Here is a 60,948-nt window from a genome sequence, read left to right as displayed (position 1 = left end):
TAAAATTAAAATTATTGAATGTAAGTTTGTTAGTTGACTTGGTTTATTATTAATAAAACTATGTCAATTTTTTTTTTGGAGTATTAACATGTAGTAGCGGATAAATTAATTATACGAATACATATACATATAAATATATACAGGTATAGGCGCATAGCCGTATGCGTACATTATAGCACGTGTATTAATGAGCCAAGCCATGTCATCAAAATTAGCCAAATTTTATTTTTAAAAAGCAGAGATGAGAGACCTGTTATCATACATAACATATCTCTTATATACAACAAGAGACCTGTTAGGTAAGAAAACAGGTCTCTTTGCCTTCTAAAATTTATAGAGTTAGTACAACGAAAGAAACCTGTTATCTTACTCAACAGGTCTCTTATTTATCACAAAGAGACCTGTTCTATTTACCAAGTCTCTTTATCAAAGAGACCTGTAAGCTAGAGACCTCCTCTAAAGTGATCTTTTGGTCAATTTTAACAGGTCTCTTAGTGTCACGGTCCGGGAGTTTGGACCCCGAAACGTGCGGCGCGCTCTAGCCTTTTGGCGGCAAGAACGCTAGCCTTGAGCGGAAGAGGGGCTTGTGAGCACAAAGCAACACAAGCGGGCAATAGAATCTCAGGAGCACTCACGTCTATCTGGGCGACGGAGTGCGGGTGGTCGGGGCTTGTGACGGCCGATACTTCAAAGCGGGCACAAGCGGGTCCGAACCACGAGTCCTTAGCGCATCAAGTTGGGTTGGAGGGGAGCTAATATGCAAGTAAGACACAATATCTATAAAGGTCTAACAACAAACAAGCATAAAAGCAAGGCAACACTTGGTAGAAGGCTTTAAGATTTCATTAATCATTCGCCCTCTAAAGAGCTTTAAATGACATACAAGGAGAATCCCTAGTGAACACTGATCTGACAGTAACACAATAATGGGACCTCAAGCTAAGAAAACATAACCTAAACTCTAGGAAAGCACTTAAATGGAATCTAATACATCAAAAGGAGTTGGATTCTAACATCCTCCCCCACTTAAGCTGTCGACGAACTCGTCGACTTACAAAAGTTACAATCAAAATTAGAAAACCCTAAACTATCTCAATTTTCGGATGCGCCGTTGGTGCGGCTATCTTCTGGAATCTTATCTGACTCTTGAGCTGGATCTTCTTTGTTGACGAGGAGCTTGTCTCTGGAGTCGCTCGGCTCGAACATCTTGTTGAGAGCTTCATCTCTAAATTTCCTCCTGGGAGTGGAATCTGTTGAATTAAGGGGGACAGCTGCTTCCACCATCATCTGTTGGGGAGCTGCTTCCTTGAGACTGTGGTGGAGAGCTTCAAGTTGTGGCTGGTGCCTCTAAGGTGACCATTTTCTTTGTAATCCCTTGCATGCGCCCTGCGTTGTTTGCTCAACCACTGTTTTTCCTCCCTCTTGGGAGGTTCTTCTTTGGTGTCTCTTAGGTGTCTCTGGGCTCGTCGCTCTTTGCTTCGAACCTTGTGACTGATTCTGGTTTTGGCGGGTGTGTATCTGGGATGTTTCCAACTCCATGGGTTTCATCTCCCGCTTCTCTGGGTTTCTGGTGCGAGCTTGTTTCTTCGATGTTGCCTTCTTCTCAGGCTCCATCACTCGCATTGCCGAAAGATATCGGACTTCTGGTTCTTCTTGAGGTGCTATCATTCTCATAGCACTCAGGCGTCGTATGGAGCCCATCCTATATGTGGGCTCCTCATCGCTGCTAGTCTCTTTTGTGGCCTCCTGAACGGACATGGATGACAATCTCTTTTGGATCTTGTCAAGTTCTTCTTTATGCTCGCAATCCCACCATTTGTGTGGACCTCGACAAAGTATGCAGTTTATTGCCCTTGTGTTTGCCGAGGATGCGCCGGCCCTCGAGTTTCCTGAGTTGTGGGAGGGGGTAGATGTTTGTCTCTGGGCATCACCTCCTCCACTTCTTCTATGATATGTATTAATGGTGTTGGACGATACTCGTGAGCCGTTCTCTGTACCCTTTGGAGAGCTTGGAGACGAACTGTTAGAGCGTGTTGACGTCCCACTTGAATCCTTCTCGAATTGACGACCCTTCCCGACTGAGTAGTCCATCAATCTCTCAGCAGCACACATAGCAGCAGCGAGGGTATCAATATTCTGCCTCAAAATCTCTCGCTGCGCCCATTCCTTTAGCCCGTTGACAAAGTTGAACACACGATCTTTCTCATTCATGTCTGTGATGTCCAACATTATCGCCGAGTATTCCTTAACATAGTTGCGAAGAGAACCCTTCTGGCGGCACTCTTGCAACTTCATCCGTGCAACAAACGCTGTGTTGACGGGGTAGAATTGTTCTTTGAGTTCCTCTTTGAACTCCGCCCATGTATCAATCTTGATCCTTCCTGCTTCGATGTCTGCGTGCTTGGTGCGCCACCACAGCTTAGCATCTTCGGACAAGTACATGATGGCAGTATCCACCTTCTGATCGTCACTTAGTTGACATATTCGGAAGTACTGCTCCATGTCGAAGAGAAAGTTATCAACTTCTTTCGCATCTCTAGCGCCACTGTAGTCGCGAGGTTTGGGCGGCTTTATCTTCGCCGCACCAACACCCAGTGCGTCTCTGCCCACAGCGCGCGTTAAGGTAGCACATTTCTCAAGTGCTTCGTCGGCTTTTCCTTGAACAAATTGCAATTGTTCGCGGAGGGCATCTCTGTCAGCCATCAATTTCACAATTTGCTCGGCTTGCTCGTGTACAATGACTTGGAGCTCGGCCCATTTGTCCGCCTTCTCCTCGAGCCAAGCGAGCCTTTCTTCTACGAATTCCATCTTCGTGTAGCCCTCCTTGGTGCCTACACGGGTTGCTTGCGACGAGGTTTGAGCCTCGGCTCTGATACCAACTGTCACGGTCCGGGAGTTTGGACCCCGAAACGTGCGGCGCGCTCTAGCCTTTTGGCGGCAAGAACGCTAGCCTTGAGCGGAAGAGGGGCTTGTGAGCACAAAGCAACACAAGCGGGCAATAGAATCTCAGGAGCACTCACGTCTATCTGGGCGACGGAGTGCGGGTGGTCGGGGCTTGTGACGGCCGATACTTCAAAGCGGGCACAAGCGGGTCCGAACCACGAGTCCTTAGCGCATCAAGTTGGGTTGGAGGGGAGCTAATATGCAAGTAAGACACAATATCTATAAAGGTCTAACAACAAACAAGCATAAAAGCAAGGCAACACTTGGTAGAAGGCTTTAAGATTTCATTAATCATTCGCCCTCTAAAGAGCTTTAAATGACATACAAGGAGAATCCCTAGTGAACACTGATCTGACAGTAACACAATAATGGGACCTCAAGCTAAGAAAACATAACCTAAACTCTAGGAAAGCACTTAAATGGAATCTAATACATCAAAAGGAGTTGGATTCTAACACTTAGGCTTTTTTTTGTAGTAGTGCATATTACTAAAAATCAATCAGCACACACAATTTAATTATTGACACTAACACATGCCTCAACTATTAACATTACTACGACTTCACTAATTACTAATAATAATTCATTTCATTTCATTCATTAATTGGATTAAGCAATAGACAAGGTTGTTTCCCCATGCTTCATTTCGGAACATCAATAAAAGAAAAACCCCATGCCTCCTTTTGGAAACATCAATAAACATCCAATGGCACACGGGCGCGACTTCGTGGCCATAGCTAGTATGAGATCTCATCTAACTCCTTATAGTTTTAAAAAGCATTTGTAAACAAGAGACTCATAGATCAGACGACCTTTAGAAAGTACACGGCTAATACCCCGTGAACCCCAACCCCTAATTGTCAATACTCTAGATGTGCACAAATCCAGAGTTTTATTGCTCATCCATCTTGCACTTTACGTGATTTACAAGTTTGGATTTGGTGATGACTCAATGCAAAGCAATTCAACTAATCAAACATTTATCATTCAAGCAATTCAAATTTCCAATTCAATTCTTGATTTATTAGTGACAAACAATATTTATTATTAAATCTCTTAACTACCTCGGTGTATAAACACTATGCACCTCAAATCATCAACCTCGTCTTATAAGACTTTAATTCTCCCTTTACTCATTCCATTTAAATAAACATGAACGAGTATTAAAATAATTCATTCCCCATATTCATGTCCCTTTGCCTAAACTCGTCTTGCATAAATAACACTTACAAGAAAATCAATACGCATTTCTCATACATGAATCAAACCAATCATCACATTAATCATCAATCAAACTCACTACCAAACAATTTCATCCAATCTACAAGTTTCCTAACATGGTTCTAAGTTTTCCCAGTCCTTAAACATGCTCCTAAAGTCAATGTTTTGTATCCTTGTACGTACCTTGTGTAAACGAGTTGGTTGACCACTTTAGGAACTAAAAATCGCCTTCTACAAGGTCCTCTGATCTCCTAAACCAAACAATAATAATTCAATCAATACCCAAGCAATATAATTTACGACAATACTAACTTACTTTAAAACCTTCAAAATTCAATTAAACAACACTTTAAAACCTTCTCTTTTACTAGAATTAAAAACTTATATATAGTTCTTTAAGTTTCCCACATAAAAACCTTAAAATACATACTTATTCATGAAATTACAGCTAGTTTAGAGTTTTATAAAAATCTGAAAATTTATTTTACACATGAAATCTTGAAATTATAGAAATCTTTATCACTACATACATTATATAGAAAGTTAGTAGACTTTAAACCCAAAAATTCCTCAATTCAATGTAATTAAAGACTCCAAAAACAATAACCAAAAATCTGAAAAATTTATTCTTGCAATAAACTTTAAAATTTCAAACTTTATAATCATAAAATAACCACAACCTTTGTTTAATGAAATTAGAGACTTGAAACACGTGAAATCAATACAATTTAAACCCAAGATTAAAACTTTAATAATTTGAAAATTTATTTTAAACATTAAACCTTCGCTAAAAATCAAAAACTGTCCGAGAACCATATTTAGAGACTTGAAACACGTGAAATCAATACAATTTAAACCCAAGATTAAATCGTTGTTTACATACGAAAAACACTATTTTAGTGTAAAAATTGGATGAGTTAGAATCTAAACGTGATTAAAACGTGATTAAAAAAATAAGAACGGAGATCAGAAGTTGATTACGGAAAACTGAAAATTTGTTTTTATGCTTAATTAATCATTAGAAATTTAATAGGAACAAAAGACCCAAATTAATTGATCATTAGAACCCTAAAATCCCAATTTAACTAAATTAAAACCCTAGGTTTAAAATTACAAAATCTTAAAATTAAAACAACAATTATAATCTGAAATTATTAGTTTAAAATATCAAAAACATGATTTTGATACTAAATAAACTAATTTCAAGCAATAAAAACCAAAACCCAAAAGTCTATTACATAAGCTTTATGAAAATAATAAGAAATAAAGGAGGAAGAAAATAAGACTAACCTTTTTGTGTGGAGAAAATTTGGGGATTCATAGGGTATTTATAGGAGAGAATTGTAGGGTAAAATTGGACCTCATGAAAATAATGGGCCAATTAAATAAACAAATAAATTAGACTTTGTTTTTATGATAATGGATTGTAGGATATAGGTACATAAAATAATTTAGCTTAAAATATTTTTTTTACCCAAATTCTAGAAAAATACAAATAAATATTATAAATAAAATAAAATTTTATTTATAAAATATTAAAAAATATCAATCACACCCAGTCAACAAACATGAAAATAAAGGCGTTCTCACTTCTCGCTATTGTTCACTTGTGAGAAACGAGAAAAACATCGTTCATTTCATGACTTCGTATCGGGGTTTACCAAGTTTTAGGACAAATGATGATAGTACTTGACTCCAAATGATAGTAATTGACCTTGATGACAATATTTAATATTGCAATTAGTGCATTACCCAAATGTGTGGCATGCACAATCAGCTAAGGTACTGAACCAAATACACTTCTGTCTTCTTCCTTATTTGCTTCCTTTCATTTTCATCCCAGAAAAATTTTCATATAAATTTCTCTCATTCTTAATTCTCTCTAATTTCCCAATTCAACAAGTCACTTTTGCATCATACCCACCACTAATTTTTGTTTTCCAGATTGTTTCTGCTGTTTTGCTTGCTCAATTATAATTGTAAGTTGCCTTTCACTAACTTAATTTACTGTTTACTTTGTTAATTTTGCTGCAAATTCTTGTTTTACTTGTTAAAGGGTAATCCTTTTTTTTTTTCGTGCATTTTCTGTTGTTTTCTTCATCCTATCAGAAGGAGGAAATTAGGATGTTTGATGCAACTGAGGAATTGGTTGGTGTTTGTTAATTGTATTTGGTGTTAATTGTTGGGGGTTTCGTGCTGGTGGGGTTTGTAAATTGTGCAGGAGGAAGTGATTAGGTTGAGCGATGGCGACGGGGATAATTCAAGCTCAAGTTTGCCATATTAGGAACAAGGATTATCATTTGGGTTTTGCGAAACATGTAGATTTTGTAAAGATTTCAAGTATCAAGAGGGTTAAGCCTTCAAGAAGTAAATTGTCGGTTATTAAGAGTTCGAACCAGGGATCTGATATTGCTGAGCTTCAGCCTGCATCAGAAGGAAGCAGTCTCCTAGGTAAAACTATTCTGTCAGTCTATTGCAGTGACAAAATGAATTTTCTTAAAATCTGGCTCTTTGAATGTCATATGTGATTCCATTTTTGACAGAATGAAATTATAGAGATGATTTGTTAATTCTTTTGGTTTACCACAGTATAACTTGTTTCGAACATATTATTCACTTGCATTGAGAACAAGACTGATTGCAGAAGAATTTCCTCTGGTGAAATCCATTGATGCATTACTTTTTAAGTTTGAATAATTGCAGATGACTTTGCAGTAATATCCTTTTCAATTATGTCAAATGTATGGCTATTCACCATAGTTTTTGTTAGCTTTTGTTTTCTAAAGGTCTTGGTAGGAGAAAAGAAAAGAGTGTAGTGTGCATTGCTTAACTCTTTTATGTAACTTCTAGGAACATATAAGTAACAATGATGCAAGATTGTCCTAACATTTTACGTCTCCGTTTCACAAGAGAAAGGATGGAGGGGAAAGAAATATGTATGAATTTTGAGTCTAGTTATCCCTTACACGAACCCATTGCATACTTTTTCTGTAAATATAACATCTATGTTGAGGGTATTAAACTGATCTGCCGTTGAAAAGTTAAGATTGATGTCGTTTTCCCAACACTGATTTAGTTGGTGTGTCTTGAATTTGGATGCAGTACCTCGGCAAAAGTATTGTGAATCTCCATATAAAACTGTGAGGAGGAAGACATGCACAGTGATGGTGGGAAATGTGGCCATCGGAAGCGACCACCCAATCAGAATACAAACAATGACAACGACGGATACTAAAGATGTTGCTGCAACAGTTGAACAGGTTCCCTGCCACTATACTATTGTTGTTTAATATTAGTATGTGGCCAGTTTGAATAAAATATCTTATATTGGAAAGATAGATCTCTTATGTCGGTGGATATTGTTCCATCTGCTGGACTAATGGAGTGAATGTTTGTCTTGAATAATCTAGTACTTGTACTACCTCTGATTCATATTATTTGCAACAAATGAGTTTGCATAGACTGAGGCAAATTTTGTCTATGAGTGTTAAATGGAGAAGAAGATAGAGATGCTTGTGATAGAGAGATAGAGAGAAACGACTACTTAAAAAGGAAAGAAAGCATTTGTTGCAAAGAATATGAAACATCTAATTTTGACAATGCAAATAATATGAAACGGAGGCAGTAGTTGTTTTTTGACCTGTTTGTATGTCAGCTGAGAGATGAGATAGTACAGGTGAGGTCAGTTCAATAGTTGGTGAGAAAATAAATATTCCTATCTTTTATTTTTTCATATCTCTGATCACAGTCCTCAATCCTTTATCTAGTGATGGCTTAATGTATTTCTTTGTCAGTTGTTTGAAAATTGTGTTGAATAAAATTTTCAATTGTGGCACCCAAGGTGTTCAACATTTGGAATTCAAGAGCACTTAGTTAAGAAAGCCGATTGTTGGAGCAGTAGCCTTAAAATTTTTCTTGCTAATCTACCATTGAATTCATTAATAATTTGAGCAAAACTAATACGGGGTGCATATGATACACTAAGTGTCTTTTCTGAAAGTTCTATCCTTTTCATGGTATTGTGCTCTGGTTTGTCTTCTTGACTTAAAATCTATCATGGCCACTAACAAATAATGAAAATTAAGTTCAAGATACGAATATAGTTGGCCAAAAATCCTATTTTTTTTTTTAAAAAAATTCTATTTACGCATAGGGTGCAGATTTCCCGTAGTGATAGTCAGGCTTCACTCATGTATAAATTTACTTGGTCTACTTTGAGTTTGATATACAAATGGCTAGAAAGACATGAAAAACTTTGAAGTGTCGTGTACATATTGATGGCCATTGAAGATTCTGCACTCGTTATATGAGTTAGAAAATTTTCTTTGGTTCTTAGAGCCGGTCTTTTTTCCTCACTTTTAATGGCAGGTCATGAAAATTGCGGACAGCGGAGCTGATATTGTTCGAATAACAGTGCAGGGAAAGAAAGAGGCTGATGCTTGCTTTGAAGTTAAGAACACGCTTGTCCAGAAAAAGTAAAGCTTCGCTTCTCTTAATTTTCCCTAGTTTTGGTTGTGTAATCTGTTCAGTTTAGATCTACGATTTGATTTATATGGAATTATTTATGAACTTGCTTTTATTTATTATTTATGTATTTTTTACAGCTACAATATTCCCTTGGTAGCTGATATTCATTTTGCTCCTTCTGTTGCATTGCGTGTTGCTGAATGCTTTGAAAAAATTCGTGTCAATCCTGGAAACTTTGGTATACTCTCAGCATTGGTCCTGTAATTATAGTATTCGTATGTAAGCCCCATAATCTTGATTAAATAATTTACTTTGTGGTCATTGTGCCAGCTGATCGAAGGGCCCAGTTTGAGACTCTAGAGTATACAGATGAGGATTATCAGAAGGAACTTGAGCATATAGAGCAGGTACTCATGCAATTGTCACCCAAAACATCCACAATAGAACAAAGTTAGAAAAATGAGGGATGATAACTTTTGTTTTCTAGATGAAAAGTTTATGAAGATTGTAAGTTCTACTCTGAAAGTTGTTGATGCCACTGTCTATTATGTTATGTTTTGTCTAAAGTTAATGTAATTTGGTTGCATGCATATCAATCCACCATTGTTGGGTGTGCCATCTTTGATATTTCTCAAGGGAACGATCAATATAGTAATAAGGTGCAGTGCCATAGACTCATAGATACTTTTTCAAAGATCTATGTCTCAATTCTTGAAAGCTTTCGTTGGAGGGAGGTTAGGGAAGTCTAAGAAGATGTCTTTCAGAGCTATTGTTATTTATCTTATTTTAAGATATGAATATTGTTTTTTATCTTATCTTTGTCTTTGAAGATGCTTTAGACATGTGTATTGGAATAATAACAAAGATAATAGAAATATGAATTAACCTGCTTTATACAAATAAAAGCAGTAACACCACCTAATTGGATTTCCCCATGGGTTGGGTCTGAGGAATTCTAAATGCACGGTGACAAGTGCATTCTTTTGTCCAATCCTACTTTCTAATAACAGGACTTATGCACAACTTACATTTCAAGATTTAACATTTAAATTTCAAACCAAGATTTAAGCTTTGATAAACGTATATATAATACTTCACATGTGAAAAATCATTGTAATCATAGAATTGCTGTTTATTCAGTTTTCTTATATTGTGGTTTTGTTTGTATTTATTGGGATTAAGTCTTTAGTATTGTTGTTGTGTTAGCATTTTGGTATTGTTTTTATTATGTTAGTGTATAGTACTTCCTATTTTTCGTTTACTTGCAACACAACTTCCTGGTACACAGTTCGAGGAAGAAGAGAGAGAAAATTCAGGGAGTAGGACAACTTCATTTAAAATAACCTAAATACCAATAAAGGGGTTGCGTTATTAAGGTTTTAAGTTTTGTAAATTAATAAGTTGTCCTCTTACCTTCTTTATCCTCTTTCTTAAACTGTGTGCCAATTGCCAAGGGGGCTGGGTTGCAGGTAATTTGAAACAGAGGAAGTACTTGGTAAATTCACAATAGCATCAAATTTGTTCTAAGATATTAATTCATATGGATGATTCTTCTGTTTTCATATTACTCAAAATTGTTCATGGCAGAGGATAAGAATAGCCTAATATGTTGACTTTACTCTTTGTATCTCAACATTATTCCAGGTTTTTACTCCATTGGTTGAGAAATGTAAAAATTACGGCAGAGCAATGCGTATTGGGACAAATCATGGAAGTCTTTCTGATCGTATTATGAGCTACTATGGGGATTCTCCACGTGGAATGGTAAGCATCACATGCTGTTATGTATTCATCCGTAGTTTGGTATAGAGTAAGACTAGGTGCTGGATCAAAGTGAACTAATCTAATGTCGAGGTTGGCCTTATTTCTTTTTATTCATTTATTTTTTCCGCCTATGACTTTGAAACAGGTTGAGTCCGCCTTTGAGTTTGCAAGAATATGCCGGAAATTAGACTACCATAATTTTGTCTTTTCCATGAAAGCAAGCAATCCAGTTGTCATGGTTGAAGCTTATCGGTTATTGGTTGCAGAGATGTATCTGCAAGGATGGGATTATCCATTGCACTTGGGAGTCACAGAAGCTGGCGAAGGCGAAGATGGTAGGATGAAATCTGCGATTGGGATCGGAACCCTTCTTCAGGTACAGAATGAGAATATTTTTGTTGCTGATATATGTCCTCCCACTGAAAGATTAATGTCATCAAATTTCAGTGGTATCAAGGAATTGATATAATTTAAGGAGATGCTTTTTTTTTTTTTTTTAATTTTTTTTTATGTATATATGATATATCCATTGTAAAATAAAATTTACACTTATTTAGCCAGCTCAAAATGAAGGGAACTTCAATAAGTTTAGATTACTTGTTGCTTAGGTGCATTGTACTGAATCAAGGTGAATTAGTTTTATCACAGATATTTGCTTCCTATGTGCTTTCTTTACTTTTAGCAATTTTCCAAAGGTATTATTAACTTAAATACTGTACTAGTGTGCTGGACTGTTCTCTACTGAAGAGCAAGGTTGTTAAGTATGAGATTCCATCTCATTTCATTATTTCAGCAACGAACTGTATTCTTTATCCCTACACTCTTTGTATCTATTCAATGAGTTGCAATATATGAGATGTTTATTGTCACAACTCTTAGGAGATATTAATTCTGTAGGATGGCTTGGGAGACACAATCAGGGTCTCATTAACAGAAGCCCCAGAAGAGGAAATAGACCCCTGCAATAGGCTGGCCAACCTCGGAATGAGAGCAGCTGAAATTCAACAAGGAGTGGTAAGATTAAAGTTTTCTGGGGTTGATTTGATGCTAGGACAGTGCAAAGTTTGAATATATAATAAAAACTCTGTTTGTGGCTATAATTTTCTTCCAGGCACCATTTGAAGAAAAACATCGGCATTATTTTGAGTTTCAACGCAGAACCGGTCAATTGCCAATTCAAAAAGAGGTCCTCTTAAGAATCGTTTTATACGTTATCACAGTCTTTAGTTACTATTTCATTCATTATCTGAATATGTTTTCTTTTGTTGTGCATAGGGTGAAGAAGTGGACTACAGAGGTGTACTTCACCGTGATGGTTCTGTTCTCATGACTGTTTCCCTGGATCAATTGAAGGTGAAATTCTCCATCAGATATGTTATTCTGTGTTTGTTTGTTTGTTTTTTTTTTTAATAGTGTCTTTGTGTATATTTTAGGAGTATGTATATGCTCATTAGTTTTAGTTGTACACTGTAATAATTGTTCTGTTACAAGTCTATGTTTAATCTATAAAAGTGCTTATTTGGGTCACTCTTGACAATTAGTATATGCCATTTATCAGGTATCTCTAGTATTGTTGGACTTTGTCCTTTGTAATACTACAATCATGTAGCTGCGCTGTAGTTTTATTTATATTCCATGATTATTTTTGTTTGGTAGGATAATTGTGTCATTTTTTCTCATAAACTTATGCACTCATCTTTTAAACTGTAAGCATTTCATTAAATCCTTTGTGATGTGAAAAATGTGGGTTCTAAGGCCTTATCTGTATACTTGTAATTATTGCTTCGAAATGTGGTTTGATTGTCCCAGATACTAAATTCCAGAACCTTTTATAAGTTCATTGAGTTAGAACTTAACAAACATTTCGTCAGCTACTTTGAATCCTTAGTTCTAATCATGTTCATTGTATTTAATTTCAGACGCCAGAACTCCTTTACAAGTCCCTAGCTGCAAAGCTTATTGTTGGCATGCCCTTCAAGGTAAATTAGAACTGAAATTTGAAATTTAATTACTCAGGCCAAAAATGATTGCTCTACTAATTGCCTGATAACTTTTATAATTCCTATGGTAGTTTCCTGACCATATGTCTGTCAATTTAGGATCTGGCCACTGTAGATTCCATTTTACTGAGGCAGCTTCCCCCAGTAGATGATGCTGATGCAGTAAGCAGTCACCTTTTTGGCTCTTTATTTTTTTCTTTAGTTTGTTAATTCGATCAGCTCAAGAAAGCGTCAATTTACAACAAGTTTTTTTAATGCAAATCAGTGACTTGGTCTGCTTTGCCTTTTATGATTAGCGGCTAGCCCTCAAGAGATTGATTGATATAAGTATGGGGATTATAACCCCTTTGTCTGAGCAACTTACGAAGCCCCTGCCTAATGCAATTGTCCTGGTGAACCTCAAGGAGTTATCAACTGGTGCACACAAGCTTTTACCTGAAGGTGGTTTTTTTTTTCTCCCACCTCATCCCCCCACCCTTCTGTTCTTATTTCTTTGTATATGCTGATTTTCATGAATTGGAGTATTCCATTTAACTGCAAGATTGTTTATTTTCCAGGAACGCGCTTGGTTGTGTCTTTGCGGGGCGATGAACCTTATGAAGAATTGGAGATTCTTAAAGACATAGATGCTACAATGATTCTGCATGAACTGCCTTTCAGTGAAGAGAAAGTCAGCAGAATCCATGCAGCTCGAAGGTATCTTCTTGTTCGTGAGCTACATTATTATCTAAAGAAAACTTGACTGACCTTTCTAAAAACAAAATAGTATTTAGCAAATCTATCATTTATGAAGTCTGATCAGCAGAGCTTGTGTAATAAAGAGTGAGACAATGCAAAAGGCAATCACAAAGACAAGTAAACTGCCGTAGGATTAATAGAGAAGAAAGATACAGTAGAGTATAATCGGAGAGAGGAAAATCTGTTCGCAAATGAGGAGGAAGAGAGAGACGGTACAAAATCTGGCTTCTATTGAAAAAGCCTTATTGATGCTTTGGCTTTCATAGTTAACTCTCTTTTTCTAGTAGATAAAAAAATTACATGATTCATAGCTGCTATCTATACGTGAAAGAGTGAAAGGGTATTAATTCGGCTATGTGATCTGAAATGTATGTATAGCAGGCTAGCTTCTTTGTTTTTTGGCGAAAGAAAATGGAAAAAAGTTTTAAGGCGTCAATTATGCAAAATTTTAAATTAAGGATTTTACTTCTCATTGCTGCATTTAAGTTGGTTGTTGTTCTTGTGCCAGAAATCCGGAATGTCAGTGTGAAATTTGTTTGGGCCATAATCCTAAGTTGAAATCTTGCAAATGTTAACTGTGACATACGTTGTTGGTGGGTAACTGAGTACAAACTCTTCTGTATTTTCAATACTGTAGACAAGTCATTGGTGGGTGATTATTTAATAGTTAATTTTATAGGTGTGACCCTGGGACATAGTTTGGTTTGTTTGAATTTTACCTGATATTCAAGAGTCAATATCTTGTATCTTGTTATGTTTCAGTTACCAATAACTATTATCCCTTGCACATAGTAACTATATGAGGATGTGATTCTTGAAATATGTGAAGTCCTAATATAATCCCTATGACTTTGTCATGATTATTTATTGGTTGAACGGTGTGGCTATGGTGTTATGAATGTCTCGTAATGAACTGTATGGAGGCTATGGACTCCTTTCTTAGCGGTATATCTCTATCTTAGCTACAAATTGATCAATCACTTAGTTAAATTTGACATGTGTGCGCATTTCAGAATGAACTCAATTGGTTCAAATTTTAACTGATGCAGTCATGTATTACAAATCAGGCTTTACTGTATTCCTTTTGCTTTACTTCTCTGGCATCATGGGTCACAAGATTAAATGGGCTAAGTTGCTACAATTTGGTACTACAATTTGCTAGTTGTATATTGTTTCATATACTGAGTAATATTATGCTTCGATTCTTTATTCCAGCTCCAGCATTTATGCTAGATATGTGACAGTCTAGATGGGTTTTATAACTTGAACACTTCCTTTTTGGCCATCTGTTGGAATATTGGTACTTTAAAGAGTCATTAAATCATAAGCTCTTATCTTTGGATTCTAATGAATGTGTCATCATGTTTGTAAGGTAAGAATTTATCAGTGTAGACTCATTGGTCCATTGCCACATATGAAACTCATATCTGAGTTTGAGCTTCATATCTAATGCCACTCTTTTCCTACTGTAACCTTTGTTGCCCTCTTTCCACTCTCATTTCACTATTAGAGATCTGGGTTCATCATTTTAGATGTTCACATCATTGCAGGCTATTTGAGTACCTATCAGATAATTCTTTGAACTTCCCTGTAATACACTGCATCCAGTTCCCCTCTGGGATTCACAGGTATTTCATAATACAATTTCTAATTTGAAAGCACCATTACAAGATTCCTCTTCTCATGTTTTCTCTATTGTCTAATTTTATGTTTTCTATCAGGGATGATCTAGTCATTCATGCTGGTACCTATGCTGGATGTCTTCTCGTAGATGGGTTAGGAGACGGTGTACTCTTGGAAGCTCCTGGCCAAGACGTTGAATTTCTGAGAAACACATCTTTTAACTTGCTTCAAGGTTGCAGAATGAGAAATACCAAAACGGTAAAGTTTATGCTCTTTTGCTTTAGTACTTTTTAGTTAGTTTCCATAGTTTGTAGAAAATTGAAGGCAATTTATGTTTTTGTTCCTTGGTCCAGGAATATGTGTCTTGCCCATCCTGTGGGAGGACACTTTTCGACCTCCAAGAAATAAGCGCACAAATAAGGGAGAAGACATCGCACTTACCTGGTGTTTCTGTAATTTTCTAAAACTCATCATCGAATGATGCTTGTACGACTATCAAAATAAAAAAGATTAAGCAGTCAAAATTTATTTTTTGAGCGATCTGGTTTGTGCAGATTGCAATCATGGGTTGCATTGTGAATGGTCCTGGGGAAATGGCTGATGCAGACTTTGGATATGTTGGTGGTTCTCCTGGAAAAATTGACCTCTATGTTGGCAAGGTATGGCAATGGTTGAGACTTGAGTTATTTAGTTACAGAGTACTTCATATAATTCCTCTGTGGAATCCTTCTCAGTGAGGTTGCACAGTGTTACATCTCTTTTTACCGGCATCTCGAAAATCCTTCTTGATGGAACATACTAACAAACTTTATATACAGTTCTTACTCTTGTTGGTCCTGCTTATGGCCCAGGTTTGGGTTAGATGTATGTGGCCTTGGACCTAGAATTTCCAGCATCCTCTTGTCATTTTGTCACTGAAATGTAGCTTTTGTTTTCAATGAATAATAAAAAAATTTCTTATGTTCAAATGCATACAATTCCCAATTAAGCCCCTAGTCATGTTATGAACAAAAGCCTCTAAGTAGTTGCATGGGTCAGAATTGTCAGTTTCTGTGTTTTCAACCCTAGCCTGGCCCCGTTGTGGGAGTCCTTTGCTTGGGGTTTGTTTACATATTACTCCTATAGTTCGAGTAGCCAGACCTTGTATGAGCTATGAAGTAATTTATCACATGCAATATATAAGAGGCCCTCCAATGAACATGGAAAAATAATCATCTGAACTGAGACCAATTTAACTGCTTGATAATTTAACAAAGGGGGACTGAACAAAAGATTGCAAGGTGTAAACGATAAAAACGTTTAGAAGTGGATAGTTGCTGCTTCAGAGGTTAAAGCTATGCTGCATCTCTTTTTTCTATTCTGTCTTCTGTTTCTTCTACTTGTTCACATTTATGATATTGTTGTGGCTCTTCCCTATACATATGTTACTCTATACTATTCTTCAAAAAGCTTGCTGTATAAATTTTCTGCTGGCTTGCACATTATTACATAACAATTAAATTGAGTAAATAATTAGTTTATAACTCTGCAAAACAATTCCCATTTCTTGCAGACGGTAGTGAAACGAGGAATAGCAATGGAGCAGGCTACAGATGCTTTAATCAATCTAATTAAAGAGCATGGTCGTTGGGTGGATCCTCCAGTGGAAGAGTAGACAAACAATTATTGAGGATTTTTTATAGGATTTAGAATCATGCAAAAAGAAAGCAATTTTCAGAGTCCCATCCATATTGTAGATTAACTTATAAGAATATTTGCCTGTGTCATTTTTGGGGGGCATATTACAAAGTATAAGGAAAATGTCAAAATTGTTCTTGCTGTACAGGCTCTTATATATGAATGTAATAATTTAAATAATACACAGTTGCATTACATAAATTTGTAGTCTATATATTTGTATATATGTATCTAATTATTGGTAATTTGGTACGTAAAACTAATTGTGAAACTATTCTATAATCATAAGAGATTGGAAAATTGAGAATCATGGACAACCATCCTTTAAATTGGTGTCAAAGGAAGCCTACACTGTGAATCTCTTCTTCAGTATGTTAATTGTGAAACTATATATGCAACATAAAAACCACTTGATGAATGCACTATATGATCATGAGAGGATATCGGAAGATTGAGCCTCAAGGGCAACCTTGATGAATACATCCTCCAAAGTGGTGTCTGCAAGACCCCATGCTTGGACTGTGAATCTCTTCTTCAGGTTCTCAACTGCCTTGAAAACATCAGAAATCCGAATTTCATGTTTGGGGATCTCAAACTTCTGGGTTCCTGATATGTGGTATATCTTTTGAGCATTTTGAGAGAGGCCTCTCACCATTGTTTCCACTTCTGCATCATGCTCTGCAGAGGTTGTCATGGTGAACACAAAGGACCCTCCATATCTTCCTTTCAGCTGCCATTTTACAAAAACAACACACTAGTTATGTATCAGAGAGAAAAAATTGTTGTAAGAAACCCTGATGATGAAAATGTCAATAAATGAATCTCATAATAACAAGGTCCAGCCCGAGAAGGTAACTATGTCCTGTGACTGATGTACCACAAATCAGAGGAAACTAACTACGTCCTGTGACTGATGTACCACCAATTAGGGTTAACTATGTTCTGTGACTGAACTCACTGAAGTTTATACTCAAGCCTCGAGCCTGATGGATCTTGTTGTGGGACTGGAGGGCACATTTGTTGTTTGAAAAATGTAGTGCAATCTGCTCCAAACTTGTCTCACTTATGAAGTCACCAAGACTTCAGAAGTTCAGATCTATTACGTGAAGCTGCTAAAATCCATTCAGCACAAAGGAAATTATGTAAAAGACTTATTCTTAGAATTATGAATTCAGTGCTGAATTGTGGAGGGCCATGCCTTTGTACTAAAACCTTAAATAATATTTGTATGACAATAATAAACAATGAAAGCTAAACTAGAAAGAAATATATGAAAAACCTTTAATTGATTAGTGATCAGAAAAACATAATTTTGAAATTTAGTTTCTTTAAAGCAACCAACACCCCGGGTGTGAGATATGCTGGTGTTGGACCATAAGGTGTTTGCGGAAATTCTGGGTTAGGCATGAGGTTTATAGTACTGGGCTCATAACCTTTATAACGACGTTTACTTGTCATATGCAGACCTTCTGACACAGCTACACTAGTCAAATGTGTGGGTCACTTGCTCCACACACACGTTGAAAACAAGGCCTCTCCATTTGCTTGGATACATGATGATGTGCTCTTTGTGTCTAAATGAGTTGAAAGAACAAAGACAGAAGCATACTTTATAGAGTAATATTATTGCTTTGAAGGAACGCCTTGCAGGTGCTAAAGCTTTTTGTAGAGCAGCGCACAATATGTACTTTGCTTTGTGGATGGCTAAAGGAGTTAACATGTGACAAGTTGCTATAAATATTAGGCCATTTGGAGAAATTCCCACCACTATCCTGTCCTACAGCACTATTATTTCTAGTTCAACAGATTTCGGCTCCATAACTAAGCACAGGGAAAAATTAAGTACTTTTCTGGACTTCATTTAAAATCCTCTAAATCAGGGTACAACGGCGATATTGGCTCTAAATAAAGGTACTACGATAATTTTGGCATTAATAAGTTATTGACATCAGAAGTAGAGATTTACCTGCTTAGGGCCCCCAATACATTGCAAGCTGCCATCAACAAAAATGCCAATCCGATCACACAGAACTTCTGCCTCTTCCATAGAATGTGCTAAAAGAAGAGAAAAAACAGAGAATATTAGAGATCATATTCAGAAGATTAACCATTATGGTCCAGATATATTAAAAAGCATACTCAAAAAAACCAAACACTAGGTTAAAAACAAAAATATAGGATGTGTGTTACTCGTCTAGTACATACACGATAGATGTATATAAGAGTTTGAACAACCAGCAAAAACTTAGTAGGAGCTTTCTTGCATACATAACTGCAGAGAGAGAGAGAGAGAGAGAGAGAGAGTACTTGTAAGAATAATTGCTCTATCTTGTTTTGCTTGCTTCACAACATTCCACAGATTATTTCTTGAAGCAGGGTCTAATCCAGTACTTGGTTCATCCATGTAAACAACCTTTAATAAGTAACAGTATCATTTAGACCACCTCAAGTCATAAGAGTATTAAGAGGTACAAGAAACAGAGTCATGGGAACAAAAAAACTAACCTTAGGGTCACCGATCAAGGAAATAGCAACACTAAGCCTCCTTTTCATTCCTCCACTATATTTTCCCGCGAACTTGTCAGCAACACCGCCATGATATAAGTTGACACTTTTTAAAGATTCTTCAACTGCCTGCAGTAACATAATCACATCAACACGAAGAAATTACATTCAAGAGGGAAGCTTTGCTAGTCTCCCCATACCCACCTTATAATTTTAGACCCACCTAAGAGTTCTATACTGACCAAATATGAAGGGGATGGATACATAATTACATATCCACCTTAGTAGGTATTAACAACCACTCTTACCACCCAAGTGGATGTCAACTACATATCCAACATCCATACCTACCCAAGCAGGTATAAACCTAAATTTACAACCGCTCTAGGCTCTACCACCCGAATGGATATCCACGCTTATGCTCACATATTATCTGCCTATTACCCATCCAAATTCAACTGAGGAGTAAATAATTTTTGAAAAATTATACAGTATATAATAGTTGTGGATACATGGTGGGGTTCAAGCAGGCAAGTAGATGTGGGGCGGGGTGGGAAGATATGGGACGGGTAGAAATTTTTAATTTATCACTTATTACCCGTGGCGGATATGAACTTTTGATATTCATACAGCCATACCCGCCCCCTTACCAACCAAAGTCAAACCATACCCGCTCTAATTGGGGTGGGTATGATGCAGAATCCATAAAATTGTACCAACTTGCCATCCATACTTGCAATGACACTAAAATTTCAACTAGCAGTTCCACACACAAAACATAATCTGTAACAATGATGTTGCTTTGATAGAACAAATGATGGGCTTGCTTGCATTTCTCACATAACACTCCAAGTCCCACATTGGCGAGAAAAATGATTGATTTAACCATATCTGGCCGTCCTAGTAAAGCAACAAGGTCTTCTATTTTAGGATTATAGCTGTTTCTTTTTTTTCCTATGGCCCTAGGGCTAACTAGAAAAACACCAATCCCACCAAAGTGTTTATTTTGTAAAAGTTGTTAATCTAACCTCTTGAGTCTAGGATAACATATTAACAAGCTCAATCACAACAAAAACACACACACACACACACACACACACACACACACACACACACAAAGAGAATACTAAGATAATTGATATGGGATGTATTTCAGGATGCGACTCTTCTATCCTTTCAGATGTTTCATCAAGAATGCATTCGTATTCTTAATCAAGAAACATAGTATTCAAGTCTTTTGACCACCTAGATTCTTTTCATAAAAGTTTTGCCAAAAACCAACATGTCTACAAGTAATACATTGACCTGCATTGCTGCCAAAAAAACTGACCTGCATTAAGGCAGAACCTTTCAGGTTCTTAAGGCGGCCATAAAATATCAGGTGCTCTCTTCCAGTTAATGTCTCCCAGAGTAAGCTAAATTCAGAAGAGTGAAAAGGCATAATCCATATCTGTAAACATTTGGAATACAATTGAAAAAAATACATATTTAACAAGGATTAAAGACCAAAAACATACTCATGCTGGGGGCAAACACCCATGCTGGTATATATTTCATTCATTTGATAACGAATGTCTGAACCCTCAACATATGCTGCACCAGATGTCGGCTTTGTGAGTCCAATCATCTAAAGAAATAGAAAACGGACATTAACAATCATTTATTCCATTCTGTAAACAATCTGTCCATAATAAATCTCAGGTCCTTTATTATTATATATTTATGCTTAATATATTTTGTTATTCCCAAAATAAACCTCATGTCCTTTAGTATCGAAATTTGCTGGACACAAGAGCAAACAATGATAATTGAAATAAAGAATAGGCATGACATATGCCCTTAATAGTGCAGTGTTTTCGGGGTTTTTTTGGTGGGTGGGGGAGGAGGGGGTTTGGAGGGTGGGGGGAGGGTGCTATAAGAAAAGCAGAGACTACAAAGATTCAATCTTATCAGACATAGGTTTTAAAAAGGGATACATAAATAAGAAGTCATTTACATATGTTTCATAAACACAGTGCAATGTTCTCACCATGCTGATGAAGGAGGTTTTCCCAGCTCCATTTGGGCCAAGCATCCCAAAGCATTCACCACGTGGCACAGCAAGAGACATTCCTTTGACTGCGAGCTTTGGAGGATTTCCATCCCTTTCAGGATAGATCTTTCTCAGGTTGTTGCAAATTATGGAAATGTTAGAACTTTCTTCTGACAACAATTGCTCCACCCTCTCCCTCTGTTTGGGAAAGAAAAAATCATGAGCAGAAGTACACATTTAAAAGATCGCAACTAAAGACATCTGTTGATTATTTTCTATTTCTTATTCATCTGTTAGTAACTAAGTAAAGCACATAACACATGCTAGGTGCCTTATACTGTAGTTGCATTCATACTTCAGTATATCTACGAACTCCTTTAATAATAAAGGCCCGTTATTGACAATCTGCATTCGAGTGCTTCAGCAAACTGACATCCAAAATGTGTAAAACTAGACAGGGTCATTCAGCACCTAGGAGAAACATGAACTTAAAGCTTAAAGAAGAGCTGCTAGACGACCAAAACAATGAAATTGGAATTTACATAGCATTGTCATCTTTTTAGTTTCTTTTTAAAGGGGAAGAAAACATAACACCCTAATATTTTTCTATATTTTAACTAATAACCACCCTAAAAGAGACTCAAAAAATGAAGCCGTAAAATAACTAAACTCAAAAGCCAGTATGAAAATTTTTCCCCAAGTTTCAAAACTGTACATATAATGGTAAGAAAGAGAAAGACCTCTTGCACAACATCAGCTTTCTCCATCTCAACAAAGACTTTTGATCCTTGCTTTTGTAAACTATGCTTCTGTGAAACAGAGTTGGACTTTCTCAACAAGCTGCAGAAGAAAAATAGAGGAGTTCTCTTCACACCACTTCCAGATGATACAACTTGATCAACATAGAATGCAATAGGGAGTACGACCAGCCACTCAATAAACATGATGATCATAACTTCTTTCATCCCGTTCATGCTGTCACCCAAATTTCCCCACCGCATACCATGGGTTCCCATATAATCCCCAAGAAAAGAATATTGTCCAAGCTCATATAAACCTCGAAATAGAGAGAATCCAGGGTATAGCTCCATAACAATAATCCATTCCCCTGTAATGAAAAGGACAATACAGAATAGCACAACACATATGAATATAAAGATTAAACAACCAAGAATCAATGCGTGTTCCCAAGTTTGATGAAGCAATATAAACCCACACATTATTTACATTAAACCCAATACGGCTTCTTATGCTGTTAAATGCAATCATACTCAATATTAATCATTAGGCAAAATCACACTCATTGACATGTTTATTTGTATCATTTAAATAGCACAAACTTGATCACTAAATACATTCAATGATATGAATTACTCACTAAAAACACACATTGACAAGAAATTGGTTACTGAAAACCCATTCAACCCCTTTGGTAACCAAGTTTATGTTCCTTTTATATAAAGACAAGTTCATGTCAGTGGTTGTAGACTTGTAGTTGGACCATAGTTCATGTGAATGAGGTCTTATCTTCAAGTGTGTATGGTGTACAATACATTACACATAAATCCACTTAATCCATCACATACATTATGTGTTAATCATAACAACCCCCTACATGTGCTATCAACTTCGTTCTAGAGGAAAAGGGGTTTGACAATGCTAAAGCATTATACCTTGACAGAATAATAGGAATGCACCTACTATTCAGAAAAATGACATATGGCCAAAATAAAGTTGTTGAATATAAACAGAAACAAATATTAACTTACTTGGAAATGAAGTATCTTGAATAAAATTTTGAAATAGAAATCCTCCTAACAGCCCAGTGCCAAACGTCAGTAAGTACCCAACAGCTATAAGAAATTGGTGACAAAACATTAGCACCACAAGAAGACAGTTCAGTAGACTAGTACATCAAAAGAAGGTAGCATCGAGCCCAGGGTCTAACCTCTAGCAGTTAAAACATTCGAGAACAAAGGGGCCACAAGAAATGCCATTGAAATCTGCAAGTTTATATAGATAAAATAGAATACAAATTGGATGCTGTAGTCATTTGTTGTGAAGATTTTTAGTCCTACAGAGAAAACAACACAGGGCATGAGGATCAAATATAGCACAACACTTGCCATGTAATAAATAAATAAATAAATCGAGTTAAGTTGTAATTACCAATAAGGGATCCAAATATCACAAAACATGTCATGTAGATTACAGATAAAGCTAGAAAGTAAGCATAGGAAATTGTCCAATATGGGCCATCACCAAGCCCATGCATTTTCATCATGATACGCAATCGCTGTTGTTTTTCATAAACCAGAGCAGTCAATACAACCTGCACCAATTTACAAAATTCTTAAATATCTTGATGTGAATTCTCAATAAGTTACTGCCAAACATCATGACATAGTTCTTATGTCAGACTGCATGCATAACACCTGGCACTACATGCAGTGTACAGAAACTTAGAATTTGCCATATTGATGGAAATATTTATCTACAAGTAAGCACGTGTGATAAGCCAAATAGTAAGAAAGACAAAGGGGCAAAAGGTAAGGGAATACGCGAAAAAAAAAAAAAAAAGCACGGGCATATGTGATTGAAATCATTTACTAAATAGGAAATGGAACAACTTTAAAATATGGAGGATGTAAAATTTAAGATTCATATTGATGGTCTTTTCCAAGCAACCTGAACACCCTTAGAAACACATTGCCTTCTAAACCTGAAGTTATACTATGCCGGCATCAAAACTGGGTTTTAAATCTCCAGAGAGAAATTAAATGAAAATAAAGAGAGCATTTTCATGCAAACATGATGACAAAGCTACTTTGCACTCTAGATCTGCTTTGTGTTATATAACATTGAATTTGGACTACAGGAGCGATTTAGTAGCAAAACTTTCACCAGACAAGTCAGATGCTGCTAGATGGTGCCCCAATAACATCTTTAATTTGCTTCCCCAATAAAATTTAAGATTCATATTGATGGTCTTTTCCAAGCAACCTGAACACCCTTAGAAACACATTGCCTTCTAAACCTGAAGTTATACTATGCCGGCATCAAAACTGGGTTTTAAATCTCCAGAGAGAAATTAAATGAAAATAAAGAGAGCATTTTCATGCAAACATGGTGACAAAGCTACTTTGCACTCTAGATCTGCTTTGTGTTATATAACATTGAATTTGGACTACAGGAGCGATTTATTAGCAAAACTTTCACCAGACAAGTCAGATGCTGCTAGATGGTGCCCCAATAACATCTTTAATTTGCTTCCCTCAATAAGATATAAGTTCTGATAGTCTCATTACATAATATCCAGTTCAATCTGCTAAAAACAGCTTATATCTTACATTAAAATGGACTTATCAGACATTCTAGACCAATAGTTAAGTATTTCAAACATTATAGAACTATGGCTGCAAGAAAGTAAAGAAACAAAATCCAAGAAGTACTCCAAGATGAATGCTTGTAAGCCAACACTAGCCAATTCCATGCATACTTACCGGAAATAATGCTATAATGACATATGTGAAAAACTGAGCACTGAGAAGAGATGAAATATCAATTCTTAGTCGGGTTCCAGGCTTTGGCATTTCTTTAACATACTCAAGAAGAATTTTTGTACTAGCACCGAACAGACTCTGTAGATAGGCATTAGACACCTGTAATATAAAAAATGAATGTATAAGTTTTACAGGAACAACATCCAAATTGCACATAAAAAGTATAGCTAATTGTAACTTTGAGATTAAGCTAAGTGCAGAGGCTGTTCCCACAATGAGTTCAACTCTTATCTTGGGTGACAATGATTAATTGTACCAAAGCATCAAGTCTCGAGTTACTCAACCCCATAAATAATATTATTATTTTTTTAGAAGGATGTATAGGTAATTAGTAGCTGGTATAAGAAATTGCCATTGCAACTGGTTTACTCTTCAGAATCAATGCTAAATTCATACATACATGCAAAAAACCTTACTCTTGGTTGAATAAAGTGGATTGTAATTATTAGAGAGTCAACATACTACATTAAACATTAGCTACACCCACAGTCTAGAAATAGTTGTCAAATTGTCCCGACTCCTCATTAATGAAGATATAATATGAGTCCCTATAAAATCCTTTTCATTGATTGCATTGTTTTCACAATCTTCCCATCATATAGTCTAAGAAGGTTACATTGGAAAATTCAGAAATATACAATGACTACTTCAAGAAAGGTAACAAATATTTTTGGATGTACCAAAATAGTACGAATGTGAGATTAGATTTTTCTCCACTTTAAAAAGTAAACAGAAACAAACAAGATTAAACAAAAATTAGGGGAAAAAAACCCCAATGTCAAACAGAACAGTTTGCCAAAGGTTAGCAGCAACCCTGAATATTTACATGAATAATTTTCTTGCCATAAAATTAACAACTAAAGTTTTATCCATATCAGATCCATAGAATTCCAACCCTGTATAAGATAGACTGGTAAAGGACTGGACAATTCAAGTCACTACAGTTGAGGGAGGACAAGCTCCAATGCATGGTCTTGGAGTTGGAAACAGGAAAACATAAGAGTGGACTATGATTGGCAAGACCATAATGAGCCAACATACTATAACATTAATAACAGATCCAACAAGTTCAACAAACAAAGAGAAAATCTCAATGACTATAGACTAAAATGACAAGCAAGCAACCGTGAATTCAGAGCAATTACCATATTTATTGAGCGTAGTACACGTAGCAATGCAATTCTAGAAAACCCAGTGTCATTCTTGTATGTTGTATTATACCATATGTTCACATTAAAGTTGTTCATGTCTGAGTTGAGGATATCATATGCTGTCATAAGAAACAAAACATAAAAATGTGCAAAAGAAGAATATCTTGAACAATTAAAGTTGTTAAAGACCTACCAGCGACAAATTCATTTATCTTCCTTTCTGGGTTACCTTTACGGTAACCCTTGTACAGCTCATGATTTATATCAGAAGAACTATTGCGCCATAGAGGAAGACCTGGAGCACATTCTACATCTGTATAAAAGACATCAATTATATATTCAGAATGGTGCACCATAATTCAGGAGGGAAGAGAGAAAAACTGTGTAAATAACATTAGGGAAGTAAGGATTGTACACTTATTATAAAGGGAATTCCTATTTTAGCGCATCTACCATTACCTGAAGGGTCTACATCATTTCAGTCATTAAGTCTTTGTCAGCGAGGGAATCACCAAAAGTACATGGCACCATGGATATTGACAAGTTCAAGATAATCTAATATCGCTTACCATGTCATCCAGAAAAGTATTTTACAAAACCTTGTCACAAATAAATTTCATAATCCTACGTTGAGAAAATTGAAGATGAGTTTTGACTATAGAAAGGATATTGGTGGCCACCAATATTCAGCATACTAGATTGTGAAACTTATGAAACTGTTGGTGCCAAAATTCTCACATCACCTTAATTGTTTCATAGCTATCAAAGAGATGTATCCTTTTTTTGAAGCACAGATGTTCTCTTTCTCTGTAATTTTGTAATTATTGATTGAATATGTAGTTCTATCAAGATGTAGACAGAAATTTTGAACGAATGGTTAACATACAAAATGATTCAATATTATAAACATGGTGTGAGATTGTAAGCAATCTCTCTCCTGAAGATTGCAGGGCACATAACAGATATAAGAATATATCTAGTTGTTGCCCATGCATCATCCATCTCACCAAAGAGTTAAAATTATGACTGAATTCAGTGTTAAAAACAATCAGCTATATAAATCCAAAAGGCTGGTAATACCTTGCTGTAAAGTTGACGATATAATATCTACAGGCAATGAAAATGACAAGCTCAAAAGGCAGAGTGGTTGAACAAAGTACAGCGGAAGGCCTGAGGTGTAAGCAGGATCAAGAAAATTCTGAGTTCCAGGCTTCGAAGCTGATCCCTGAAGCAGTTTAATGCATCAATATTTGATATCCTTCCATAGCAATTAGTGGAGACAGAGTACATGCCTAACCACTTACCAAGACATTGTTGGCCAAACTAAGTAAAAGGTTGGAGGTATTCACAGGGGATGTCAGAAACAGGTTGCTGGCCAAGCCTAGAAAGATCCAAAATCACATAATTAAACCAGGTTCAAAGAAACAACCAGATGTAAAAAATATATATGAAGGAGATATACCTTGCCCCAATGTTTGATTATTCCCAGTCACGAGTACAGTAACAGGACAAGTACCTGTCAGTCTACATGATATACTTGGCAAGTCTGGAAATGTAAAACCATTAGTTCTCACAGCACGACTTTGAGGATCTGGAACTTGAAGCAATGCAGGCCATTTTTGGGGGTTAGGAATAGGACAGCTGGAAGCTTGATCCAATGTCGAATATTGAATCCCACATTCGGTTTTACCATTAACTTGAGCACAACCACATTTGAATTTTTCTTTGCTTAATTCATTGTCTATCACTCGTTGCAACAGAGAAAGAAGAATACAAAGTAAAACCGGGAATATTATGAGACAACAATTCGAACGTTTATTGCGTCTCTGCAGTGTAAAGCCAGGCAACAGCAACGTTAAGAGAGTACTCCCAAGTCACAACATAATAACCATCTCAATTTCAAATAACTCGACATCTAAAGGTTAAGCATTGATAAGAGAGTAGATGTAGGAAGCAAACAGTCTGCAATATTATGCCTACAATATACTTCATACAGAGTCATGGATTATTAAAAAAATCCTGAATATTCTCAAACTCTCAGATGTCATGGATCACCTACCAATTCTAAAATGATCAAAGACTTAAAATGTCACAAAATATTCTCAATTATCATACATTTCACGTATCAGCCACCAATATATACACAATACTCCCATTTTCACTAATTCAGCCACATCTTACAACCATAAGGAATACTTAGCCCCTACCAGCCGAATTCAATTGTCACGTTACTAGTTCAAATTATAATTACACTTATCAACGTGACTATAAAACCCGAAGGAAGAACATAGCAAACTATATTAATATTAACCACACAAACCCAATAACACCACCACCATTAGGTCCATCACCATCAAGAACAATTGCAATAATGCCAATTACACTACATTCAACAAATCTCCATTTAAATTGTAATAATTACGCAAAGTGGCAAATACCCACATAATTTAACAAATACACATGAATTGAAAACACCATAAAAACCCAAATCTGAACCAAATTACTAATGTCCATGAAAAAGGGTACCTGAAAGATTAAGTTTTTCCGGAGAAGAGCATTGGCCTGGGTAGAAAAAGTGGCGCGCCCATGTGAAGGAATTGTCATGGAATTCTGTGAAACTGACAAACTCAAAGTGGGGAGGTGAGTTTGACCGTTATAATTAGAGTTGTGATTTTCTGGGTTTTTAAAATATACTTCCACTTCTCCTACGCAATTTATCTGATGCTCTTTCGGGTAATTCGCGTTGGTACTTTCATATGCTTTAGTATTTTTTTTATTTATTTATTCTTTTAATTATTATTTTTTATTTTATTTTATTTTATTTATTTATTTTTTTGGCGAAGGAGAGGGGCAAAGCCCAAAACAAGCAAACAACAAAACACTAAAGATAAAGCAGAAAACAACTAAAACCGAAACTACCCCTAGAAAACGGCAATAATTGTAGCCACGCTACTCCGCTAAGGACTTTCAATAAAACAGCTTGAAAATATTTCGGGATCATTGAGAACATGATCAGCTTTTGTTTTGATCGGATTCATAGTTGGACAAACATTATGTGGCTTAGTTAGCTTTTCTATAACATTGATCAATCAATCATGAAATATGTCTGCTGAACCTGGAAGTTGCACTCTGTTTTTAAGCTCCCTCTATGCTCTATCCATTGCTTCCTAATTCGTAATCCTAATTCCTAAATTATAATTCAACACGGTTGTACTTTATTTTAATTTCCAATCCAAAGCTTTATCTTTACATGGTACAAAGGTTTTTTTTTTTAATATTATTTGATTTTATCTATTTCGAAAAGTTACAACCACTTTCACTTTATTTTATTTTTCGAAAATCTCTTTAATACATCACTCCACTTGAGCGACGAAATTTATACCTTTCCATACTCTCTCTCTCTCTCTCTCATTTTATCCACATTTTCTTATATTTATTTACCTTTTCATGCACTTTCTCTAATTTATTTAAGAAAAAGTCATATCGTGACAGCTCGTGCCAGAAAGAATCAAGAAAAAGTCATCTGGTACATAATGGAGGCGCAATCTTTCATAAACAAAGCTCATGCATGATTTGATTCATATGTCGTGTTAACCAAATGAGTCTCTTAATAGTTTTATATTTGTAAATTAGCCAAAAATAAGTAGGGTGACATGCATATAGACCTGATCAAGCTGAGCACAACCCGATTTTGGGCAGATTTTTCCGGCCTAATTTTAAAATTTTTTTGGGCAGGCTTGGGAATGCTATTTTAGTTGTTTTTTTTTTGTCTGACCCAAAAATGGCCCGAAAATCCCGACTAATTTGGGCACATAATTTTTGGCCCGAACCCAACCCAGTTCGCCCAGTGATCACCACTACATGTGAGCTCTTTTTTAAAATTCGAAATAATGTCTATGTACAACCCATAACCCACTGATGTGTCTCTTAATTTTCATGTCATGTTTGATTGGCCCGTATCCATCTTTAAATAACATTTGCTTGTATGTGCTAGTGTAAAGTCATGTTCATAGTCTCATGAAGATATGCAAAAAGTTCAAAAGCCAAATTGTTACAATTTTACAAAACAAAATATAAAGTAATTGCATAAGATATGCAACTACTTAATAATAAGTAACTTATGTTCCATTCAACATACTTAGGAATAGTAAACGGAAGAATAATCTAATAATCCTTTTTTGTGGTTGATAAATAAAATATTATTTTGGGTATGATGATAGAAAGATTAATACGTACTCCCTTTGATCATTATTGACCATGCAACCTTGTTTTGACCATGTAACTTAAACAACTTTTGCCATTTGTCAACTTAAGTTAGGAGTACTTAACATCACAAAGTGAAAACAAATAAAATCAATAGGCTACTCTCGACACCATTGAAAAGTTTACAAGTATACTTGTAAAATTTTGATTTTTATACCTATCAACAATTCAACACACTCTGCATCAAAAAAATAAAATAAAAAAAAATAAATAAAATAATAAAATAAAAAAAATCAACACACTAAATTGTTTGTATTATTAAATAATATGCTAGAGTAAAAAGTTATACAGCATATAAATATTTATTGAGATAAACCAAACTATTAAATTAGTAACACTAGCACGAGATATATTATTTGCTAAAGAAAACAACTTAGATAATGGAATCTCTAAAAGCTACTTCATAATTGGAAACGTTAGTTGGGTAGGTAGTTATTGGTATGGTTTTTTTTTTTTTTTTTTTTTTTTTTTTTTTTGTTATTTTGTTATTTATATTTTTAAATAAATAAAATGAATAAAATTTGAGTATTGAGATTGGGGAAGGTTGTAGTGAAAAGTTATAAAATTATGGATGTGTTAAAATTCACCTGATTCACTTATTTGAACTTAATTGAATTTACTTAAAACTTATCTTTAGTTATAATTTGTATATGGGGTAATAAGGTGAACAAAACAAGCTCTAAGTCTTAAATAATATATTTTAATTTAAAGCAAAGTGAATAGAGCCTAAATGGGGTCAGAGTTGATACTTGTATATTTGTATATGACTAGCTAAAAAAATAAAAAATAAAAACTCATTAAACATTGTTCGAAGTATTTCACTAGATCAAACGGGTTATAATGCTAAATCAAAACAAAATTATTCATACTACTATCTCTGTTAATTATTATATGCAATTTTGGGGTATTATTTATGAGATATGAAAAATTTGAAAATTCCACATAATAATTAACGGATGTAGTACATATGCCATTTTTTTTTTTGGACATCTACATATCGTCCTCATAAACAAAACAAATTTGCAGTTTCTATTTTTTTTTTTTTTCTCGGTTCGGTTAGAATTGGCAGATATTTGAAAATGGGAGCGGTGAAGATAATGGATTGAAGCCAATTAAGTAGAAACCCATGTAACCATTTCAAAGATTTAATTTGAGGCTACAATTCAAAGCTTCATCAACACCCAAAGAATATTACATAAAAGAATCGGTGTTCATAAATTTTCTCTAACTTTTAAGTATATCACCATATGTCATAATATAATACTTTCATCAGATCTAAAGTAGTTGTTTAAATGATACTCCTTACTTCGTATGATGCAACTTAATACGCGAGCACGAAAGAACGCAAGGTATTGCGTAATTGCATACAATTTTGCTTGGTTGCATATCTAAGATTTCGAGTACAATCTTTGTAATTTCTAAGTCAGAAAACCATACATATTTGATTAAGATTTTAGTTTGACTTGGACCTTCATTTTTAAATCTATAATATTGATTTATAAGATAACTGGTTATGTATGAAAGAAATGGTGTCCTTCGAACAACTGTATTATTTCGATAGATGGTTCGGAATTAATTAGGAAAACTAATTATTTAGTGAAGTCAAGTGATCGGAATGCCTAGCTGGAGGCCGCTTCTGATCAGTAAGATTAATGTATAATTAATCTTACAGCTTGCTCTTGACTAAATCCTACGGATCACACCCAATCGTGTAACCAAACAAAGGCGACAAATTAATCCCAAGGATTAAATAAGTCGATGAGGATTTTACGAACTAAGAAGTCGGATTCCGAGCTTAGAGCATTGAAGTCGAGCGTCAAGCGTTGAGTCGATTTTAGAAATCGACGAAAACTAGAAAATAATTTAAACGACACGAAGGTCAAGACCTTGGTCGTAGCCCCACAACGGTCTAGCATGGTGCTATCCATGCAGGGGTAGGCCGAGAATAGCTAGCCAATGTTGCAAGCATGGCAGCTAGGCTGGCTAGTCATGCGCGCAGCATAGCAGCCAGCCTAGCACGCCATGCGGGGCATGGCTAGCAGCACAAGGCTGCATGTTTGCGCCAGCTCGCATGCTAGCAGCTAGCTAGCAGGCCGGTATGCCGCATCAGCACACCAGCCCACAAGCCAGCCGCGCGCGCTGGGCTGGGGAAGGCTGGCAGGCCCTGCCAAGGGGCCAGGTTACCAGCGTGGCGTGCCTTGGAGCCCAAGGCTGGGGGCTGGCTGCAGGTTGTAGGGGGTGGGTATGCTTGTTGAGCAAGAGAGAGGAAGTGGTCCTCTTCCCTTGTGGTCCTTACCTACTCCCTCCTTGGTTTTGTGTCAAGTGTCGTTTAATTGTTTGTTAATGCTACTTAATTTAATTTAGAATTAAATTATTGCTTATTTTCTCACTTTATCATTTTTCCCACGTGGAAAGATGATTGAGGATTTTGGGAACGCTTTGCCAATAAATACCAACCTTGGGAGTTGGGGATTAAACATTATTGAGTAAAACTCAATAAGGCATCTCCCAAAAGCGTGAGAAAACCTTTAAGTTTGCAAAACTCCAATTTTGGCTCGGTCTCGTCTAAGGTACGAGATAGGAGCCATGTTCGGGTGCGTGGGTGTGTGAAGTAGGAGGATTCGCGCGTGGGTGTCTTGAGCTTTCCGGGGGTCGTGCTCGGGTTCGTGTGAAGCACGTTATGAGAGTAAGAATGTCCTTTCCCTTCTTTCTCTCTCTCCCTCTTTATGTGTTTATCGCTTTATTAATTTATATGTTTGTTTATTTAGTTGTATTAATTATGCATGCGGTCCGGCGGGTTTTGGTTCCGCACGGCGCTCACGCATCGTAAAACCCAACAGTGGTATCACAAGCCTCTTGCATTTAATTTTTACAACTAAAAATTAATTAAGGTGATTAAAAATGGATTTTAAAATTTGGATTAGCAACCTAATTAGATTAGGATCTCGGTTTTATTAGATAAATCGTTTTATTGCTAATTTATGACTACTAACCCAGATTTCGACTCAAAAATAGTGATTTTGGGTGGAATCGATGTTCTAAATCAACCTTTACTCACAAAGTATTTAAAAAATGGCTTCCAGAGGCCAAAATCTGCCCAGAAATATGTTTTTCGAAACGAAGGGTTTTTCCATTTAGAGCAAAAAATTTTAAATCTTTAAATCTTGATTAATTATGACATGCAATTGTTGGATTATGTGATTGGTTATGACATTAATCTATTGCAATTATCTTCCTTATTAAGCATATTTTTGATATGATTTGGTTGCTTAATTTGGATAGCTCTAAAATTTACATAAACTTGGAAATTGTTCATTCTTGCAATTAGATTGCTTGAAATGTATGAGTTTATGTTAAATGTAATTTTTGAACCCTTACAATAGCCAAAGATTGAATCGTTAATGGTTTATTGGTTAAATCTTGACTTGCTAAAATCCAAAGTGAACATATTTTGAGTTTTAATCATTTTGGAAATTGATTAAAATCATGAATGTTCATATTTGTGCTTGAATATTATTTTTCATTGCAAGGTTGAAATATTCAAATATGCATGAGTATTTGTTGGATAAATTATTTTTTATTAGATGGTTGATTAATTTATTCAACTAGTTTTGTCAAAAAACATAATTATTTTAATCATTGGATGAGTTAATTTAATTATGTGGTATGCCCTTTTATTTTGTTTTGATTGCATCAAAATGACCTAAAATTATTAAAGAATGGTTCTTGGAAATAATTTTGGTTTTTGCACTAAATTTGGATTAATTAAGTTAGACTTGATATTAATTCAAAATTGCTCAAATGTTAACTCTAAAATTCAATTTGGAATTAATTAAAATTCACACAAAAATAGGGGTTAAAATTCCCAAAGCACACACAAAATCGAAGCTTGGAAGCCTCGAGCAACTCACTTGGCCAGCAAGGGCTACTCGCGCAGCCCTTATGAATGTTGGTGCCGAGGAGTACTTATGTGTGGGGAGTGTGTGCGAGTAGCAAGTGCAAGGGGCATGTGTGCGTGTGCATGTACAACACCCAGCCCGCAAACAAACGTTGCTGGGCTGCCTTGGTAGCACCGAGCAGTGCAGCAGGCATGGGCAACTATGCACCCATCACTAGACGCATGCCTAGGGCTGCTAGGCAGCACCTGCTTTGAGCTGAGCACTAGAGCGCACAAAGGGCACTGCTAGCAACAGCAGTAGCACACAAGCATGCTAGGCATGCTGTGTGAGCGATGCTTGCGGTTGCCTTGGTGCGCTACTAGGCTCGTGCAGCCAAGGCTTGCTAGGCACCCTAGTAGCCCCTAGCCTTTGGATTGGGAGCTAGGTGCTTGACTTGATTTTTTGCGATTTTGTTTGAAACGAGGCTAGGCCTTGGTTTTTCACGTACTTGCAAAATTTTTGTTAAAAATTGACTCGATTGGCTTAATTAAAAATTTATTGGATTAATTTAATTAAGTTGGATGTGGAATTTAGTGGGAGCTTCATTAATTGGTCTTGAGCTCATTAAGCTTTAATTATGCTTATCGTTATTGCGTTAGTTCACATAATTGGATAAACACTTGACTAGTTTTAATTAGGTATGTTAATCGGATTAACGACCTAAGTTAGTAACTAGTGCTCACTTTTTTGATGCAAATTATGTATTATTGCTCGTACTGTTTTGTAAAAATGCATGGTTCATTCACTTTAGAAGTGAATGGGTGAATAGAATATTATAAATGTTCTTATGCAAGTTTTTACAAAAGGCAACTAGTATGGCCCGACTAGGATAGTAAATACTGACTGCGTTCCGTTATGTATTTTTGTAAATCTAAATACGGATTGCGTGCCGTTAAGTATTTGTGTACTTAGATTATTTAGATTACTCTTGGTTCCTAGTCTTGCATGCATGGTTTGTGGTGAAGTCAAGAAGATGACGTTTCTTTGAAGACGAAGCCAAGTCCAAGGGGTCATGCTAGATTGGCATGCGTCTTTAACTTTCTTTTATATATTTCCTATATATGTTGATATTAGATGCATGTTTAGGATTTCGAATGTTTAATGTTTATTTAGTTCACTCAAAACAACCCAACATAGAAACCCTAAGTCCCTATAAAATTGAGTTGAAAGTTTCCATTCCAAAATGACACTTATCGAAACTTTGAGAGTAGGTAATGGGCTATGCCAAAGCAAGGCATTACCACTTTCCTAGGGAATTAAGGTATACTAGGTATATGTGTTAGTTTTGGTTAAACTCAACGATATCATTAAGAAGTCCTTAGATGTCGTGTTAAAGGAGATAATCGTCAAGAAAGCATTAGATGTGACGATTTATCAAACCAGGAATAGCTTAGAGCTATTAGAAATTAGATTGCTTATTACCCTAAAATAATAAGTGTTAAGACAACCCAAAGCATGCTCAATCACTTATTGATTTTTGGGATCTTGGAATCGTTTTATTCTCACTTAAAAGGGACAAACTTTAAATGTGTGGATAAAACGCTAAATAAGATTGAAAATTTGCATGTATGCTTTAAATTTCAAACTTATTGGTTTTATGAATGGTTATTCATTGCAATTCTTTTCATTTGTAGTACAATGTCTGCAACTAACACCAACAACAACCAGTTTTCTCTCTGCTCAATTCTCGACAAAAATGGACCCAACTTCCTTGATTGGCAAAGGAATTTGAGGATTGTTCTTATGCAAGAACAAAAGGAGTATGTCCTTGATGAGTAAATTCCTAAAACTCCAAATGAGGAGGTCACACAAGTTGCCCTAAACCAGTGGATTGTTGCCAACCGTGATGTCAAATGCATCATGCTAGCCACAATGTCTCCGGATCTTCAAAAGAAATTTTTTTAGAAGGAGACAACTTTTGAGATCATATTTAAACTTCAGAATATGTTTCAAGAGCAGGTTAGGACTGAAAGGTTCGAGACCCATCGGCAAATCCTTGAGAGCAAGCTCAAGAAAGGAGAGCCCGTCAGCCCTCATGTGCTCAAAATGATTGGATTATTCGAGAACATGGAGAGGCTTGATACGGGATACTCGAATGAGATGGAAATTGGCATTATTCTCCACTCGCTACATAAAGATTATGATCAGTTCAAGATGACCTATAACATGCGCAGCATGGAGAAAACCCTCACGAAGCTTCACAACATGTTGAAGCAGGCAGAGAAAACGCTCAAAGATGAGGGGAAGCATGACATGCTTATGGCCAAGAAGGGCAAGCCCGGGCAAGAAGAAGGGCTATAAGGGGTACGGTAAGAAGACCTTACCGCTTAAGCCAAAGGCTACCAAAGGCGACACGCAAAGGAAGGTAGCCTCTTCTCCGTCCGACTCCTAATGCTTCTACTGCAAGAAGAAGGGGCATTGGAAACAGGACTGCCTCAAGCTCAAGGAGGATAAAAAGAACGACACCGTTGCTTCTAGATCAGGTATATACGTTATAGACCTTAACTTTGCTAGAAATGCTTCAAAGGTATTAGATACCGGATGTGGCTCACACCTTTGTTCCAATTCTCAGGGACTAAGGAAAAGTAGAAAGCTAGCGAAGGGAGAAGTGGAACTTTAGGTAGGCAATGGAGCAAGGATTGCAGCCGTATCCGTAGGAACACCTAGTTTGTCTTTGTCCTCGAGGCTTGTTTTAGAACTATATGAATGATATCATGTTCCAAACATTACCAGAAACATTATTTCAATTCGGCATTGGACGCCAAGGATTTGAATTTCAGATAAGGGACAATAGTTGTTCGTTTTATCTTGATAATGTTTTATATGGTACAACATATTCAGAAAAATGGTCTTTATGCGCTTTCATTAGACAAACAAGTTTACAATGTTAACAATATCGCCAAAAGGGTTAAGACCAATGAGTCAAATTCAACCTACTTGTGGCATTGTCTTTTAGGCCATATAAACATCAAACGCATGAAGAAACTTCTTGATAAAGGCATTCTTGATTCATTTGACTTAAAGTTATTTGAAAACTGCGAAAGATATTTACTTGGTAAAATGATAAAGCAACCCTTCTCCAAGTTGGGAGAAAGGGCAAGTGACTTATTGGGTCTCATACACACGGATGTATGTGGACCAAAGGGCACAAATGTAAGGAATGGTTATCGTTATTTGATCATATTCATGGACGACTATAGTAGATATGGCTATGTCTACCTAATGTCGCACAAATCTGAATCCTTTGAAAAATTCAAATAATTTCAAAGTGAAGTAGAAAATCAGCAAGGAAAGAAAATCAAAGCCTTTCGATCGGATCGAGGAGGCGAGTATTTGAGCTATGAATTCGACGATCATCTGAAAGAACATGGTATTCTCTCAGAATTTTCACCTCCCGGAACTCCACGATGGAACGGAGTATCCGAGAGGAGGAACCAAACTCTGTTAGACATGGTTTGATCCATGATGGGTCTTACCGATCTTCCTATTACCTTTTGGGGACATGCACTTCAAACTGCGGCACTAACACTGAACCGCGCTCCGTCAAAAGCTGTCGAAAAGACTTCATATGAATTATGGACGAAGAAACCTCCGCGATTGTCTTTTCTTAAGATTTAGGGTTGCGAAGCATATGTCAAGAGACTTATGTCTGACAAGCTTGCACCAAAATTTGACAAATGTTTCTTTGTGGGGTATCCAAAAGAAACAAAGGGGTATAACTTCTACAACTAATCTAAGAACAAAGTATTTGTTGCTCGAGATGGTGTCTTTTTGGAAAAGGAGCACCTTTCCAAAATGACAAGTGAGAGGAAAATCAAACTCGATGAGATTCGAGAGGATGAGCAACAAAACGAACCTGACAATCAAAGGGCTTTGGAAGCAGTTGTTGATAATAGTCAGAGTCAAACCGACAATGTTAATCCTCAACCTATCACCCTGCGTAGGTCGCAAAAGCCAAGATCTCAACCAGACAGATACCTCGATGTCATCTTAACTGAGAAGCAAGACATCCTAATTATGGATGGAGATGAGCCAGCGACATACAAACAAGGTATGACGAGCCCTAAATCTACTAAATGGCTAGAAGCCATGAAATCCGAGATGGACTCCATGTTTGAGAATCAAGTCTGGGACTTGGTTGATTTGCCCGAAGGTTACACACCTATCGGTTGCAAATGGATTTTCAAGTTGAAAACCGACAATCATGGAGTTGTATATATATACAAAGCTAGATTGGTGGAAAAAGGTTACAGGCAAATTCACAGTGTTGATTATGATGAAAAATTTTCACCAGTCGCAATGCTTAAGTCCCTCCGGATTATCCTAGTAACTGCTGCATATTACGATTACAAAATATGGCAAATGGATGTCAAAACCGAAGGTATGCAAGCTTAAGAAATCCATTTATGGATTAAAGCAGGCTAGCAAGAGTTGGAATCTGCGATTTGATGAAGTTATCAGTAAGTTTGGTTTTGTCAAGAATCCATATGAGTCTTGTGTTTACAAGAAGGTCAGTGGGAGTAACATCGCATTCCTAGTCTTATATGTTGATGACATATTGCTCATTGGCAACAACATTCCAATGTTGGAGTCTGTAAAGACTTAGCTTGGAAAGTGTTTTTCAATGAAGGACTTGGGAGAGGCACTATACATTTTGGGCATCAAGATCTATCGGGATAGATCTAAGAGGATGATTGGATTGAGCCAAAGTACTTATATTGATAAGGTACTAGCACGATTCAATATGGTGGAAGCCAAGAGAGGCCACCTACCCATGTCTCATGGCATAACTCTTAGCAAGAAACAGTGTCCGAAGACACCTGATGAGCGAGAGGGAATAAATCAGATTCCATATGCTTCGCTTATTGGATCAATCATGTATGCCATGATATGAACAATGCCGGATGTATCGTACGCCTTGAGTGCTACGAGCCGATACCAATCCGACCCAAGAGAGGCGTATTGGACTGCGGCCAAGAATATCCTGAAGTACCTGAAAAGGAACAAGGATAAATTTCTGGTCTATGGTGGAACTAAGGACTGGTTATTGAAGGTTATACACTGACAGAGATGACTTCAAGTCGCAATCAGGATACATTTTCTGTCTGAATGGAGGAGCGTTCAGTTAGAAGAGTGCTAAGCAAAGCACGACTGCAAAATCTACAACTCAAGCCGAGTAGTTGGTAGCTTCAGCAGCTAAGGAGGCAGTTTGGATTCGTAAGTTCGTTGACGAACTTGGTGTTGTGCCCTCAATCAAGGGACCAATAGACCTATATTGTGACAACAATGGGGCTATTGCTCAGGCCAAGGAACCAAGGGAATATCAAAATGTCAAACATGTCATGAGGCGATTTCACATGATCAGGGAGTGGACTACTGAAGGTGAAATCAAGATTTGCAAAATTGGAACAGACGACAATGTAGCCGATCCACTTACTAAACCATTGCCTCAAGTGAAGTACAACAAGCACGTTGAGGCAATGAGAATTAGGCATGTAGGAGATTGGCTCTAATTTCCTATTTATGTGTTAATTAATTTTTGGAGATCTTAATGTAAAACACTAAGTTAACCATTCACTTATGGAGTAATTTTAATTTTTGTGATTATTATTCCATTTCTAGTTAATTGTGGTTTAGAATTAAATAATGAGTCCATTCGATTTGATGATATTCAAAATAGGGTATCAAGACAATGTCTTGGCTAAAGAAACACCTATTAAGTGCACATTGAATATCATATCGAAATCATCCCTAATCAAGGTCATTTGAAAGTTGAACGACTAATGACCGCGTGAGATTAGTGCGTATTATGATTTATAGCACCATTTCTTGTGCTACAAGGACAAGAATGTCATAAACCATTTGCACAGGTATTAGTTTGGAACTATCGGATCGACCTATGAGAATACTTTAAGAGATTTAACAATCGTCATAAGCATACTACTCATTATGTCTATCGGAACCTCTTTCCTCAACCATGAGTATTGTAAGTTCTCTTGTTTGAGTACTAGTTCGTTTTGATGTTGTCAAACGTCTGCCGTACATGGGGATTATAAAGGCAACACTCAAGGGCTAGGCCCTCTTAGTAAGGGAAGCTTAACAATACAAGACTGGGAATGTCCTCCTATTGACAATAGGAAACATGTCTTTGTTGTTTACAAGGCCTCTCGAAGAGCGAGACTGTGAAAATGCATGGTCGTGGTCAGATGGATTTTAGAAATCATTTGTACTTGAAAGTGAAACTTGGAATATTGAAAAACACTTCTGGACATAATAAGGATGACGATAAATCTTACCTTATAGTTCATGAAGAGGCATTAAGTGACATAGGAAAAAGGCAATACACATACAGCACACTTGTCCGGAAGGACAAGTGGGAGATTGAAAGGAATGGTGTCCTTCGAACAAGTGTATTATTCGATAGAGGGTTCGGAATTAATTAGGAAAGCTAATTATTCAGTGAAGTCAACTGATCGGAATTCCTAGCTAGAGGCCGCTTCCGATTAGTAAGATTAATGTATAATTAATCTTACAGCTTGCTCTTGACTGAATCCTACGAGTCACACCCAATCGTGTAACCGAACAAAGGCAAGGAATTAATCCGAAGGATTAAATAAGTCGATGAGGATTTTACGAACTAAGATGTCAGATTCCTAGCTTAGAGTGTCGAAGCCGAGTGTCAAGCGTCGAGTCGATTTTAAGAATCGACGAAGACGAGAAAATAATTTAAACGACACGAAGGTCAAAACCTTGGTCGTAGCCCCGTATCGGTCTAGCATGGTGCTATCCATGCGAGGGTAGGCCGAGGATAGCTAGCCAATGCCGCAAACATGGTAGCTAGGTCGGCTGGTCATGCGTGCAGCATGACAGCCAACCCAGCACGCCATGCAGGGCATGGCTAGCAACACAAGGTTGCGTGTGCGCGCCATCCTGCACGCTAGTAGCTAGCTAGTAGGTCGATACGCGCATCAGCTCACCAGCCCACCAACCAGCCGCGCGCACTAGGCCGGGGAAGGCTGGCAGGCCCAGCCAAGTGGCCAGGCTGCCAGCGTGGCGTGCCTTGGAGCCTAAGGCAGGGGGCTACCAGCTGGCCGAAGGTTGTAAGGGGCGGGTATGCTTGTTGAGCAAGGGAGAGGAAGTGGTCCTCCTTCCTTCTGGTCCTTACCTACTCCTTCCTTGGTTTTGTGCCAAGTGTCGTTTAATTGTTTGTTAATGCTATTTAATTTAATTCAGAATTAAATTAATTGCTTATTTTCTCACTTTATCATTTCTCCCACATGGAAAGATGATTGAGGATTTTGGGAATGCTTTGCCTATAAATACCAACCTTGGAAGTTGAGGATTTACACAATTTTGAGTAGAACTCAACAAAGCATGCATCTCTCAAAAACGTGAGAAAACCTTTAAGTTCGTAGAACTCCAATTTTGGCTCAGTCTCGTCTAAGCTACGAGATAGGAGCCGTGTTTGGGCGCGTGGGTGTGCGAAGTAGGAGGATTCGCGTGTGCGTGTCTTCAGCTTTCCGGGGGTCGTGCTTGGGTTCGTGTCAAGCACGCTACGGGGGTAAGAATGTCCTTTCCCTTCTTTCTATCTCTCCCTCTTTATGTGTTTATCGCTTTATTAATTGTATGTTTATTTATTTAGTTGTATTAATTATGCATGCGACCCGGGCGGGTTTTGATTCCGCATGGTGCTCACGCATCGTAAAACCCAACAATGTAAAAAAGCATATAATAGTAGATTAGTAACAAAGGAAAATAGTTTATATTACAACTAGATGAATAACATCATCTAGGAAAACCATTGTTTGTGACCAAAAGAAGCTGCCATGATGCCCATAAGGGGGAAAAATGCGATCATGCAGTATAGCTAAGCCGTAGAGAACTAAATTGCTAGGAACAGGAAAGCCATAAATAAAAATAAAAGCGTAGAAATTAGTAGAAATAGTGGAGCGTTGCTACTCATAGGAGAACACATTGCTGGAGAGGTCAGTCGCCGCCATGGCAATTGCATTGACCAGCTCTTTGGTGTATGTCGGGGTGAGGCCTGGAGGAGAGTAGAAGTGATACACCAGGTTGTCATCTTGCTGTAGTCTGCCCATATCAGCTAGGCCATGTGCAATTTTATTAGCACTTCTTTTGATACGAAGGATCGTAATGCTTTATGATCTTTGCATCAGTTTAGCAACATCATTTATGATGTTTGTTAGCTGGTGATCCATGTAGTGGTGAGGGTTTTGCACCATGTAGGTAAGGGCTTGAGCGTATTAGTAGTATTCAATATAGTAATAATCTCTTTTCAGTCATCACTCACCCTTGTTGCTTTCTAAACACCAAAAAAAAAAAAAAATAGTAATAATCCCAGCCGCATACTCCGGAGAATACAGAGTATCACTTTCGGAAACGTGTTCATAATGTTTTAATAAGTTAGTTCTAATAAGAATAGTTAATCAACTCCATTATGTGTGAATTGGGTATTAGGGTGGGTCCCAAGGTGGAGCCTCCATGGTATTACCACTTTTATTGCTTGAAAGATCTATACATGATTAACATGAAAGACCATTCTAATAGTGCTTATCTTTCTCCCTCCCTTGATTTTCCTGAAATATTTTCAGTATTTTTGACTTTCTTGTTTGTAATCAATAACAAACAAGCTTAATCTAGACTATGTGGGAGTCGAACCCACATCATGTGGAACTATAGGCATATAACACATTGCTCTACCAATTGAGCTAATAGCCTTTCTAGTACGGAGTACTTCTTTAAACCTAACTATCGGAAAATATACACCAATCCAGCGATACACATACATTTCACAGCACACCAACAGTAAAGCTCAAATAAAGCAAACACATATGCATCTGCTTTTAGCCAATGAGCAATTATTCCAATGTGGCTATGCCGACATCAACTTTCTCATTCCCAATAGATGGGTAGATACACACCAGAAACTCAACATAAAAATACGTTTGCCATTCATCAACCTCCAATGATCAACAATTCTTCCACCTTCAAACTGCTTAACAATTTCTGAATATAAAAAAAATGAGTTATCTGAAGTATGCAGCAAAAACAAAGAGTAGTGTTATTTTGATAAAACATAACATATATTCATAAATCAGTTTCAATGTAGTCTAAAATCCCGAGACATCAAAATATTATGTTTTCATCCTCAATCTTTTTCTGTTTCCTAGCATACTACAAAAATGCAATTTGACAAGTTATTCTTGTCAGATCACAGAACACATCTCATGATCGAGTCTTTAACTTTGGGCTAATAAGCACTGTCAATCTATAATTTCTCTTTTTTAAAAGATTGGATTTACAATGAATTGAACAAAACACAGAATAAATTAAAAGACCAAGCAGGAGAAGAATGGATTAACTATGAAATATATGCCTTACCCTTGCCATCGGAAAAGCATTACTAGTTAATAAAGACCCTAAATGAGTTATATCTAAAGAAAATACAAAAGTAGTAGTACACTCTTATAACACTGGAACACCAAAGATAAGGACCTTTTTAAAAAAAGAATTTAAAAAAAAAAAAAAAAAAAAAAAAAAAAAGAACCTTAGAGAGTGATTATGAAACAAAATCAAGAAAGCTAATAGTGCAAATAATTGTAGTTTTTTTTATTCAACATAAAACTGAAATAAGAGCTAAAATTCCTTGAATATAATCTTAAGGGTATGCAAATGACACTGTACTACATAGTAAAATAACTTTTTGTAAGAAATTAATAATAAAAAAAGTATGGCAATGCCCCAAATGGACTAGTAAGACAGTTAAGGCCAAAGAGCACTGATTATAGGAGGAAGTGAGGAACAAAGTTAAACTGAAAGCAGTATTAACTTAACACATTTCCAACTTCAGCCAACATGCAAGCAGATAAAAACTTATAGCTGAAAGCCTGAAACAGCAACAGTACATGTTGAGTATGCGATCTAAAAAAGTACAATATACCAAACAATCCATGGAGCTGTGGCCTATAACAGAAGAAAGAAAAGCGCCTAACCTGGCCAAAGATTTCCCTCGCGTGACCTATTAGCATTAAAAGGTCACCAGAAAATCTGGATTTAGTTTATGATGTGTGAACAGAATCTCCATTACTCTCTTTAGTTCTCTTATCCTGTGGTCTAACAGATGAGAAACCAAGCATGTGAAATATATGAAGTGGCAAACTAGACATGAAACTTAATTAATAGATAACTAGGTCAAATCTTAAGAATATTAGGAAAATTCAATCATTTGCACTTAAGTCATATTAGACGATACAAGTCCGTGAAAGAACTGTATATCTTTAGTTTGAACTCCTGATAAGTACCAAACACACTAGCAACATAGGGTGTCCTTTAACAGCAAGCAAGTAAAAATGCATCCAAGACTCACCTCTCTTTTCCTTTTACCAATTAACTAACTTGACGCACCACCTACATGACGACACGATCACTTATAATTGTTACTTTCGAATTTCACTGACCAATTGACCATCACCACTAATAATTTCGACCAAAATTAACCACCACCAATAACCATTTGGACCAATAATTTCAATAAAAATCAACCAAAGAAAAATAAACACTGTTGTTTTGATGATGAAAGACAAAGATAATGGGCTACAAATTTACTTACCACAAAGTGTAAATTACTTTAGTATAAATAAAAATTGAGGAAAAATATTAATGATGAAGACTTTAGAGATTATAATAGGCAGCAACAATGACAGAGGTAAGAGATAGGGGCAAATTGGGTGTGGGTCATGGGTGTCGTAGATGTTGGATCCATAAAAAATGAGGATGGCGCGAAAGATGCAAGGAGCCAAGGAATTGGTTCGAATTCCTATGGGATGATTTAAGGGATCTTGGTGTTGGTCGGGATTGGAATGGGATGATAGATACAGGTTAGATATTGACAATATTGGGTGCAAATTTCTAGTGGGCAATGGTTAATGAGAGGAATATTGCCTTTTTCACCTCCTCTCACCTTTTCCTTGGTTCGTGGTCCATTCAACTTGGTTGCATTGCAAGTAAATTGCAAAAAGACATTGTGTTAATTATTTTGAGATGAAGGGATTAGTAGACAAAATAACAGTGTAAAACTTAATATGGGATAATGATAAGAAAAGTATTACCTCTATTTCATCTTTGTCTTTCTCCTTTCATTCAACACTTATGAACAAATTTTGCCTAGGAGTCCGTCCAAACTCATTTAGTTCCAATAATACGAAATACTTCCTCCGTATTTTATTACTTACTCCATTTCTCCATGCGTGAAATTTTAGGAAAAATAGTAAAAAGTAATGAAATATGATGGAAGTGGGGTTAATTGAAGAACAAAAAAATCTAAAAAAGTAAAAGTGAGTATAAGTGGGGAGGAGAGTGAATATGAAAAATATTAAAATATGATGTAAAGGGACCACTAGTGGGGAAGAAAATAGCAATATATTGTTAAAAGTTTCAAAAAAAAAGGAAATGGAGCAAGTAATAAAATACGGCAGCAAAATGAAAGTGGAACAAGTAATAAAATACAGAGGGAGTAGAGATATTATAAAAATTGATCCAATACATAGAGAGTAATTGATAAGTCACCAAAATCAAATAAAATCTGTTTTAAGGTTGGTATGAAGATTAAATTAAGAGAGGGGTATTAAAAATGCAAATTAAAAATAATCAACAAAATCAGTTAAAAACAAAGGTCAAAATTCAATTTTCACATTAAAAATGCTAATTGTTTAGCAACTATAGTTGCATAAGACAAATTCCTAGAAGAAATAACAACTTTCAATTTCACAAATCAAATCAAACAACCTTCTACAATAATTAAAGTATACTAGACTACATATTAGTGATGCATATACGAAGTATTATATAATCCTAAACCCAGGGATAAAGAGGGCATTTTTAATACTTTGTAAGGAGTGTTTAGAATTAGTGAGAGTATTAATTTATAGAAGACGTGTTATTTGATTGTCAATTGCAATTTCACTATAAAAGTAGATATTGAAATCAAATAGTAAGATGATATTTTGCTGAAAAATAAAATTGATTACATAGAGTTTTATCATTTGAATGTGAAGGTGTAAAACCTAGCTTTTTCATAGTGGAAGAAAAGATATATAGAAAAAAGGAAAAATTGCCCGCAATAATCCCACCTTTGCTTCATCCGCCCAAAATAATCGCACCTTTTAATTATTTTTAAATAATCCGACCTTTGATGTCAACTTGCTGAAAATGGTCCCAGCCAGTCATATAACTTGTTATGACAAGTTATGTGACATGTGGCGGCCTGTGATTGGTCAAAAAAAATAAAAATTAAATTAAATAATTTTTTAAAAAAAAAAGTTAAAATTTTTTTATAAAAAAAAAATAAAAAATATTCAAAATCCACCGGACCAAACCACCCTCCCCGCCACCTGACGCCCTTATCCCGCGACTCTGGCCACCCAGAACCCACTCCCCCTGAGCCGACGCCGGCGCCGCGGCCGACCCCCTCCCCTTCCCTCGTACCACCAACCCCCTCCCTCCCTCACGAAAAAACACTAAAACCATCGCCCACCCTCGAAAACCCCTTCTCCGTCCCAATTCCGGCCCCTCTCCCCTTCCCTCGTTCCGATTCCGGCCTCCCTCCCCTTCCCCCGCCTCAAGTTCGGCCTCCCTCACCTTCCCGTGCCCCAATTTCGGCCTCCTTTTTCAGAGTAACCACCCACAATAGCGATGACATTGCGGTGGCTAGGGCTTCAAATCGGCGGTGTCTGGGGCTTCAAGTTGGCGGTGGCTGGGCTGCAATTCGGTGGTGGTGGATGGGGATTCAAATCGGTAGGGCTGGGGGAGGGGGTCGCTGGGGCTGCCGGGTTTTTTTTTTTTTTTTTTTTAAACTCAACTTTTTTTAAATTTAAAAATTTTAACAAGTTGTGTGGTGACATGTATACTTTAAAAAAAAAAAAAAAAAAAAACCCTATTTAACAGGTAACCGGTCACTTGGGACCATTTTCAAGGGATTGACATTAAAGGTCGGATTATTAAAAAATAATCAAAAGGTGGGATTATTTTGAGCGGATGAGGCAAAGGTCGGATTATTGTAGGCAATTTTTCCTAGAAAAAATAATTACCCATCTTAGAATAATTAAAGAGGTTAATTAGACATGTTTGCCAACGCAAGTTTGACCTTTAATATATATCTAATTATAGAAAAAATTAATATTAAAATATAACTCCCTCCTTCCCTAAAAGATTGTCCCATTTAGATCTTTTAAAAATGTCTTAATTTTTATTTTTCAAACATGTAAACTTTTGTAATACATATCTGAGAGATATTTTTTTATTACAATATTACATTGGAAACCGTAAATGATTTCAAATGAGACAATCTTTAAGGAATGGAGGAAGCATATTTTAATATTAATTTTACAACAATTTACATGACATTAATAATAGTTATGCAAACTAAGGAAAAGTAGAAATGAAAATCAAGCATGTGGGTACTTTTGTATTATAAATGAGAGAGAAAGAGAGTAAGAGATTTATTAAACAATATTGGGCCTCACCAAAGTGGGATTGTGAATGATAAAAAAATAACTAAATAATTGTTATAAATAGAGTAAAGCAAAAATGAGTAGTATTTAGAAAAACGGATGAAAACGGAAAATGAGTACAACTTAGAAAAAACGAAGAGAGTATATGAAAAGATATTATGTTAATTATTCTGACATAAAGGGATTAGTAGGGTCAGTATCCAATATAAAAGCGTAAAATTAAACATAACTTTAGCCCTTAATTTTTCTGTAAGGGAGAAGAACAGAAAAATAATCTTGATTATTGGGATGCATGGTCAGCGACGAAAATAAATGAGATTTTGTGTTTTTCGAATTAATTCAAGGTAGAACGAGATAAGAAATAAATGGTGAGTGGTTAAATAGATAAATAAAAAAAATAACTAATACGTGATATAAAATTATAAATTCAGGTGGATTCAATTGAAAGGTGATTGGTGATCCATCTCCTATCTACTCTTATCATCTCACATTGATCACTTTCATATTCTAATGCGACTGATAAGATTTCTTTACCCTTTGTATGTCTATTATCGTCAATATGTTAGTCTATTATATGATTATTTATGATTAGTGATTAATAATGCATTAGATTATTCTTATTAATTTATTACCACTCACCACTTATTTCTTATCAAATTCTATCTTTAATTTAATCCAAAAACACACGTAATTCTTCCAAACTTCACAATCATTCTCATTTACCATTCTCATTCACCATGCATGAAAATAACCAAGATCATCCTTCTTGTTTATTTTTTGAGGAATATTTTTGGATGTTAAATTATATTTAAATTATAATGGTGTTAGTGGTCCCATTGATTTGGATGACAACATGAAATGCATGTGATCAATCATACTTAAATTATTTTATTTAGTAGTTAAGAAAGTACAATTGTAAATTTGTAAGGACTACATTTCCTCTATTGTTACTTGCAACACTTCCTAAAAAAATGCATGATACTTGTCACAATTAAAATTAAAATTTGTTAACAAAGTTATACTTTTACCCTTATTTAAACTTTATTACCCACTCTAATGATAGATTTAAATCTCAAATCCGGTCACAATCGCAGGCACGGTCGCTGACTTTTGCAGGCATGAGGTGGAATCGGCTATTGCGGCCTAACTCTCGGTCACGATAAGCCCAAAATCCTTTACAATGTGGTTGTGATGCAGTGACGCAACTAATATGTGTGTGTGAGAGCATGTGAGCATGTGTGACTATGTTCTTGTGTCATATTTTTCAAATGAAATAAGTAAAACCCAATTTTTGAACTGCTTTGTTGCTTTGAAAAACTAGCTTTACCTTGAAAATAAATAAGATGTGACTAACTTGATAGATTAACAGCTTTAAAATTGATTAATTTTCGAATTGGATGTAACTTGGTTGTTGTGCAACGGACAGCGCCCCTGAGAGACTAAGGAGGAGAAAGAACACAAATGCAAGGAGAGGAAGGTTGGTTAATTGATAGATAAATAACCGAAAGGTTCAAGAACAAGCAATGACTTTAGGCCATTAGTCTCCAAGAGTTCTCAATACAATTTTCTGAATGCCCTTCTCCTCTTCTTAGATTACTACTTATACTACCCTTCTTACTACATGACATGGCAATAGCCTTACTTGTTACAATAACTATTTCTTGTCCTCTTCTAAAAAGCAAAAGCAAAGTAAACTAATAAGCCAAGAGTGGCAGTGTGCAGTAGCTTAAGGTTGGGCTTGTGAGTGTTGCAGGTTGGTGGTGTTGGTGGTGTTACCCTGCTGCTGGTTTTGTCTTTGTACCCTCTGCCTTCTCCCTTCTGCTGTACTGGTATGGGAGGTGTATGGTGGTGCATTGCAATACCGCCCCCCAAAAGACCCACCTTGTCCTCAAGGTGGAAGTCGGGGAATCGTAGTTTGATCCCCTCGGCCTCCTCCCATGTTGCTTCGAAAATCTGGCAGGTCCTGCCACTTGACTAACACCTCACGCCCTCCTTCACGCAAACTCGGTCGAACAGCCAAGAGCGCTTCTGGCTCCACTATCAATTCAAGCTCAGCAGTCAGTTGATGTGGGATGGTGGGTGAGCTTAGCCTGTCCCCCACAGCTCTCTTCAATTGCGAGACATGAAAAACTGGATGCACTCGGCATCCCTCAAGTAGTAGCAATTTGTAGGCCACCTTTCCAACTTGTTGAACCACTTCAAATGGCCCATAGAATCTCGCAGCTAACTTCGCAAAGGGTCACTTGGCCAAGGAACGCCGTCGGTAAGGTTATAACTTGAGAAACACGAAGTCCCCCACCTGAAATTCATTATCCCTCCGCTTCCGATCTGCATTATCCTTCATAATCTACTAAGCCCGTATCAAATTGAATTTTAACTCATCGAGCATCAAATCCCTTTCCTGTAACTTCTCTAAACTGCCAACAGGAGTGTGAAGTGCCCATCTTGATTAATTTGGGTGGTTCCCTACCGTACAAAACTCGAAATGGCGACACCTTGGTGGAAGAGTGGACTGAGGTATTGTAAGAATACTCGGCCCAAGCAAGCCAAGTAGCCCAAGATTTGGGTTGTTCTCCGGCAAAACACCAAAGGTACGTCTCAAGTCCCTTGTTCACCACCTCGGTCTGCCCATTAGTCTACGGGTGATAGGCAGTGCTACGCCGGAGGTCGGTACCCTGAAGGCGAAATAACTACTTCCAAAACACACTCAAGAAAACTCTATCTCGGTGAAACTATGCTCCCTGGGAACCCGTGCAAACAGACCACCTCTTTCACAAAGGCATCGGCCACTGTCACTGCCGTGAAGGGGTGTTTCAAGGCAATAAAGTGAGCGTACTTGATCCGGCACCGGCAAGGGTTGCTGTTGGGAGTGCTTGTTTCGTTAGCAGACGATGCATCCCCTCACATAATTCTTGACATCCCTTCTCATTCCCTTCCAAAACCACTCCCTTGACATACGCTAATATGTTTTAATTTCTCCGACGTGTCCCCCTTCCGGTGAGTCGTGGTATGCTTGTAGGAGAGTTGTTTTGTACTCGGAATTTTATGCAGCCACCACTCGGCCTTTATACACCAGTCGGTGGTGGTCCAGGCTCTTCGCCCTTCAAGAGGGTCTCTTTAATCTTTCTCAGCCCTTCATCCCGCTCAATTTCACTCTCAATTCGGCCCCAATCCACCGTTTTCTCAGAGGCGACTGAAACTAGGGCACCCAACTCTGGTTGCCCTCCCCTTTTCGAGAGAGTGCGTCAGAAACCCCCAGGCCTGTAGTGGATCTCGAAATCAAACCCGATCAACTTCCTCCTCTTGATAGTCTGTACCCACCTCTCGCTGCTGAGTCAAGAACCATAGGCTCTGTTACGGCCATTAGTTCTTTCTCGTAGATGGATTTGCCCCTACCTACCGGACCCAACACTACTGAAAAAGGCAATACGGCAGCACTCTTGCATTAACACGGCCCCTAGCCCGAAACCCGAGGCATCGCCTCCACGATGAACACCTTTTGAAAGTCAGGCATGGCGAGTACGGGGGCAGTAGTCATGGCCTTCTTGAGGTGGTCGAAAGCTTTGTCAGCCTCATCTCCCCACTTGAAACTGTCTTAACGGCTATGTGGGCATAGGAAGCAATGAACTTCCTATAATATACGATAAAGCCCAAAAAACCCCTCAAGTCCCTTAATGTTTTTGGCTTGGGCCACTTGGTCATGGATATAATCTTCTCTGGTTAATAGCCACTCCATGCTTAGATATGATGTGGCCCAAATATGCCATTTCCTTCTTACCCATTTTACATTTCTTACGGTTTGCAAACAATTGCTGATTTTTCAAAGTGGACAATACCACTTGCAAATGCTTAACATGTTCTTCCTCATTAGCACTATACACTAAAATATCATCACAGAAAACAAGAACAAAATTTACGTAAATAAGGTCGGAATACCTCATTCATTAAGGATTGGAATGTGGCGGGGGCATTGGTGAGGCCGAATGGCATGACAAGGAATTCATAGTGGCCCTCATGGGTTAGGCACATCCTCGGTTCTCACTCGAATTTGGTGATAGCCGGCCTTAAGGTCGAGTTTGGAAAAGACCCTAGCTCCACCCAATTCGTCTAGTAGCTCGTCGATAATAGGGATAGGGTATTTTTTGGGGACAGTTTCTTTGTTGAGTGCTCGGTAATCGACGCAAAAGCGCCATGATCCATCTTTCTTCTTCACCAAAAGAACCGGGCTTGAGAAAGGGCTAGTTAATGGTTGGATTATGTCGGCCTCAAGCATCTCAGAAATTAAGGGTATTGATACAGTCGGACGCTCACGGGTTGCTACCGTCCTTAAGCACTGTAGCGTGCTCATGGCCCCTCGAAGGCGGTAACCCACTCGGAGCTTCGAAAACTTCTGGGAACTCTGCTAATACTCTCCACGCGGAGTGTCTCCCTCTTGGTTTCGCTCCTCCTCCTCCATTCTCCCCGTTTCCGCCCCCTCTTCCATCGTACTAAGCTCCACCAGTACTCCCCCTCTCTCTTTCCTGAATGTTCGAACCATTGCTTTCAAAGTGATCCCAGTCCGAGCTAAAGAAGGATCCCCCCTCACCATCACTTTTTTTCCTCCTAGCACAAAGCCCATCTCCTGTGTTTTTCGATTAGTGAGAATAGTGCCCAATTTCTCCAACCATTGGATGCCAAGTATGACATCAGAATTGCCCAATTGCAATGGCAGGAAGTCCTCTATAAGCTCCACTTCTTCGTTTAGCATCAATCTCACATCTTTGCATAGCCCGCAGCCCTTCACCGACTCTCCGTTCCCTAACGACACCCCAAAGGCGCCCTCACAGTGATCGGAATTCCTTACCTCTCCACCGTGTGAAGAGAGAGGAAGTTGTGGGAGGCCCCTGTTCAACCATGACCACCACAACCGCGCCCTCAATTTTCCCCACCAATTTCATTGTTTTTGGGTTTGTGAGTCCCACAATTTAATTTATGGAAATCATTGCTAGTAACTCTTCTTCCTCCGGCGATTCTAAGGCCTGCAACTCGCCTTCCGCCTCTTCTTCGTCCTCCCCGTCCACCAACAGTACACTCAGCCCCTTGGACGCGCACACGTGTCCAATTCCCCACCGGCCATCGCACCTGAAACATAGCCCTCAAGCTTTCTTGTCCTCCAACTCTTTCTAAGTCAGCCTTCTAACTTGTCCGGTGAATCGAGAAGATGATGGGTTGGTTCGTGAAGTATAGGTGGGTTGGTTGGTGACTGATCCAATGGAACTCTAGGCAAGGCTTTTGATTTGGGAAGAGTTGGCTATGTGGTTTTGGGTTGGATTAGGTGTTGGGTTTTGTGTTTGGGCCGGTTGACCAGGTTTGCTAAAAGCCCCACCCGTCCTTCTTAACCCGCTATCCCGGTTTCTCTCCCCCGAGTAGCCAGTCCATGGCATGTTCTAGGGTAAGTGAGTTCAGCATGCGGATCTCAGCCCAAATTTCCTCTTTAAGGCCATTCACGAACTGTCATCTGGAATATCTTCCAAAGGAGACGCCTTCTCGATGAACGCGCGTCGGTACTCCGCTGGTGGTGTGGCTCACCGCCAGCCATTGCTCATGTAATGTCCCGACGTTGATCGGTCGAAATTGTCCCTGCACACGCCTCTTCAGATCTTCCCACCCTTGTACCGGTCGGCGGCAACTCTCCCACTAATACCACCTTAGAGCGTCGTTCTCCATGGAAACTACCGCAGCCTAAAGCTTCTCATGTTCACCCAAGTTGTAGAATTTGAAGTACTGCTCACCTCTCAAGATCCACGTGTCGGGGTCGGATCCGTCAAATAGGGGCATGTCGAGCTTACGGTATTTCCAATTTCCCCGGCCATCGTGACACTCGCCGCTCTCCAAGCCCATAATTCTGGTGTGGCCCTCCTTCCCAATCGAGGCCTATGCCTAAATTCCTTCTCGGATCGCCGCCACCGCCACCCCCGGCGCCAGAGTGCTCCGCCTCATCTTCCACTATGATCGGCTGTTTTTGCCTATCCTTCAAGGATGTCATAATCCCGTGATCTCGTCGAAGAATTTGTCTTGGTTGCTTTTTAACAAGGCGGCTTGTTGGTTGTGGTCATCCCGAAACCGGTTGAGCCTCCCCTCCAACTGCTGGCCCTCGGCGGCCTCCTGTTGGTGAACTGTTCCGACAAAGACTTTTGGAAAGCCTCAATACTCTCCGCGACCGTCTTGGTTAGAATGTGTTGGATAGAGTTCTCTCCTCCGTCCACCTTCGACACAACCTCGATCAAGTGTCCTTCTAACGCTTCGATGCGCTGCGTGTTTGTACCGGACGCCGGAGCCATGAATGCTCTAATACCAACTGCAATGAACAGCGCCCTTAAGAGACTAAGGAGGAGCAAGAACACAAATTCAGGGAGAGGACGGTTGGTTAATTGATAGATAAATAACCGAAAGGCTCGAGAACAAGCAATGACTTTAGGCCATTAGTCTCCAAGAGTTTTCAATACAATTGTCTAAATGCCCTTCTCCTCTTCTTAGATTACTACTTATACTACCCTTCTTACTACATGACATGGCAATAGCCTTACTTGTTACAATAACTATTTCTTGTCCTCTTCTAAAAAGCAAAAGCAAAGTAAACTAATAAGCCAAGAGTGGCAGTGTGCAAGTAGCTTAAGGTTGGGCTTGCGAGTGTTGCGGGTTGGCGGTGTTTCCCTGCTGCTGGTTTTGTCTTTGTCCCCTCTGCCTTCTGCTGTACTGGTAACGAATGGGAGGTGTATGGTGGTGCATTGCATGTTGACTGAACTACACCTGAACACTATGTGTTTGACTGACCAATTAGATCTGTTGTCTTTATGTTCTCTATACATTATTGAGGGTATGACTTTGATTGGGCTCATAGAAAACAATCAAGGCCACATGTAGGCTACATCAAAGATACGAACAACAATTCCACCAAAACTGAAACATAAAAATGCAAAGATATAGCCAGGAAGAGGTGAAATAAAGGAAATGTCCTTAAGCAGCAATCCCATTATATTACATAAGCTGACTTAAACGTTAAAGGAAGGTAAGGCAAGAACAAGGAACAGACCATAATAATGTTGATGATGAAACCTGTTTGATAGCCACCTAATCTCCATTCTCCAAATCCAAACCCTTGTATGAAAGACCAAAGGCTCCTTTTCAATTTTCATCTTCGGGCACCTACACAATACATACAAAGAGATATTAATATATATCGAAATAGAGAAGAAAATACAATTGCAGATAAGCAGCAATTAAATACAGGCAAAGCCCTCGTCTTTCAATCATGTACATCCAATTACCCCAAATTCAAATTATACGGGAAACTCAAGAAGATTTTATACAAAATAAATCACTGGAACTGTTATTCACTTATTCAGCACATAACAAGGCCTAAACCTAAATATTGATCCACTTCTTTTAATCCCAAAAACCGGCAGATAGCAAGCTCCTCTTAGACACGAAGCTCGATACCGTATCATCCTTCCATTACAAGAAGAATTAAGGCTGAATCCACCTTCCTTCATTCAATTGATAAACTTCCTCCGTAAAAACAAAATTGTTTTCATAACTAAACACATAAATCTGTTTAACATAAACAGCATTAAAAGTGCAACTAGAAATAAAAAGACACAAATATTTACAGGCATTAAATCAATTTCTAACATGCTCAAAGAAAAAACAATGGCCAAAATTCAATTTTCACATTAAAATTGCATTAAAATTACACATGAAAATTTCCGAAAAGAAACACCAAACTTGTATTTTCATAAATCAAATCAAACAACCTTCTGAACTAACTATATTAGACTACTACGGAGAAGTTATCAGTAGAAAAATCCTAAACCTAATCACTAAATACAGAACAAAAACCATATTAAAAAATTTTTAAATTATATAGAAATGAGAAATATTGGCTTACATATTTATCGTCGAAACCTAGAAAATCCACGAACTAAAAATATAAAGTGAGGTGGGGTTATGTCCTATCTACTACCTCCGTTAATATTTATGCGCAACTTTTACTATTTTTGTCCGCTCAACATTATGTGTAATTATTCAAGTTTTTTTCCATTTTTAGTAACTTTTTTGATGTTAAATTAAATGACCGAAATGCCCTCACTAAAAAATTAAAAAAAACTGGTTATGAGGTTAATTAAACAACCTTTTTAATCTAATCTAAAATCATTAACCTAATTCTACCCACCCCATTTACTCATCTCCTCGTCTACCCACCACCCATTTATCTCTTTCTTCAACCTCTCTTTCAACCTTTCACCCTCTTCATCTCTTTCAACCTCTTCATCCCTCCTCCTTCACGAGTCACGACCACCGCCCCTCCCACCACCATTCTCTCTCCTCCTTCACGACCACCTTCCATCCCACCACCGTCTTTCTCCTCCCTATGATCACAGCCCTTAGCTCCCACCACCGACGAACGATCCCCTTCATCTCTCCTCCCTCACAAGTTTCAGTTAAGATGATGTGCGATTATCGATAATATATAGGAAGATGATGTGCGATCTAGATTCATTTTATCTTTTTTTTTTCAATATTGTACTTTTTTCGTTTTTTTGGTGATTTATGTTCGGATATTCTGGGTTTTGTTCGATTTTTTGAGTTTCGATTTTCTGGGTTTTGATTTCGATTTTTGGGTTTTGATTTCGATTTTCTGAGTTTTAATTTTCTGGATTTTGATTTCAATTTTCTGGGTTTTTATTTTCAAGGTTTGATTTCGATTTTCTAAGTTTTGATTTTCTGGGTTTTGATTTCGATTGAAGGTGATGATGATGGTGGAATTTTTGGGTTAGGGTTCTAGGGCGTGGGTTTTAGGTGTTTTAAGTGACAATTTCTGGGTTTTTGAGTTTGGGATTTCTGGGTTTTTAGGTTAGGGAGGGGGCTGTCGGAAAAAGGAGGGAAAGACGAGGGAAGGGGTTGCCGAAAAAGGGAGGGGACGACGAATGAGGAGTTGTTTGTTTGGAGGTGGTGGCCTGGGTTTTTTTGGGTGGTACGGTGGTGATTTTGTGTGGATGGTGGGTTTTCGTGAGGGTGGTGGTGGTTTCGTGGGGTTGATAGTGGTGGTGGTTTCGTGGGGGTGGTAGTGGTGGTGGTGAAGGCGGCGGCGGTGTTGGTGAAGGCGGTGTGGGTGGTGTTGGCTGGTCTTGGTGGTGGCAATGGGTGGTTGATTAATTATCCAAACATTCTCTCTCCACCTTAATTACATACCACAAGTTCCTTAACTTTCTCTAATCTTTGTCCCTCAAGTTTTGCTTCGTAAACCGCAAACCCCTACAAAGTTGCACATAAATATTAACGGAGGTAGTATAAAAAATTTCACTTTCTCAAATTACCCCTCAACTTAAAATAAAAAAAATAAAAAAAATTTAAAAATAAAAATAAATAAATAAACTATTATTGTATCCTACTTTTATTTTATTTTTTTGAGGAAAATTATTGTATCCTAATTTTGTAGGATAATACAATTATACAACTAATTATTAAACCCTTTTTTAATTACTCAATAAAAAAAATATTACTTCGTATATGACTTCCGCAAATATTTTTATTAATAATAATTTTTTTAATTAATATTTTTTTTATCAACCGTTTATAAATTTGCACCCACTTATTTTTTTTAATTAGAATAAAGAGGAGAATGGTGCCTATCAAATTTCTTATATAGCGCGCACACACACATTGCTTGTGTTTCTTAACTTGTGAGGGATAAACTGAGACATAAAATATTTAAACTAATTAAATGAAAATAAATAAAGTAAAATAAAATAAAATAAAGAGACACAAAACAAAAAAAAAACAAAAATAAAAGCAAAAATAAATAAAATTATAATAAAAATAATAAAAGCAAATAAAATATGAAAAATATTCTAAAAACTAATCAATAATAATAATAACATAATACTAAAACAGACACCGAGAATGACACATGTCACTTCCTGGTATCGTTTTTTCCCTCCAAAAATCCTTTTCTAAAAATAAATATATTCTAACTTTATTTTTCTTTTTATTTCTTATTGATTGACAACTTATTTAATTAAGCTAATAAACTTATAATTCGTATATATTTAATTTATATATTATAAATATCTTATTACTTATATTAATTAATGTTATTCTCGCGATAAAAAAATATTAATTTTATTTGCGGGTTTTTTTTTCTTGATATATTACAATCATATGGATTTAATTTATAGTACAAAATAAAAAATAAAAAATAAACGTTATATTGCATCAAATTGACTTTAACACATGTATCTATAACTATAACTATATATTATAATAAAGGTGAAACCAGAAATGACATATGTTATCTCTTTTTTAAGTTATTTCGCGCCTTTTTTTTTTTTTGCCAAATCTTCCTAGAGAATATTAAATACTATGCAATAATATTTCCCTTACTATTTGGTAATTATATTCCATTTATAAACATCCAACAAAATATTATTTGTTTATTTAATACTACGCAATAATATTTTCCTTCATATAACTTTGTGACGTAATCAATAATTATTTTATTAGTCGTGCATGTAATACTTCCACTATTTTCTTTAGTATGATATAATTTTATTTTTATTTTTGTAATTACGAATTTTATCATATTTAGCAATTTGATAATTATTGTAAATAAATATAGTGTTAAATTAATAGAGAAAATACAAATTTATCTCCTTGATGGCAAAAATGTAAATAAATCAACAACATTTTGTCATATATGGGCCCCATAGTGTTTGATTTATTTGCCATGATGACTAGACAAAATGGCAAAAATGTAAATAAATCAACAACTTTTTTTGTCATATATGGGTCCCATAGTTTTTTATTTATTTACCAAAATGTCATGATGACAATATAAAATTATTGATTTATTTACAATTTTGTTACTTGATAAACAAATTTGGTTTATTAAGGAGATAAACTAGGACTTCCTCAAACTAATAGTAATAGATAGTGAAAATTACCGTGCATGGCACGGGACCTAATCTAGTTAAATCTACAAATTAGTCTAAAACATGCTAAAATTTCCAAATAATTTAGAAACTAGAAAGGGAAAATTAAGAAAAAAATTAACACGAAAGTATACCAATAGCTACTCCTAAGAGCAACATAAATGTCACTCATCAAATGCATGAGAAGTATGAGAATCTACCACCTTTATTGTTAAACATATAGATCAACCTTTTATTATATCTTGGTATTACGGCACCTTTGGGGGTATTTATTTTAAACAAGTCAAAAAGTTTATAACCTGGTGAACAAGTTAATCTTAACACATGTAACTATATAATTGGTCCAACTTTTAAACAAGTTAAAAAGTTTACAACCCAATAAACAAGCCAATCTTAACACATGTCACCATATAATATTGGTCCAACTTTTAAACAAGTCAAAAAGTTTATAACCTGATAAACAAGTTAATCTTAACACATGTCACCATAAAATTGGTCCAACTTATTTAATTTTAATATAATTTTTTATAAAAAAAAAAAAAAAAAAAAAAAAAAAAAAAAAAAAAAAAAACTCCCTTCCCCTTATGTAGGGGTACGGGGGCAATTCAGATCAATAAGTTGGGTTCTTGTCAGAGTCAAGTCAACTTTGGATTTTAGTAACAAATTATCAAAACTAGTGTAAAACTTAATCTTAATACGAAATATGATATTTAATTCAAATCAGGTTGAATTCAGGTTGTTCTGGTTCGATTTAGGTCAAGTTCATGTTTCTCTCATTAACTTCAGGTCGAGTCACGGATTGCCAACCCTACCCCTATGTGTTTCCCTTACTCTCCTCTCCTCCATGGCTGTCGTCATCTTCCTCCTCCCTCTATGGCCACCACCAACCCTAGCTTTCTTCTCTCATTACCCTTCCCCCTCTCTTTTATCACCAATTTCTTCCTCTCTCTCCTCTAACTTCAACAGCGCCACCACAAACACCACCAACAACAATCTTTAGCCCTCTCTTTCTTTTTTCTCCCCTTTCTTCCCATATCAACCCCTAGAAAACTTGCCGCACATCCTTTAAACACACCATCAAGCAACCCCTTCTAACACCGTATATAGATTAGTGCTGTGAAGATGGTTATGGGTCGGTTTGGTTTGAGGTGATAAAAATTTCGGGTGGGGCCGAGCCTTAACACCAAATCTCATGCCCAATCCTACAAAAAATGGTGGGCTTGTCGAGGCAAAGCAGGCTTTTTGGGTCGGGTTTAGATCTTAACAAAAAAAGTATTTTTTGGCTTGCCTAAACTTGCCCTTTTTACGGGTCAGATCAGACCGGCCCATAGTTGACCACCTTATTGGATTGCCACAAAAGAGAAATAAAGGAAAGGAAGAAGAGGACTACAATAGGAGGTTTGACTGTGGCTTAGCGCCAACAAGGGTCAGGGAATCTAAGCGTTGGTAGCGGCACATTGTTGAGGAGAAAGAAATGAGGATATGAGAGTAAAAGACAAGAGGAAACAAGGCCGCGAGAGGCGAATGTGTTGTGGTCAGAGTGTCTACATTGAGAGGGGGGGTCAAAGGGGAGGCATCTGGCTAGTGATGGTTAGTAGGCGTCGCGCGATAATGGTTGAGTTTAAAGATGAGATAGAATATAGAGGGAGTTGGGCAGCAAAAGCGGGATGACGGTTTCAGCTGTAGGGAAATTAGTTGAACATTTGAGAATGGAATTAAGGAGTACAATTCAAACAAAAAATAATTAAAAAAACCTTGGCCTAAAAAGAGATAACACAATAAATGAAGGTGGAAATATGATAGAGAGCTAGTATTTGGGCCCAAGCGATTATTGCTCCGAGTCATTGTCACAGGCTTGGTAACATAAAGTATGGCATAACTTTCTGTAATACCCTAAATTTTCTAACATTGAGTTCCGGGGACAAAACTTATTTTAAGGAGGGTAGATTGTAACACCCGATATTTTACAATTTTATATAATTTTTTTATTGAAAAAAAATGTAATTTTTAATTATTAAATAACTTTTCTAATCTACATAATTGTTTTTATTTATTAGTTCGAAAAGTTTTAAACCCTAGTTTATATCTAATAGAACTCTTGTTTACGAAACTATAAATACTTCTTATACACTAATTATTTTCAGCTTTGCCTCCGCTTACTCCAACTTTGTACTACGTGGCTTATATGATATCTGCAACAAATAAAAAAAAAATAAAATAAAAAAAATCTCGTGAGTTTACTAATTTTGCCATTAACAATGATGATGCAAACCAAATCATCAAGTGGATTTTCTAAAATCAGTCAACCCTTGTTTTGGTGCGCATGAATAAGCATCTCATATTCATGAGATTATATAATACAAAGTGAAAGAAAGTGATGTTCTCCTCGTCAAGAAAAACGAATCTTTGTATCTTATAGGTTCAGATTGTATGTCCGTAAAAGTAAATCACACGAAGCTTTAATTGGAGATGTTTGTGTTTTACTTTGTATTATTATGTGCAAATTTTATGATTTGTTATTTATATGATGATCAAGTTTTGTATATGTATGGTTAATATGTGGT

The 60,948-nt window shown here is 36.9% G+C and overlaps 3 protein-coding genes and 1 long non-coding RNA gene across 6 annotated transcripts; 2 read left to right on the top strand and 2 right to left on the bottom strand.

The window, feature by feature from the left end:
* The first annotated feature begins 5,923 nt into the window (after nt 1–5,923).
* On the top strand, nt 5,924–16,634 carry LOC110711947 (4-hydroxy-3-methylbut-2-en-1-yl diphosphate synthase (ferredoxin), chloroplastic-like). Its single transcript, XM_021890385.1, has 20 exons — nt 5,924–6,143; nt 6,386–6,615; nt 7,267–7,424; nt 8,533–8,639; nt 8,769–8,869; nt 8,962–9,038; nt 10,276–10,395; nt 10,541–10,771; nt 11,293–11,409; nt 11,507–11,581; nt 11,671–11,748; nt 12,315–12,374; nt 12,495–12,557; nt 12,692–12,836; nt 12,953–13,091; nt 14,684–14,761; nt 14,855–15,014; nt 15,110–15,208; nt 15,311–15,415; nt 16,309–16,634. Exons 2-20 carry the CDS (start codon nt 6,408–6,410, stop codon nt 16,408–16,410), a joined length of 2,223 nt encoding a protein of 740 aa, XP_021746077.1. The 5' UTR covers nt 5,924–6,143; nt 6,386–6,407; the 3' UTR covers nt 16,411–16,634.
* On the bottom strand, nt 16,557–29,064 carry LOC110711946 (ABC transporter A family member 7-like). The gene is made up of 18 exons (XM_021890384.1): nt 28,211–29,064; nt 27,147–27,510; nt 26,989–27,065; nt 26,765–26,909; nt 25,878–25,997; nt 25,679–25,803; nt 24,474–24,632; nt 23,140–23,302; nt 22,919–23,044; nt 22,740–22,823; nt 21,711–22,078; nt 20,968–21,168; nt 20,456–20,565; nt 20,269–20,353; nt 18,939–19,067; nt 18,741–18,846; nt 18,400–18,488; nt 16,557–17,163 (listed from the first exon to the last, which is right to left on the bottom strand). Exons 1-18 carry the CDS (start codon nt 28,286–28,288, stop codon nt 16,864–16,866), a joined length of 2,829 nt encoding a protein of 942 aa, XP_021746076.1. The 5' UTR covers nt 28,289–29,064; the 3' UTR covers nt 16,557–16,863.
* Nucleotides 29,065–35,829: 6,765 nt separating this feature from the next.
* Nucleotides 35,830–36,186, top strand: LOC110711914. Its single transcript, XM_021890350.1, has one exon. It carries the CDS (start codon nt 35,830–35,832, stop codon nt 36,184–36,186), a length of 357 nt encoding a protein of 118 aa, XP_021746042.1.
* Nucleotides 36,187–42,543: 6,357 nt separating this feature from the next.
* LOC110712119 lies at nt 42,544–56,095 on the bottom strand. 3 transcript variants are annotated; one of them, XR_002509497.1, is made up of 4 exons: nt 55,342–56,095; nt 54,487–54,599; nt 43,899–44,019; nt 42,544–42,912 (listed from the first exon to the last, which is right to left on the bottom strand). It is a non-coding gene; the product is annotated as an uncharacterized LOC110712119 (long non-coding RNA). The 3 variants fall into 3 exon arrangements; XR_002509498.1 differs by lacking the exon at nt 55,342–56,095 and adding an exon at nt 55,208–55,323; XR_002509496.1 differs by lacking the exon at nt 55,342–56,095 and having other exon boundaries at nt 54,487–55,307.
* Between the last annotated feature and the right edge of the window lie 4,853 nt (nt 56,096–60,948).

This window comes from Chenopodium quinoa, unplaced genomic scaffold, assembly GCF_001683475.1.
Source record: "Chenopodium quinoa cultivar QQ74 unplaced genomic scaffold, ASM168347v1, whole genome shotgun sequence".
Lineage (NCBI taxonomy): Eukaryota > Viridiplantae > Streptophyta > Magnoliopsida > Caryophyllales > Amaranthaceae > Chenopodium > Chenopodium quinoa.
Note: the sequence above shows the minus strand (reverse complement) of the source record. Positions and strands in the feature narration are given on the sequence as shown.

What these genes read in the sequence shown, in the direction of transcription:
- LOC110711914 (XM_021890350.1), top strand. Translation starts at nt 35,830, where the DNA reads ATGTTTCAAGAGCAGGTTAGGACTGAAAGGTTCGAGACCCATCGGCAA.
- LOC110711947 (XM_021890385.1), top strand. Translation starts at nt 6,408, where the DNA reads ATGGCGACGGGGATAATTCAAGCTCAAGTTTGCCATATTAGGAACAAG. An exon ending in TTGCTGCAACAGTTGAACAG is followed by an intron (nt 7,425 to 8,532) that starts GTTCCCTGCCAC and finishes TTTTAATGGCAG; the next exon opens with GTCATGAAAATTGCGGACAG. An exon ending in AACTTGAGCATATAGAGCAG is followed by an intron (nt 9,039 to 10,275) that starts GTACTCATGCAA and finishes ACATTATTCCAG; the next exon opens with GTTTTTACTCCATTGGTTGA.
- LOC110711946 (XM_021890384.1), bottom strand. Translation starts at nt 28,288, where the DNA reads ATGACAATTCCTTCACATGGGCGCGCCACTTTTTCTACCCAGGCCAAT. An exon ending in GAATGTTTTAACTGCTAGAG is followed by an intron (nt 22,824 to 22,918) that starts GTTAGACCCTGG and finishes AATTTCTTATAG; the next exon opens with CTGTTGGGTACTTACTGACG. An exon ending in AAACCTCCTTCATCAGCATG is followed by an intron (nt 20,566 to 20,967) that starts GTGAGAACATTG and finishes CTATTTCTTTAG; the next exon opens with ATGATTGGACTCACAAAGCC.